At 43.7% G+C, this 72,089-nt stretch overlaps 1 protein-coding gene across 2 annotated transcripts; it reads left to right on the top strand.

Annotated features, from left to right (window-relative positions):
- The first annotated feature begins 37,481 nt into the window (after positions 1 to 37,481).
- On the top strand, positions 37,482 to 71,855 carry LOC137334846 (uncharacterized). 2 transcript variants are annotated; one of them, XM_067999911.1, is made up of 3 exons: positions 37,482 to 37,592; positions 65,943 to 66,009; positions 67,585 to 71,855. In XM_067999911.1, exons 2-3 carry the CDS (start codon positions 65,978 to 65,980, stop codon positions 68,438 to 68,440), a joined length of 888 nt encoding a protein of 295 aa, XP_067856012.1. In that variant the 5' UTR covers positions 37,482 to 37,592; positions 65,943 to 65,977; the 3' UTR covers positions 68,441 to 71,855. The 2 variants fall into 2 exon arrangements, with proteins under 2 accessions (XP_067856012.1, XP_067856100.1); XM_067999999.1 differs by lacking the exon at positions 37,482 to 37,592 and adding an exon at positions 37,736 to 37,914.
- The last annotated feature ends 234 nt before the right edge of the window (positions 71,856 to 72,089 follow it).

The raw sequence follows: 72,089 nt of genomic DNA, 5'->3' as shown, positions 1-72,089 counted from the left end.
GGCCATTCAGCCCCTCGAGCCTGCTCCACCATTCAATTAGATCCTGGCCGATCTGTACCTCAACTCCATTTATCCGTCCTTGCTCCATATCCCTTAATATCCTTACCTAACAAAAATCTGTCAATCTCAGTCTTGAAAGCTTCAATTAACCCAGTATCCACAGCCTTTTAGGGGGAGAGAATTCCAGATTTCTACTTCCTTCTGTGTGAAGAAGTGCTTCCTGATTTCACTGCTGAACGGCCTAGCTCTAATTTTAAGATTGTGCCCTTGTTCTAGATTCCCCCACCAGTGGAAATAGTTTCTCTTTATCTACCCTTTTATCATTTTAAACATCTCAATCTTCTATACTCAGGGAACACAAGCCAAGTTTATTTAACCTAGCCTCATAATTTAACCCTTTTAGCCCCGATATCATTCTGGTGAATCTGCGCTGCATTAAGTAGGGTTATTAATATTGCCCAACATGATTTCAAGGCAGAAAGAAACTATAGAATTTTATGTAAATATTTATGTAAATGAATTGAACCCATACTCGCATAGGGAGGGCAGTTTGAAGGGGGTATGGGTCAGAGATAATAGCACCGATTCTCTAACCCATGCTCCCTTCGAGCACAGCTCGCTGCAGAATTGCCAAATTTACCTTGAAATGACTTGTATGTTTCAAAGTAGGACCTGAAATAATCCAGCACTTTGTGCTCAGAATTTGCAAATAAAACAGGGTGCAAATAAGACAATATGAAAATGTGCCTTTAATTTCAAGCCTGATGTTTTTTAGTTCAGAATTTAACTTACAAAATACAAAAGGGTATAAATGCCTGTTGCTTGCAGTGTACATTTGCTTAAAAACTGGAAAAACCAGTGTCTGTAAATCATGAGTTAGAAAGCACTTGTCTTACCTGAATAAGTAACTGAATAAGCAGGCAGCCTCTTGGAACTAGTTTAATTTTTAACTGCTTGAAGACCGTCATTTGTGGTTACTGGCCATCACTCCATGCAGCAAGCAAACAGATTTTAACAGCAATTTGAATGGATGGCCTGTAAAATGATACAATATAAATATTGACTGCAGTTGAGGACTAAGCTATTCAGCCAATCACATGTTTTGCATCGGGACACAGTGAGGCTGAACATTCGAATGAGAAGAACAAAGAATGGATAAAATGTAAAACAACTCTACACCGTTAGCAATCACAGAAAAAACAAACTGTGGAAAGAGGCAAAGTAGTTTTATGAAGCTTAATGGTGCCACAAAGTTATGAAGTTATTAGTTGTATAATTTAAATTATATAGATTGAGTTAAGGTTCATTTAACAACAATAACAGCAACTTGCACTAATATAATCTCTATCTCCATTTCTGGGGATAGGCTGTCAACCAATATCTATTATAAGCCCACCGATTCCCACAGCTACCTTGTTTACACTTCCTCCCACCCTGCTTCCTGTAAGGACTCTATTCCATTCTCCCAGTTTCTCCCTCTCCGTTGCATCTGTTCTGACGATGTCACCCTCCACACCAGTGCTTCCGATATGTCTTCCTTTTTCCTCAACCGAGGATTCCCCTCCGCTGTAGTTGACAGGGTCCTCGACTGTGTCCATCCTATTCCCCGCACTTCAGCCCTCACCCCTTCCTCTCCCTCCTAGAACCATGATAGGGTCCCCCTTGTCCTCACCTTCCACCCCACCAGCCTCCACATTCAGCGTATCATCCTCCGCCATTTCAGCCACCTCCAGTGCGATCCCACCACCAAACACATCTTCCCCTCCCCTTTCAGCATTCCGGTGGGACTGCTCCCTCCGCCTCACCCTGGTCCATCCCCCCCAACACCCGCCCTCCTCCCCATGTCACTTTCTCATGCGAGCGCAGGAGATGCAACATCTGCCCTTTCACCTCCTCCCTTCTCACTGTCTGGGGCCCCAAACACTCCTTCCAGGTGAAACAGCGATTTATTTGTACTTCTTTCAATTTAGTACACTGTATCCTCTACTCTGAGGAGACCAAATGCAGATTGGGTGATCGCTTTGCTGAACACCTCCGCTCAGTCTGCAAGTGTGACCCTGCCCTGTGGTCACTTGCCATTTTAATTCCCTGTCCCACGCTCACCCTGACCTCTCGACCTCTTGTTCCAATGAAGCTCAACAGAAGCTCGAGGAACAGCACCTCATCTTTTGTTTAGGCTCTTTACAACCTTCCGGACTCAACATCGATTTCAATAACTTCAGATCATAACCACGGCTCCCATTTTTTCGGACAGCAGGTGCTGGTAATGATTCCGTTGTTGCCATTTTGCAGCTCCTCTAGTCCAATCTTTTTTTTATTTACTTGTCCCATTACCACCCTCCTTGCCTTGCACCATCATCCCTTTTGTCATTTAATCACTCTTGCCCTCTACCCTATCATGGAAATATAGAAAATAGGAGCAGGAGTAGGCCATTCGGTCCTTCGAGCCTGCTCCGCCATTCAATATGGTCATGGCTGATCCTATCAGAGACCTTCACTTTTGTTCTTTCCTCCCCTCCCCTCCCTCTCCCCCTTTCCCCGGCTCTGTACTTGCTTAAAAACTGTTAACTCTTTAACATATTCCAGTTCTGACAAAAGGCCTTTGACCTGAAACGTTAACTCTGTTTCTTTCTCCACAGATGCTGCCTGACTTGCTGAACTTTTCCAGTATTTTCTGTTTTTATTTCAGATTTCCAGCATCCGCAGTATTATACTTTTGACTTGCACTTATATATCACCTTTCACATAGATAAACATTGCAAGGTGCCTCACAGAGACGTAATCAAAAAAATGGATTAGCTTGAAGTGTGCATTTTTGTCCAAAGTCAAAACTCAAAGCTATCAAGTAAAATAGAATAGTACAAAATACCAAACTATGCTAGATATACAATGTTAACCATGTGAAGACCACAGCACTCCAGATATCTATTAACTCTATGCTGGATCACTCGAGTTATAAGTGTTTCTATGAACTTGCCCAGTGACACATGGCCCTATTTTTGAAATCAAAGAAATGTTCTTGCAATTAATCCCTTTTGAGGACTGAGGACAGCATTCCTGCAGCACATTCAGAAAAAGCTCAAGGTTACAACTTTTATACTTTACTCCAGAATTGCTGTGAACTAAAAAAATGCTCCATAACCCCTGCATTATAAAATTTAACATTAGTAATTTACTGCAATTTGTTTTAGATGTGGTATGAAAAGAAACATATGTATAGTTTGAAAGCTGAGAAGGTCGTTCTGTATTAGAAGGATTAAATATTAATATATCACAGGTCATTCACAATGCTGTGAAGTTTGCTAGTTCGGAAGCAGGAACAACACGAGTTATTCATATCACATGTTATTGGACTGGAATAGAATTGTGTTAACCAACACTTGATGAATTTTTGAAAAAGTGGACTCCAGACCACCATCATTTATATATTATTTTACATTCCCCCCTCCCTCCCTTACTCACCCACCCCAGCAGCTCTTCTGCTGGTATCTTTGAAATTTGCTGCACCCTATTAAGTTACCAGAAGCTACCAGAAGCAAATATGCTTCAGAAAGGTTTATAAACTGAGGCACTGTCCTACTAAAGTTAGAAGCAGCTAACTTTAGTAGGACAGTGCCTACTAAAGTTAGGAGGGGGGGATTCAATTTATTGGGCCACCTTATCCCACAATACCCATGCAGCTAGCATAAGGTTTTATCTCCACGACAACAAGGAGACAAACAATATCTTGATTTTCTTTTTGAAAAGAAGTTTGGCTGCTATTTAGCATTAAAGCTCGCCCTTACTGCTTGAATTCCTTGCGGCAGCAAAACCACAACTCGGTGATATACTGCTACTGCTACCCTGCGATCCATTGAGGTAATATGGTTCTCTGAATTTAATTCTCTACAAAATTACTATTTTCAAACCATTACCGGAAAAATCACCATTTTCAATGATGCTGTCAAATGAGAACCAGCACCACCCAAATAAGATTTTATATCCAGAACTGCGTTTTCTGCATGGAGGAAAGTCTGTGTCAGAAATACTGACAGACAGAAATTCACCCTCTCTCCCATGGCCTACGAGGACCACACAAGGGAGAAAGTAGAAGAGAATATCTGTTGGAAATATGTAATTATTAATGCCACAAAGGGTTGTTAATCCTTCTTAATAATAACTTCCACAATGATTCAGGCCCGAGTGTGACCGAACATACAAGCTTTATTATAGACACAAGAAAAACGTTCTAATACGGTTATACCAAATAACAAGTATTTATATAACAATGTTCTCATTTAGTTATATCAAATAAACAAGGATGGTACAACCTGTCCCGAGGAAGATTCAAGCTGATTAGGCCTGGTATCGTCAGGCCTCCGTCACCCCAGAAGCTGCTTCTAACTTTAGTAGGACAGTGTCTCAGTTTATAAACCTTTCTGAAGCATATTTGCTTCTGGTAGCTTCTGGTAACTTAACATCTTTAGTCCCATGATGTAGTCTGTTCCGGACACCCCCCCCCCCCTTCCAGGGTGCCCATTATTCCAGACATCTTTATCCATTCTATGTTGTCCATTCTATCTATCTTATGGGGGATTGTTCGGATGCAGACATTTAAGATGTCTCATCCTGTATGTGTCAATGACGAAAGTTACCCAATTAACTGAACAAAGCTCCTGTAATTAACATAACAACGTTAGTTTGTGTCCAGGTCCTGAGTCTTTGATTATGCCTTGGGACGTTTTGTTATCTGTTTCTGACAATTTGGTCTTCAATGTTCACAGTTTTATTGACTTTGCAATATTCCTGATGTCAGGCATATCATTTCCTGTGGGATGCTGGTTCCCTTTGTATTCTCACAGACACAAGGTATGTCCGCAGCCTCGCTTTGCAGGATGGGATACATGATTATGACTTGGTCTAGAAATCATATTTCTTACAATATCCTAAAATAAAATTTAACTGAAAAATCCAGAAATTAGACTCTTGATCCTTGCAAACAAGTCCAGTGCTGCTTTTACTGATAGGAAGCACAGCAAAAATAAGAAGCAGATCTGCTTGTGCAAGAAGCTTTGAAACAGAGTGGGGCCTAAATTCAATAGCGCTGCATTCATTTTACGGGTATAAGATGGGTGCAACTATGACCAATTTAGCAGTGAAATGGCCAGCGCCAAATCTGTGATTGGGCCACTGCTAAATTCATCCCTGGCAGTCGCCTATAACAGGCGCTAGTACCCTTACATATGTAAATGAGGAGCCTAACCCCATGATTTAGGTCCCCTTGCTGAAATTGGTTGTCGATGAGTGAAGCAGGAGCCGGGCCTGCTCCGCTCGGGATTCTTCAGCGGTCCTTTTGACTGCCAACGAAAACTATGTTTTTTTTTAAGAAAGGAACCATCATTGTGGAGCCAGGAGGAGCAGGAATGTTCCCCAACTCCGCAGTCCTCACGATCAACTCATCTGTAGACTGCAGGAAGATATCAATAGACTGGTCAGGTGGGCAGAAAAATGGCAAATGGAATTCAATCTGGAGAAGTGTGAGGTAATGCATTTGGGGAGGGCAAACAAGGCAAGGGAATACACAATAAATGGAAGGGTACTGAAAGGTGCAGAGGAAGTGAGGGACCTTGGAGTGCATGTCCACACATCCCTAAAGATAGCACGACAGGTAGATAAGGTGGTTAAAAGGCATACGGGAAACTTTCCTTTATTAGCCAAAGCATAGAATATAAGAGCAGGGAGGTTATGATAGAACTGTATAAAACATTGTTTAGGCCACAGCTTCAGTACTGCGTACAGTTCTGGTCACCATATTACAGGAAAGATGTGATTGCACTGGAGAGGTTACAGAAGAGATTTACAAAGATGTTGCCAGGGCTGGAGAATTTTAGCTATGAGAAAAGATTGAATAGACTGGGATTGTTTTCTTTAAAACAAAGGAGGCTGAGGGGAGATTTAATTGCGGTATATAACATCATGACGGGACTAGATAGAGTGGATATGGAGGACCTATTTCCCTTAGCAGTGTGGTCAGTGACCATAAGACCATAAGAGATAGGAGCAGGAGTAGGCCATTCGGCCCCTCGAGCCTGCTCCACAATTCAATGAGATCATGGCTGATCTGATTTTTACCTCAACTCCACTTTCCTGCCTTTGACTCCCTTGCTGATCAAAAATTTGTCTAACTCAGCCTTGAATGTATTCAATGACTCAGCCTCCACAGCTTTTTGAGGTAAAGAATTCCAAAGATTCACGACCCTCTGGGAGAAGAAATTCCTCCTCATTTCTGTCTTAAACAGGCGACCCCTTATTCTGAGACTATGCCCCCTAGTTTTAGATTCCCCCATGAGGGGTAACATCCTCTTAACATCTACCCTATCGAGTCCCCTCAGAATCTTGTATGTTTCAATAAGATCTCCTCTCATTCTTCTAAACTCCAATGAGTATAGACCCAACCTGTTCAATCTTTCCTCATAAGACAACCCTTCCATACCCAGAATCAACCTGGTGAACCTTCTCTGAACTGCCTCCAATGCAAGTATGTCCTTCCTTAAATAAGAGCACCAGAACTGTACGCAGTACTCCAGGTGTGGTCTCACCAGCACCCTGTACAGTTGTAGCATGACTTCCCTGCTTTTATACTCCATCTCCCTAGAAATAAAAGGCCAATATTCCGTTTGCCTTCCGGATTACCTGCTGCACCTGTATGTTGACTTTTTGTGTTTCATGTATGAGGACACCCAGATCCCCCTGTACCGCAGCTTTTTGTAGTATTTCTCCATTCAAATAATATTTTGCTTTTTTATTTTTCCTCCCAAAGTGGATGACTTCACATTTTCCCACATTATATTCCATCTGCTAAATTTTTGCCCATTCGCTTAACCTGTCAATATCCCTTTGCAGACACTCTGTGTCCTCATCGCAACTTGCTTTTCCATCTATCTTTGCATCATCAGCAAATTTGGCCACAAGACACTCTGTTCCTTCATTCAAGTCATTGATATATATTGTAAATAGTTGAGGCCCCAGCACTGAGCCCTGCGGCACCCCACTAGTTACATATTGCCATTTTGAAAATGACCCTTTTATCCCAACTCTTTGTTTTCTGTTAGATGGCCAATCCTCTATCCATGTCAGTATATTACCCCCAACACCTTGAGCTCTTATCTTGTGCAGTAATCTTTTATGTGGCACCTTATCGAATGCCTTTTGGAAATCCAAATATACTGCATCCATTGGTTCCCCTTTATCCACCCTGCCCGTTACTTCCTCAAAAAACTCTAATAAATTTGTAAGACATGATTTCCCCTTCATAAAACCATGTTGACTCTCCTTGATTGTATTAGGAGTCTCCAAATGTCCTGCTACTACTTCCTTAATAATGGATTCTAGCATTTTCCCAATGACAGAAGTTAGGCTAACTGGTCTACAGTTACTTGCTTTCTGTATCACTCCCTTCTTGAATAGGGTGTTACGTTTGCGGTTTTCCAATCCGCTGAGACCCTTCCAGAATCTAGTGAATTCTGGAAGATTACAACCAATGCATCCATTATCTCTGTAGCCACTTCCTTTAAGACCCTCGGATGCAAGCCATCAGGTCTAGGAGACTTGTCAGCCTTTAGACCCATTATTTTGTTATTCGTTCATGGGATGTAGGCATCGCTGGCAAGGCCGGCATTTATTGCCCATCCCTAATTGCCCTTGAGAAGGTGGTGGTGAGCTGCTATCTGAAACCGCTGCAGTCTGTGTGGTGAAGGTTCTCCCACAGTGCTGTTAGGTAGGGAGTTCCAGGATTTTGACCCAGCAACGATGATGGAACGGCAATATATTTCCAAGTCGGGATGGTGTGTTACTTGGAGGGGAATATGTAGGTGGTGTTGTTCCCATGAGCCTGCTGCTCTTGTCCTTCTAGGTGGTAGAGGTCACGGGTTTGGGATGTGCTGTCGAAGAAATCTTGTCGAGTTGCTGCAGTGCATCGTGTGAATGGTACACACTGCAGCCACAGTGCGCGCGGTGGTGAAGAGAGTGAATATTTAGGGTGGTGGATGGGGTGCCAATCAAGCGGGCTGCTTTATCTTGGATGGTGTCGAGCTTCTTGAGTGTTGTTGGAGCTGCACTCATCCAGGCAAGTGGAGAGTATTCCATCAGACTCCTGACTTGTGCCTTGTAGATGGTGAAAAGGCTTTGGGGAGTCAGGAGGTGAGTCACTTGCCGCAGAATACCCAGCCTCTGGCCTGCTCTTGTAGCCACAGTATTTATATGGTTGGTCCAGTTAAGTTTCTGGTCAATCATGACCCCCAGGATGTTGACGGTGGAGGATTCAGTGAAGGTAATGCCAAGGGGAGGTGGTTAGACTCTCTCTTTTGTTGGAGATGGTCATTGCCTGGCACTTGTCTGGCGTGAATATTACTTGCCACTTATCAGCCCAAGCCTGGACGTTGTCCAGGTCTTGCTGTATTCGGGCACGGACAGCTTCATTATTTGAGGGGTTGCGAATGGAACTGAACACTGTGCAATCATCAGCAAACATCCTCATTTCTGACCTTATGATGGAGGGAAGGTCATTGATGAAGCAGCTGAAGATGGTTGGGCCGAGGACACTGCTCTGAGGAACTCCTGCAGCAATGTCCTGGGGCTGAGATGATTGGCCTCCAACAACCACTACTATCTTCCTTTGTGCTAGGTATGACTCCAGCCACTGGAGAGTTTTCCCCCTGATTCCCATTGACTTCAATTTTACTAGGGCTCCTTGGTGCCACACTTGGTCAAATGCTTTTTCTCTAGTGATTCTCTAGTGATAGTGATTGTTTTTAGTTCTTCCCTCCCCTTTGCCCCTTGATTTTCTATTCTTATTGGTATATTATTAGTGTATTCTACTGTGAAGACAGATACAAAATATCTGTTCAATTCCTCTGCCATTTCCTTGTTTTCCACTATTATTTCCCCAGCCTCATCCTCTAAGGGACCAATGTTTACTTTAGCTACCCTCTTCCTTTTTATATACTTGAAGAAGCTTTTACTGTCAGTCTTTATATTTCTTGCTGGTTTACTCTCATAATTTATTTTCTCCCTCTTTATTATTCTTTTAGTCATCCTTTGCTGGTTTTTAAAGTTTTCCCAATCTTTGAGCTTACCAGTAATCTTTGCCATGATTTTTCTTTTAACCTGATACCATCCTTTACTTCCTCAGTTAGCCATGGTTGGTTCACCCTTTATATGGAGTCTTTCCTCCTCACAGGGATATATTTTTGTTGTGAGTCATAAAATATCTTTTTAAATGTTTGCCACTGCTTAACCACCATCATACCATCTAATCTGTTTACCCAGTCCACTTTAGCCAATTCCGCCCTCATTCCTTTATAATTGCCCTTATTTAAGTTTAATACAGTAGTTTCAGACCCAAGATCCTCACTCTCAAACTGGATGTGAAATTTTATCATGTTACGATCACTGCTTCCCAAGGGATCCTTTACTTTGAGATCATTAATTAATCCTGTTTCGTTACCCATTACCAGGTCCAAAATGGCCTGTTCCCTGGTTGGTTCCCTGACATATTGGTCTAAGAAACAGTCCCTAATACACTCTATGAACTCCTCCTCAGGGCTATTTTTGTCAATTGGATTTGTCCAATCTATGTGAAAGTTAAAATCGCCCATGATTATTGCATTTCCTTTTTTACAAACCCCCCTTATTTCCTGATTAATATTTTGCCCTACAGTGTAGCTACTGTTAGGGGGCCGATATACTGCTCCCACCGGTGATTTCTTTCCCTTGCTATTTCTTACCTCCACCCAAATTGATTCGACGTCTTGATCTTCTGAGCTAAGATCATTTCTCACTATTATACCAATTTCATCCTTTATTAACAGAGCTACCCCACCAACTTTACCTTTTTTCCTATCCTTCCGAAATGTTAAATAACCCTGAATATTTAGCTCCCAACCTTGGTCACCTTGCAATCATGTCTCTGTAATGGCCACGAGCTCATACCCATTTGTTTCTATTTGTGCCATCAATTCATCTATCTTATTACGAATTCTGCGCGCATTCAGAAAAAGAACCTTTAATTTTGTCTTTTTACCATTCTTTCCTACCCCGGTCCCATTTGCGAGTGCACTCTTATGTTTGTACGCTCTGTCCCTTCCTGACACACTCTGTTTATCATTACCCCCATCACTTTCCTGTACTACTTCCTTATCTTTTCTCTGTCAATCTAAACTTCGCCCCACCAGAGCCCTCCCCCCCTCTATTTAGTTTAAAGCCTCCTCTACCGCCCTAGTTATTCGGTTTCCCAGAACACTGGTCCCAGCATGGTTCAGGTGAAGCCTGTCCCAACAGAACAGCTCCCTCTTCCCCAGTACTGGTGCCAGTGCCCCATGAATCGAAACCCTCCCACTCCAATCTTTGAGCCACGCATTCATCTCTCTGATCTGATTTACCCTGTGCCAATTTGTTCGTGGCTCAGGTAATAATCCGGAGATTATCACCTTTGTGGTTCTGCTTTTTAATTTAGTCCCTAGCTGCTCAAACTCCCTCAACAGAACCTCTTTCTTAGTCCTACCTATGTCGTTGGTACCTACGTGGACCACTATAACTGGATCCTCTCCCCCCACTCCAAATTTCTCTCCAGCCCTGAGGAGATGTCCTTAACGCTGGCACCGGGTAGGCAACACAGCCTTCGGGACTCTCGCTCTTGGCTGCAGAGACAGTATCTATCCCTCTAACTATACTGTCACCTACTACAACCACATTCCTTTCTACTCCCCCCACTTGAATGGCCCCCTGAACCACGGTGCAGCGGCCAGTTTGCTCATCCTCCCTGCAGTCCCTGCACTTGTCCACAAGGGCTGCAAGAACCTTGTATCTATTGGACAAGTGCAGAGGCTGAGGCTCCTGCAATGCTACCTCCTAGATCCCCGTACCTGCCTCACTTGCAGTCACACCCTCCTGTCCCTGACCAGGTGCCAATTCTACAGTATTTAGTCTAAGGGGCGTGACTGCCTCCTGGATCAAAGTGTCCAGGTACCTTTCTCCCTCCCTGATGCCTCGCAATGTCTGCAGCTCGGACTCCAGCTCCTCAACTCAGAGCCGAAGTTCCTTGAACTTACCGCAGATGTAGTCGCCCTGGACAAAACTGTCCAGTAGCTCCCACATATTGCAGCTGCAACACATCTCCTGAACTGTCATAAATATTTTACTTATTTAATTGATTGCTACAATGCCAATGAAATTATTTTTAGGTTGAACCAAGTACTGGCCTTGTTTAATTTATTAAATTTAGTTTTTTTTTTAATTTAGTTTTATTCTATGGGTTAGTTAGCACACAGTCTTAAGAAAGAAGAAAACAGAAGAGATACTCACCACCAACCACCTACCTGCCTTACCTGTGACGTCACACAGCAGATTTGTTTTGTTGTTGCTGTGACCCGCTCTCGGTACACTCCTCTCCGCTGTCTAATCACATGCACCTCACCCCTTACTGCACCGAATCCCCTCACTCACCAAATTCCCAATTCATAGAATCATAGAATCATAGAAGTTACAACATGGAAACAGGCCCTTCGGCCCAACATGTCCATGTCGCCCAGTTTATACCACTAAGCTAGTCCCAATTGCCTGCACTTGGCCCATATCCCTCTATACCCATCTTACCCATGTAACTGTCCAAATGCTTTTTAAAAGACAAAAGTGTACCCGCCTCTACTACTGCCTCTGGCAGCTCGTTCCAGACACTCACCACCCTTTGAGTGAAAAAATTGCCCCTCTGGACCCTTTTGTATCTCTCCCCTCTCACCTTAAATCTATGTCCCCTCGTTATAGACTCCCCTACCTTTGGGAAAAGATTTTGACTATCTACCTTATCTATGCCCCTCATTATTTTATAGACTTCTATAAGATCACCCCTTAACCTCCTGCTCTCCAGGGAAAAAAGTCTCAGTCTATCTAACCTCTCCCTATAAGTCAAACCATCAAGTCCCGGTAGCATCCTAGTAAATCTTTTCTGCACTCTTTCTAGTTTAATAATATCCTTTCTATAATAGGGTGACCAGAACTGTACACAGTATTCCAAGTGTGGCCTTACTAATGTCTTATACAACTTCATCAAGACATCCCAACTCCTGTATTCAATGTTCTGACCAATGAAACCAAGCATGCCGAATGCCTTCTTCACCACCCTATCCACCTGTGACTCCACTTTCAAGGAGCTGTGAACCTGTACTCCTAGATCTCTTTGTTCTATAACTCTCCCCAACGCCCTACCATTAACGGAGTAGGCCCTGGGCCGATTCGATCTACCAAAATGCATCACCTCACATTTATCTAAATTAAACTCCATCTGCCATTCATCGGCCCACTGGCCCAATTTATCAAGATCCCGTTGCAATCCTAGATAACCTTCTTCACTGTCCACAATGCCACCAATCTTGGTGTCATCTGCAAACTTACTAACCATGCCTCCTAAATTCTCATCCAAATTATTAATATAAATAACAAATAACAGCGGACCCAGCACCGATCCCTGAGGCACACCGCTGGTCACAGGCCTCCAGTTTGAAAAACAACCCTCTACAACCACCCTCTGTCTTCTGTCGTCAAGCCAATTTTATATCCAATTGGCTATCTCACCTTGGATCCCGTGAGATTTAACCTTATGTAACAACCAATTATCGACTCTATCGAATCCAGACCCTGTCGATAGCTGCTACTCCGTGCTCCCTCACTCCACAGTGACCAGGGAGCATAGATTAAAGTAATTAGTAGAAGGATTAGAGGGGAGCTGAGAAGAATTTTTTTCACCCAAAGAGTGGTGGGCGTCTGCAACTCACTGCCCGAAAGGGTGATAGAGGCAGAAACCCTCAACTCATTTAAAAAGTACATGGATATGCACTTGAAGTGCCGTAACCTACAGGGCTACGGAACAAATGCTGGAAAGTGGGATTAAGCTGGATAGCTTTTTACGGCCAGCATGGACACGATGGGCTGAATGACTTCCTTCTGTGCCGTAACTTTCTATGTTACTATGACCCTATTCGCCACCCCCCACTCCCCCCCCCCCCGCCCCCTCATAGCCACTTCAACCCCCTTCCTGGGACTTACCTTCGGGCTGCTGTCTGCGAGGCAACCGGCCTGATATTATTCTTAGTAAAATGTCGAGCTGCCTGTGGAGGCATGATGAGCACCGGCAGCTCACACAAAAAATGTTAATGAGACCCGAGGAACAATTTCGGGCCAGCCTTCAGCCTCCTGTCGGGGCCCACGCTATCGTCGCACTGATGGACACGAAAACGGGCCATAACAAAATTCCACCCCAGTGAAGCCATAACAGGACCAGGAAACATGTCTCCATACCTTACTAGCATTCTTTTGTATGGGCAGAAATCACTAAATACACTAACGCAGGCTCAAATATCTGAACAAGAAAACATTTGAATGACGTCAAGGGGAGGCTAAACCCAGGTGGGTAACACAATACAAAGCAAGGAAAAAACTGTGCAACCCAACTTATTTGCTGTTAATATGTACAGGGTAGAATGAATAATGACTATTTAATCTTGAAATAGCCAGTAGCAAACAGATGTGATTGAATCTTTTCACTCAGTGTAGCGATAGTGTAATTAACTTACATTTTTCTTTCTTTAGTCATCCATTAAGTCTTCCCCATGCTATAGATTGTCAGGAATGATACAGAAACTTGTAAATTGATTCTTTTTTGGAATGTGCTCCTGCGATGGCATGTTTACAGGGCTCTGACCGAATTAAGTCCAACTTCAACTTGAATTAAATATTCCTGTTGTTTAATGGTGCAATTTATCATTGAAATTTGCAACTGGCTCTTTTTCCCGGGGTTCCAACTCTTAGTCATGAGCTTTAATGATTTCTTCCACGGCAAAACGGGCTGAATTTTAAATTGTAGTTTTAAGAAACTTTCATTTAAAAGCAGTGTCTGATCATTTTATGTTTGTTAAGAATGACTTGACGTACAGCATCTGTTTGCAGCTGGGGAAATACCAGACACTGAAGTAAAACTAGAAAATGCTGAAATGTACAGCAGGTCAGTAACAACAACTTGCATTTATATTAACGATTTGGAGGAGGGGACCGAGTGTAACATATCAAAGTTTGCAGATGATACAAAGATGGGAGGGAAAGTAGAGAGCGAGGAGGACATAAAAAACCTACAAGGGGATATAGACAGGCTGGGTGAGTGGGCGGAGATTTGGCAGATGCAATACAATATTGGAAAATGTGAGGTTATGCACTTTGGCAGGAAAAATCAGAGAGCAAGTTATTATCTTAATGGCGAGAAACTGGAAAGTACTGCAGTTCAAAGGGATCTGGGGGTCCTCGTGCAAGAAAATCAAAAAGTTAGTATTCAGGTGCAGCAGGTGATCAAGAAGGCCAACGGAATGTTGGCTTTTATTGCTAGGGGGATAGAATATAAAAACAGGGAGGTATTGCTGCAGTTATATAAGGTATTGATGAGACCGCACCTGGAATACTGCATACAGTTTTGGTGTCCACACTTAAGAAAAGACATACTTGCTCTCGAGGCAGTACAAAGAAGGTTCACTCGGTTAATCCCGGGGATGAGGGGGCGGACATATGAGGAGAGGTTGAGTAGATTGGGACTCTACTCATTGGAGTTCAGAAGAATGAGAGGCGATCTTATTGAAACATATAAGATTGTGAAGGGGCTTGATCGGGTGGATGCGGTAAGGATGTTCCCAAGGATGGTTGAAACTAGAACTAGGGGGCATAATCTTAGAATAAGGGGCTGCTCTTTCAAAACTGAGATGAGGAGAAACTTCTTCACTCAGAGGGTGGTGGGTCTGTGGAATTTGCTGCCCCAGGAAGCTGTGGAAGCTACATCATTAAATAAATTTAAAACAGAAATAGACAGTTTCCTAGAAGCAAGGGGAATTAGGGGTTACGGGGAGCGGGCAGGAAATTGGACATGAATTTAGATTTGAGGTTAGGATCAGATCAGCCATGATCTTATTGAATGGCGGAGCAGGCTCGAGGGGCCGACTGGCCTACTCCTGCTCCTATTTCTTATGTTCTTATGTTCTTATATCACGCTCTTCACACGCAGGACAGAGCACTTTACAATAAGGAGGAAAGGGATATGGTGGGCAACCGAGCAGCACGTAAGGGGAGGGCAATGGAGAAACTAGAATGGGAAACCAAAAGCAAAATCAAAGAAAAAGGTTCTGGGGAGAGGTGTGAAAGTCGAGAGGGAGGTAGCAAGGTAGAGGAAACTGGGTAGAAAATTCCAGAGAGCATGAGCATAGTGGCTGAATGAGTAGCCACCAATGCTGAAGCAGAAGGAGTGCCAGGTTAAGGGGAGGTCTTCTTTATAGAGCGGAAGGTGCATGCAGGAACATAAAGCAAGAAATTGGTAAGGGAGAGCAGAGAGAGGCCAGGGAGTGATTTGAAAATGAGGACAAGAATTTGGGGAATTTAAATCAGGGGGTTGTGGCAGGGTTGGGGGGGGGGGATGGTGGTGATGCGAGTGTGAGGCTTAGTTCAGAAGAGGACATGGGTCTATAATGTTTTTGGATGAGTTGAAGATTGTGAAGGGTTGAGGCTGAGAGGTCAGTTAGAAGAGTGTTGGAGAAGTCAAACCTTGTGGTGATGAAGACATGGACTAGGGTTTCAACAGCAGAAAGGGAGAGATAGGCACAGAGGTGGGCAATGTTGCAGGGGTTGAAGAAAGTGGTTTTGGATGGGGAAGAGGAAGCAAGCTCAGAGTCAAACAGGATGCCAAGGCTCCACACTTCCTGACTCAACTTTAAGATGGGAGCAGAACCGGACAAACTTCCAAACATTTCTCAGTCAGTAAAATGATTGACAGCTGCTTCATTTCTTTTTTTAGAATACACCACCAACATTTTTAAAACTATACATTGAATGGAATAGTTGAATTTTCATTTAATGATTCTGAAATGAGGGGGTTTTCCTATTATAATCAAAAAAGCAAAGTGGTTTTGGTGTAAGATCTTCTTTGAAAGTGTTCCATTAAAGTTCATTCAACAATCCAGCTCTCTGATAGTCACTGCTATATTTGAAAAAACTTTTTAAAGATATTTTCAGAGTATAGTTGCATTAAAATGAGCACAAACTGTGCTGAAATAAATTCAGAATGTTACAGCATTTGTTACATGTGGCCACACATTTCAAATCAAACATCATTTTAATATGTTAATAATGAACCTTCTACTATGCTTTATGGTGGGGCAGGAGCTCTGAGCTGTTTAAAGGTCCCTATCTGAGGGTCCCTATTCTGCCAGGAACTCATTATTATCATCAGGCAAAAGTAAAATGTCAACAGGATGAACAATGGAAAAAAATATAGAATTTTGTTGTGGCAGATTGTATCAGGAAAAAAACAACATTCAAATTCTGCCCGTCACAAGTGAGATGTGGTGGGGTCAAACTGAACATTCTGTTGGCTGTAAAGCAGAAAGTAGCTATGACCCTACGAACCTCAGAACACTTGAGGAACAGCTTCAAAAAAGCTGGCAACACACAAAGAAACATACAACTGAAAAATAGCCATAAATAAAGGCTTATGAGGGCTACTGCCTCAAGGTGACTGAATCATAGAATCATAGAATCATAGAAGTTACAACATGGAAACAGGCCCTTCGGCCCAACATGTCCATGTCGCCCAGTTTATACCACTAAGCTAGTCCCAATTGCCTGCACTTGGCCCATATCCCTCCATACCCATCTTACCCATGTAACTGTCCAAATGCTTTTTAAAAGACAAAATTGTACCCGCCTCTACTACTGCCTCTGGCAGCTCGTTCCAGACACTCACCACCCTTTGAGTGAAAAAATTGCCCCTCTGGACCCTTTTGTATCTCTCCCCTCTCACCTTAAATCTATGCCCCCTCGTTATAGACTCCCCTACCTTTGGGAAAAGATTTTGACTATCGACCTTATCTATGCCCCTCATTATTTTATAGACTTCGATAACATCACCCCTTAACCTCCTGCTCTCCAGGGAAAAAAGTCCCAGTCTGTCTAACCTCTCCCTGTAAGTCAAACCATCAAGTCCCGGTAGCATCCTAGTAAATCTTTTCTGCACTCTTTCTAGTTTAATAATATCCTTTCTGTAATAGGGTGACCAGAACTGTACACAGTACTCCAAGTGTGGCCTCACCAATGCCCTGTACAACTTCAACAAGACATCCCAACTCCTGCATTCAATGTTCTGACCAATGAAACCAAGCATGCTGAATGCCTTCTTCACTACCCTATCCACCTGTGACTCCACTTTCAAGGAGCTATGAATCTGTACTCCCAGATCTCTTTGTTCTATAACTCTCCCCAACGCCCTACCATTAACGGAGTATGTCCTGGCCCGATTCGATCTACCAAAATGCATCACCTCACATTTATCTAAATTAAACTCCATCTGCCATTCATCGGCCCACTGGCCCAATTTATCAAGATCCCGTTGCAATCCTAGATAACCTTCTTCACTGTCCACAATGCCACCAATCTTGGTGTCATCTGCAAACTTACTAACCATGCCTCCTAAATTCTCATCCAAATCATTAATATAAATAACAAATAACAGCGGACCCAGCACCGATCCCTGAGGCACACCGCTGGACACAGTCCTCCAGTTTGAAAAACAACCCTCCACAACCACCCTCTGTCTTCTGTCGTCAAGCCAATTTTGTATCCAATTGGCTACCTCACCTTGGATCCCATGAGATTTAACCTTATGTAACAACCTACCATGCGGTACCTTGTCAAATGCTTTGCTAAAGTCCATGTAGACCACGTCTACTGCACAGCCCTCATCTATCTTCTTGGTTACCCCTTCAAAAAACTCAATCAAATTCGTGAGACATGATTTTCCTCTCACAAAACCATGCTGACTGTTCCTAATTAGTCCCTGCCTCTCCAAATGCCTGTAGATCCTGTCCCTCAGAATACCCTCTAACAACTTACCCACTACAGATGTCAGGCTCACTGGTCTGTAATTCCCAGGCTTTTCCTTGCCGCCCTTCTTAAACAAAGGCACAACATTTGCTACCCTCCAATCTTCAGCCACCTCACCTGTAGCGGTGGATGATTCAAATATCTCTGCTAGGGGACCCGCAATTTCCTCCCTAACCTCCCATAACGTCCTGGGATACATTTCATCAGGTCCCGGAGATTTATCTACCTTGATGCGCGTTAAGACTTCCAGCACCTCCCTCTCTGTAATATGTACACTCCTCAAGACATCACTATTTATTTCCCCAAGTTCCCTAACATCCATGCCTTTCTCAACCGTAAATACCGATGTGAAATATTCATTCAGGATCTCACCCATCTCTTGTGGTTCCGCACATAGATGACCTTGTTGATCCTTAAGAGGCCCTACTCTCTCCCTAGTTACCCTTTTGCCCTTTATGTATTTGTAGAAGCTCTTTGGATTCACCTTTGCCTGATCTGCCAAAGCAATCTCATATCCCCTTTTTGCCCTCCTGATTTCTCTCTTAACTCTACTCCGGCAATCTCTATACTCTTCAAGGGATTCACTTGATCCCAGCTGCCTATGCATGTCATATGCCTCCTTCTTCTTTTTGACTAGTGCCTCAATCTCCCGAGTCATCCAAGGTTTCCTACTTCTACCAGCCTTGCCCTTCACTTTATAAGGAATGTGCTTACCCTGAACCCTGGTTAACACACTTTTGAAAGCCTCCCACTTACCAGACGTCCCTTTGCCTGCCAACAGACTCTCCCAATCAACTTCTGAAAGTTCCTGTCTAATACCATGAAAATTGGCCTTTCCCCAATTTAGAATTTTAACTTTTGGGCCAGACCTATCCTTCTCCATAGCTATCTTAAAACTAATGGAATTATGATCACTGGTCCCAAAGTGATCCCTCACTAACACTTCTGTCACCTGCCCTTCCTTATTTCCCAAGAGGAGGTCAAGTTTTGCCCCCTCTCTGGTCGGGCCATCCACATACTGAATGAGAAATTTCTCCTGAATACACTCAACAAATTTCTCTCCATCCAAGCCCCTAATGCTATGGCTGTCCCAGTCAATGTTGGGAAAGTTAAAGTCCCCTACTATTACCACCCTATTTTTCTTGCAGCTGTCTGTAATCTCCTTACATATTTGCTCCTCAATTTCCCGTTGACTATTTGGGGGTCTGTAGTACAATCCTATCAAAGTGATCTCTCCCTTCTTATTTTTCAGTTCTACCCATATAGACTCAGTGGGCGAACCCTCGGATATATCCCCTCTCACTACTGCCGTGATGTTCTCCCTAATCAAGAACGCAACTCCCCCTCTTCTCTTACCTCCTGCTCTATCTTTCCTATAGCATCTGTACCCTGGAACATTGAGCTGCCAGTCCTGCCCCTCCCTTAGCCATGTTTCAGTAATAGCTATAACATCCCAGTCCCATGTACCCATCCATGCCCTGAGTTCATCTGCCTTGCCCATCAGACTTCTTGCATTGAAATAAATGCAGTTTAATCTAGACTTCCCTTGGTCTTTGCCCTGCTTTCTCAGACCATCTGTCCGGTCATGTTCTGTACACTCTCCCTTACTGCCTTTTGTTTCTGTCACCACTTTATTTCCCACTGACTTCCTGCATCGGTTCCCATCCCCCTGCCACATTAGTTTAAACCCTCCCCAACAGCACTGGCAAACATTCCCCCTAGGACATTGGTTCCAGTCCTGCCCAGATGCAGACTGTCCAATTTGTACTGGTCCCACCTCCACCAGAACCGGTTCCAATGGCCCAGGAATTTGAATCCCTCCCTCTTGCACCATCTCTCAAGCCACGTATTCATCTTAGCTATCCTGTCATTCCTACTCTGACTAGCCCGTGGCACTGGTAGCAATCCTGAGATTACTACCTTTGAGGTCCTACTCTTTAGTTTAACTCCTAACTCCCTAAATTCAGCTTGTAGGACCTCATCCTGTTTTTTACCTATATCGTTGGTGCCTATATGCACCACGACAACTGGCTGTTCACCCTCCCCCTCCAGAATGTCCTGCAGCCGCTCCGAGACATCCTTGACCCTTGCACCAGGGAGGCAACATACCATCCTGGAGTCTCGGTTGCGTCCGCAGAAACGCCTGTCTATTCCCCTTACAATCGAGTCCCCTATCACTATAGCTCTGCCACTCTTTTTCCTGCCCTCCTGTGCAGCAGAGCCAGCCACGGTGCCATGAACCTGGCCACTGCTACCTTCCCCTGGTGAGCCATCTCCCCCAACAGTATCCAAAACGGTATACCTGTTTTGGAGGGAGATGACCGCAGGGGACCCCTGCACTGCCTTCCTACTCTTCCTCTGTCTGTTGGTCACCCATTCACTATCTCCCTCAGTAATTTTTATCTGCGGTGTGACCAACTCACTGAACGTGCTATCCACGACTTTCTCAGCATCGCGGATGCTCCAAAGTGAGTCCATCCGCAGCTCCAGAGCCGTCAAGCGGTCAAACAATAGCTGCAGCTGGACACACTTCCCGCAGGTGAAGGAATCAGGGATACAGGAAGGAGCCCTGAATTCCCACATCCCACAAGAGGAACATGACACGGCGCTGGGATCTCCTGCCATGACTTAACCCTTAAATTAGCTTAAGAACAACTACAATGTCAAGAGAAAAAAAAAGGAAAGAAAAACTACTTACCACTCCCTTTAAGGAGTTTACTCCTTTAAATTGTTCTCAATTTAGAGAATGTTAACTACACTAGGGACCTTGATTCACTAAAAAATAAACGCTACTTCCTATAAGACCTGCAGACCTTCCCTTTCCTTTTACTTCAGTTACTGTAGATAAGGAGAAATACTCACCTGAACCTACTCACCAATCAGGTGCCTCCCCTGTGTCGCGTCCCGATCTGATTCCTGACGTCACTTCGAACTCGGTCGCAGCTCCGCTCGGCTCCGCTCGGCTCGGCTGTTCTCAGCGCTCTGAAATCCCGCCTTTTATCGGACGCTCCCTCCGCTCCGCTCGGCTCCTCTCAGTTAAATTCCTTTACATTTCATTGGTTTTCAAGACGTTTAATAATGTTCTGGGATCACATTCTACAATTCAGTTTATTTTTCCGTGAACACTAAAACCCATATGTCGTCATGTAGCACATACAAAAAGCAATAGTTACAATGAAAGAAAAGAAAGAACTTGCATTTATATAGCACCTTTCATGGCCTCAGGGCATCCTAAAGTGCTTCACAGCCAATGAAGTACTTTTGAAGTGTAGACACTGTAGTAATGTAGGGAAACGTGGCAGCCAATTTGCACACAGCAAGGTCCCACAAACAGCAATAAGATAATGACTAGATAATCTGTTTTAGTAATGATAGTTGGCCAGAACACCTCTGGAGAACTCCCTTGCTCTTCTTCGAATACTGCCGTGGGATCTAGTTTGTCCACCCTGTAGGGTAAATGGGACCTAGTGTTCAACGTCTCATCTGAAAGATGGTACCTCCAACAGTGCAGTACTCCCTTAGTATTACGCTGAAGTGCCAGTCTAGATTATGTGCTCAAGTCTCCGCAGTGGGGCTTAAACCCACACCCTTCTGACTCAGTGGTGAGCATGCTACCCACTGAAGATTGAAGTAAGATACCTGCTATGTTGTCCATTTCTCTTTGTGGAGTTTTAAATTATTATTTGTCATAAACTATAGAGCTAATATAAAATGGAATATGGTATAAATAATTATTTTCTTATAAAATGGATTCCTTTACTTTTTTTTAATCTTAATCTCTAACAAAAACTTTGAAATTATTTAAATTTATAAATATCTCAGAGCTAGTTAAAGACTGCAATTAAAATATGGGTTTCTCCAAATGCTCACAAGCCTTTGGAATATGTAATTTACTCCTGGTTACTAGTCTATATTTAAAGCGGCCTTGTTGGCATAAAAAATAGGGGTTTGGCAAACTTTCGTGTTTGGGGAACAACCAAGTGTCATTTGATCAAGATGATCATGCACACAAGCAATGGAATGATGTGTCACTATACTATTTGTTTACAAGCAAATAGAAAAGGCTTACCAAACACGTTTTCCATGAAGTCAGTACCTCTAAGTCATGCCCTCTGTTTTTCAACCAAGAATTTAGCAGCTGAATGAAGTTATGCTTACTATTGTTAATGTCTGTGCTTTATTTATACATATTGTGTATAGTACTGTATTTTATACATGGAGTGGGGTGGGGTATCAGGAAGTGGCTCAGTTCAATGTATGCCTTCTCCAGCATACCTTGGTGAATTCACACATTTCAATGACTGAAGGTCACTTCCCACTTAATGAGACTTGGCACTAATTACTACACTGAAATTCCATTGTTTAACAAATAAAATGCTGCATTTGTTGTGACAGCATGTTGATTCTTCAAATATAGTGTGTTAAAACTGAGGAACATTTTCCAAATTCAGATACTAATGGTTCAAGATACAGCCATTTTCTAATACACCAATACTTAAATGAAAAAATGGAATTTCTGATGTTGTAGGGATTAGAGCAAAGTGGGTTGTCATAGAATCCAAAATAAGGGAGGTCAGGAAGGGAAGGCAGAGATGGCAAGAGAAATGGAGGGACAATTTTATATGTTCACGAAAATATGGGATTTAAGTAAATTAAATCGATAACTCAGGAGATGATGACATTATCTCCACATGGGGCTCCTACACTTGAAGCACTCTGGCTCTTCAGGGGTTTCAATGAGTGTTATAAGCTCCAATGGGAACCTCTAGGGGAAAGTCACATCTAGGCTTGGTCCTTACAAATAATGTCATCCAGGCAGTGTCCATAAGATAGAAATAGCACTGGGAATTTGTGGTGTGATTTAATTTAAGATTAACTGATGATCAGCACCAGTAAGGACCAAGTCAAAAAAAACATGATTTCAACGAATGAGGGATGAAGTTTAAGAAAATAACTGGCAATACACTGATGAATGATTATTCAGTTAAGAAAAGATGGAACTTTAAAACAATATAAGTATATACCCATGCAAAATAAGTGTAGGATAGCTAAACAGTCCCAAAATTGGAAGAGCAGTAGAGACAGAGGATACAGCTAGTGATTTGCTGAATGGTTTAGATCAGATATGCAACTGGTCAAACAAATGATAACTTAAATTTAATATTGACAAATGCGAGCAAAAATGTTTGTGCAAGAGTATCTAATGAATTAGCAAGGGTGAAAAGTAGTAGGAATGCCACTATTAATGTCTAAACAATGTTGTGAAGCAATTTTAAACGGTAATAGAATGTTGGGATATAAAGCTAGAAGAGTGTGGGTCAAATATAAAGTTAATGTTAAGGTTTTAGAATGTACTGGTCAGATCATATCTGAAGTATTGTGCTCAATTTTGGTCATTACATGCTTTGTAGAAGATGCAGAGAAGAAAAGCAAGAATGGTCCCAAATGTAAAGGCATAAAGGAGCCATAGGAAAGATTAGAGAACCTCAAAGTCTACAGTTTAAAGAGAAGAAAATCAAAAGGGATTTTATTGAACTGTATAAAATATTAAATACTGTAGGCAAAGTAAGCTCAGGACATTTCTTCAGAGTGAGTCAGAACAGTAAGATCAAAGGACATACATTTAAATTAGTAAAAAATGAATTTTGAACTGGAATTAGAAATAACTATACTGAAAGAGTGATAAATGTTTGGAATAATCTGGCAAGAAAGGTCATAAAGGCAAAAACATCGGGTTTGCAGTTGGATGCCAAGATGGGAAAGTTATTCTAATATTATACTTTTTAAGAATATAATAATTATTTGTGTTATTTTGATGTTTCACTAATATAAACTTCAGCAGCAGATTCAAACCCAAGCTTTGGCAATCATCCCATGATCATAATTGTTAACAGATATGCAATGATCCATCTTTTACAACAGCAACAACAACAACTTGCATTTATATAGTGCCTTTAACATAGTAAAACGTCCCAAGGCATTTCACAGGAGTGTTATCAAACAAAGTTTGACACCGAGCCACATAAGGAGATCTTTGGACAGGTAACCAAAGCTTGGTCAAAGAGGTAGGTTTTAAGGAACATCTTAAAGGAGGAGAGAGAGGTAGAGAGGAGGAGAGGTATAGGGAGGGAATTCCAGAGCTTAGGGCTTAGGCAGCTGAAGGCACGGCCACCAATGATAGAGCGATTAAAATCGGGGATGCGTGAGAGGCAAGAATTGGAGGAGCGCAGAGATCTCAGAAGGTTGTAGGGTTGGAAGAGGTTACGGAGATAAGGTGGGGCGAGGCCAGAGAGGGATTTGAAAACAAGGATGAGAATTTTTAAATCAAGGCGTTCCTTGACCTGGAGCCAATCTAGGTCAGTGAGCACAGGGGTGATGGGAGAACGGGACTTAGTGCAAGTTAGGATACAGGCAGCAGAGTTTTGGATGAGCTCAAGTTAATGGAGGTTGAAAGATGGAAGCTGGCCAGGAGAGCATTAGAATAATCAAGTTTAGAGGTAATAAAGGCATGGATGAGGGTTTCAGCAGCAGATGAGCTGAGGCAGGGGCAGAGACGGGTGATATTAAGGAGGTGGAAGTAGGCGGTCTTGGTGATGGAGCAGATATATGGTCGGAAGCTCATCTCAGGGTCAAATAGGACAACAAGTTTGCAAATGGCCTGGTTCAGCCTCAGACTATGGCTAGGGAGAGGATGGAGTGGGGGGCTAGGGAATGGAGTTTATGGCAAGGACCGAAGACAATGGCTTTGGTCTTCCCAATATTTAGTTGGAGGAAATTTTTGCTCATCCAGTGGTCGGTCAAGCAGTGTGACAAATCAGAGGCATTAGAGGAGTCGAGGGAGGCGGTGGTGAGGTAGAGCTCAGTGTTGTCAGTGAACATGTGGAACCTGATATGTTTTTGGATGATGTCACCGAGGGGCAGCATATAGATGAGAAATAGGAGAGAGCCAAGGTTAGATCCTTGGGGGACTCCAGAGGTAACGGTGCAGGAGAGGGAAGAGAAGCCATTGCAGGTGATTCTTTGACTACGACTGGATAGATAAGAATGGAACCAGGAAAGCGTAGTCCCACCCTACTGGATGACGGAGGAGAGGTGTTGGAGGAGAATGGTGTGGTCAACTGTGTTAAAAGCGCGGGAAAGATGGGCACGGATTTGGGAGGCAACAAGACGTTCAAAGACTTGAGAGGAAAGGGAGGTTGGTGATGGGACGGTAGTTGGTAAGGACAAAGGGGTCAAGGGTAGTTTTTTTGAGGAGGGAGTGGATGATGGTGGATTTGAAGGGGAGGGGGACGGTACCTGAGGAGAGGGAACAGTTAACAATATCAGCTAACATAGAGGCCGGGAAGGGAAGTTGGATGTTCAGCAGTTTGGTGGGAATAGGGTCAAGGGAGCAGAAGGTTGGTCTCATGGTCAAGATGAGCTCGCAGGAGGCATGAAGGGAGATAGGAGAGAAATTAGAGAAAGATGCGAGTTCAGGGCCAGGGCAGTGGAGAACCATAGGGGAAATTTGGCTTGGTGGGCTAGGGGAAGGGAGGGAAGCGGCAGAGGCAGCTGACGGATGGTCTCAATCTTAGTGACAAAGTAGTTCATGAGCTTCTCACACTTGTTGGAGGTGAGGGGTATAAGAAGACGGTTTGTAGATGATCTTGGAATAGTGAGCAGTTTTGGCAGAGGAGAGCAGAACCCGACAGTGCTTTATGTGGTCCAACCAGATGTGGCGATGAATGGCTAAACCAGTTGTCCACCATAAATGTTCAAGTCTGCGTCCCTTGGACTTAAGAGAGCAGAGATGAGGGCCCTACCAGTGCCACTAGACGTGTCATTCTAGTTAAGCTCACATTTTTGCAACATGAGCAGATGAATTAATATTAAAATGTCATAATTTTAAAACCCTCACCAAACTGTTGGATCACATTTTTAACAGGGGGGTTCTCTGTTGAAATTCAGAACACATAATTTACATCTGAGGTAAGTTCCAGGGACTATGAAATACCAAGTACTGAGTCCATGATATTACTTTGAATTGAACCAGGTTTCTGCAGAATCTAAATTCCAGTCCCCCTTTTTCAATCAATTTAAGAACATATTTTTAACAACATTTCTTTTACATATTTAACCTCATCTTTGTTGCTTTGCTGTTTAATGAGTCACAGTAAAGTTGTTTACATCTTATACCTGAGTAAAGGTGCAGCAGTGCACATTTATTTTAATAATGGTTTCCAAGTTTTCATTATAGTTCTTTTGAAGAATTTTTTGAAAATTTTACATTTACACGGACATGCCAAACTCTTGAAGAAAGGCTTTTCAACGCCAATGAGTTATAAAGCTGGTCATTTGCAGATTATTTCTGGTATTTAATAAGTAATTGGAGGACAGTTCCTGCAGACTTGATTGTGTAACATTTTCAAATGCTTAGAGCTATGCTTAGCGTTTTGAAGTATAGATGTATGGATAAGTTAATCATAAAGATTAACATACAGAGTGAGATCTGGATGAACAGATCCTTGTCCTTTCTTCTCTGGATGCCACTCCAACTCAGGCACTTCTTTCTGCCAGATCTACGGGTCCTGTCTGAAATGAGTTTGGGCCATCTCAAATGAATTCTGAATAAGTGCAGATCCATAGCAAACCTGCCTATGCTTTGTCAGTCTCACTCAAAGGATTTCCTGTTTCAGGAAGTAAACAAATTGGAAGTATTGCTGCCTGTATTCTGACTCACACTGTGCTGTTCACCCATCACCCCTGTGCTCACTGACCTACATTGGCTCCTGGCCCAGCAATTTAAAAATCTCATCCTTGTGTTTAAATCCCTCCACAGCCTCACCCCTCCCTATCCCTGTAACCGCCTCCAGCCCTACAACCCTGTGTTCCTTCAATTCTGGCCTCTTATGCATCCCCGATTTCCTTCATCCCTCGATTGGCAGCCATGCCTTCAGCTGCCTAGGCCCTAAGCTCTGGAATTCCCTCCCTAAACCTCTCAGTCTCTCTCTCTCTCTTCAAAACCTACCTCTTTGACCAAGCTTTTGGTCATCTGTCCTAATATCTCCTTATGTGGCTCGGTGTCAAATTTTGTCTGATAATGCTCCTGTGAAGCGCCTTGGGACGTTTTACTACGTTAAAAGCGCTATATAAATGCAAGCTGTTGTTGTTATTGTATTCCAGTAGGGGAAAGTTCTTAAAGTGGACACAGTTATGCATATTGTTGAGCAGGATAGAGGGGGCTTTAAGCTGCATCTGGGCTCCACGATACATGATCTAGGAGTGAGTGTTTAATACTGACATTGGGTGACCAAACTGGAAAATTGTTCCATTCCACAGAACTACCATTCCTTATCAAATAAAATGTACAGCCAACATACATTCATATTAGCTGGTATCTGCTTTCCTCTTCATGTCTAACTGCTCTGTAACCTTTCTATCTGTTTTGTAAATCTCGGTCTCTTATTGAGGGAGATTGTCTCCATTTCAATGCATGCCTGGAGGCTAGCAAAGATCTTCAACATCCCTCTTCATGTTTCAGATGGCACTCACTTTTGAGGCAACTTTAGCACAAAAGGTAGTCTCCTGTATAATTCGGGCATTGGTTCAGACAAATAGGTGGCCTTTCTACTTTTTAACATTTCACTGAAAAGCTGATCCACTGCTGGTTCCCTTAAATGTGGCCTGTGAATGCTTGACTGATATTTCCTCATCAATGCAAATAGTTCAGTGAAGTCAGAAACAATGGAATACTGTCCTTGAAAAAAGTTCAAATAATCATTTCCTATTCATCGGAATGATTTTATCTTGCAGTACTGGAACAGCCCTTATCAAAGTCACAAATTATATTCTATGTGACTGTGACCATGGTAAATTTCCCTCCTCATCCATCTCGACCTGTCTACAGCCTTTGACACAGTTGACCACACCATCCTCCTCCAACGTCTTTCTTCCGCCATCCAGCTGGGTGGGACTGCGCTCGCCTGGTTCCATTCTTTTCGTAGCCAGAGAATCACCTGCAATGGCCACTCCCACACCATTGTCTCTGGAGTCCCCCGAGAATCTATCCTTGGCCCCCCTCCTATTTCTCATCTACATGCTGCCCCTCGGTGACATCATCCGAAAACACAAAGTCAGATTCCAAATGTACCCTGACGACACCCAGCTCTACGTCGCCACCACCTCCCTCAACCCCTCCACTGTCTCTCGTTTGTCACATTGCTTGTCTGACATCCAGTACCAGATGAGCAAAAATTTCCTCCAACTAAATATTGGGAAGACCATTGCCTTTGGTCCCCGCCGCAAACTCCATTCCCTAACCACCGACTCCATCCCTCTCTCTGGTCCCTGTCTGAGGCTGAACCAGACTGTTCGCAACCTTGGCATCCTATTTGACCCTGAGATAAGCTGCTGACCACATATCCGCTCCATCACCAAGACCGCCTACTTTCACCCATCTCCGCCCGTGCTTCAGCTCATCTGCTGTTGAAACCCTCATCCATGCCTTTATTACCTCCAGACTGGACTATTCCAATGCTCTCCTGGCTGGTCTCCCATCTTCCACCCTCCATAAACTTGAGCTCATCCAAAACTCTGCTGCCCGTATCCTAACTCACACCAAGTCCCGTTCTCCCATCACCCCTGTGCTCACTGACCTACGTTGGCTCCTGGTCCAGGAATGCCTCAATTTTAAAATTCTCATCCTTGTTTTCAAATCCCTCCATGGCCTCGCCCCTCCCTATCTCTGTAACCTCCTCCAGCCCTACAAACGTCCGAGATCTCTGCGCTCCTCCAATTCTTGCCTCTTGCGCATCCCCAATTTTAATCGCTCCACTGTGCCTTCAGCTGCCTGGGCCCTACGCTCTGGAATTCCCTCCATAAACCTCTCTGCCTCTCTACCTCTCTCTCCTCCTTTAAGATGCTCCTTAAAACCTACCTCTTTGACCAAACTTTGGTCACCTGTCCTAATACCTCCTTATGTGGCTTGGTGTCAAATTTTGTTTGATAATGCTCCTGTGAAGCACCTTGGGATGTTTTACTACATTAAAGGTGCTATATAAATGCAAGTTGTTGTTGTTGAGTTGACTGAATGGCTTATATTTCTCCTGGCTCTATTATCACAATAACAAAATTATAAATACTCTCTTAGCACATTGGTATAAAACTTACTATCAAAAATCATTATCACCCACTTTGCACTTACAATAACTTTTTCACTAAAATTGTTGACAGGAGGAATGTCAAAAGGTATCAAGGGGCCCGAATTTAGCAGGCCTGCGGGTTCCCAGCGGGTGGTCCTCCGGGAGCGTGGTCAACACGCTCGGCGAAATTAGTTGGTTGCCCACGCGATCGTAGCAGGCAACACACTAATAGGAATCAATTACCTGCTCCTCCGGGGTCCATGGCGCTGGCCTGCGCGTCGGTCGGGCTGCGCATGCGCAGTACGATCTGTCAGCTGGAGGCTCTCTAGTTAAAGGGGCAGTCCTCCACTGACAGATGCTGCAACCAATGGGACAAATTGCAGCATGGAGCAGCCCAGGGGGAAGGCTGCTCCCAGTTTAATGATGCCTCACCCCAGGTATCATCAGATGGGGTGAGGAGGAGGGGGAGGACACAGATCTTCCCCCCGGCGGGCGGGAGGAAGCGGCCTGCCTCTGCCACCAAGAAGGCCTGGCTCGAGGTGGCAGAGGGGGTCACCTGCGCCACCAACATATGGCCCACCTGCATACATTGCAGGAGGCGCTGCAATGACCGCAGTAGGTCAGCCGCAGTGACAACACGAAGTCTTTCCCCTACACTCCGTCTGCCACAACACTGCCCCCACCCCACATCTCCTTCGGCACCGCCAACACTATTCTGTCACATCACCCTTCATACCCACTCACACCCCATCCTCATCCTACCTCCACTTACTCACCTTGCCAGTACTCACCCTGCCACTAACACGCAACCCACTCCTCATACAATCTCATTGCTCCATCCCATACTCACCCTCTCGTGCATCTCCCTCACGGCCAGCCTCACTCAACCTGCCACCACCTGTGCTGCAGCCACAGGGCATGCATCACATATGTGCATTAGGCAGCGTAAGGCAAACGTCTCGTCAGCATGAAGGGGGTGCACAAGGGTGTCTGAGGGTTTGTCATGGGTGTTACCTATATTGAATTTCAGAGCAACAAACAGCACACATTATATTGACACCACCACTGCCATGTCTCCGCGAATCCTGTCCGTTGTGTCCAATAATGCCCGCTCCTGGGTATCACTATGAGGACCCACCACTGATGCCACCCATCGTGTTACTGCAGAGTAGGTGCAGGTGTATTTGCAGGGCTCGTCCGCGCAGACGACTGAGAGACATCGGCGGTGTAGCCGGCTGCACCCTGGAAGGATGCGGAGGAGAAGGTGTGGAGGGCAGTGGTGACTTTGCCAGCGACAGGTAAGCAGTTGGTGCTGGGGCCAGCCAGGAGCAGCTCGGCATGAAAGAGGCTGCAGATCTCCACGACTACATGTCGAGCGAATCTGCGCCTCCCTGTGCACTGCTGCTCGGAGAGGTCCGGGGAGCTGCGCCTCGGTCTGTGGACCCTGTGGCGAGGGTAGTGCCCTCTGCGATGCGTCTCTCTCTGCGGTAGCCCTCCCTCCTGCTGTGCAGGTGGGCGTGCAACAACACCGTGTTGGGGGGATCCACGTCCCTGCGGCGGATGGCGTGGACTGCGAGGCTGCTGGTGCTGGTCATGCTCTTCATCCTCCGAGGGTCTCCACACACCACCCAACTGGCAGGTGTTGGTCTGAGGGGTTGTGCAGGGTGGGTGGGTGGTTCCTGGGACTGGGGCTGCGGTTTCGTGTCGGTCTTTCCTCTGGCTTGGCGGCGGGTGGTGGAGGGCAGGGGTTGCCCTATGTGACGCGGTGGCCTCCTGCATGGGTGAGGGCTCTCCCCCGTGGAGCACACCTTGGCACCTGCCACAGGCTGCTGGCTGCAACACGCCTGGTTGGAGGGAGACTGTTTCCCCCAGTGTGGGAAACTCACTGCCTTGAACCTAAAATCCCACACTTCCTCTTTTGACAGCTGCTTCAGCTCATTAACTGACCACAACGAGCAAGGTAAGTACTCTCAAGTGGAACCCCGCTGGCTTTAATTGCCTGCGGGATTCCCACCAGCGGGGCTTGCGCGCGCAGCCCCGCACGTCAGCGCGGTACCCGGAAGTGGCCGGGATTTCGTCGCAATCCGGTCACGTGACCGGAGATCGGGATTTTCGGGGCCACCCCGCTGGGAACCCGCCGGAAACACGCTCCTAAAATCGAGCCCCAAGAGTCTGAAGATACAAAAGCTTCTTACCAAGTTTGGCAAAATCCAATTTTTGAAGTAACAAGTTAATGTTTATGTAAAGAAAATTTACAAATAGATGGTCCAGCATGCACCATAATTATGTGCTATTAAGATGAAACCAACAGGATGATGAAAATAAATCACTTTAAAAGCTTGATGAGAACACTCAAATTATACTGTGGCTTCTTGAATAGATGCATCACCTGTTAAACATGTGAACGGTTCTTAGCTTGCCTATCGTTGAAAGGAATGCAACTTCTAATGAGAAAATTCCTTTTACACAGTTTGGCTAAAGTGTTGCCCTGTGTTTTTAAATTATTAATGTAACACATGACTTCTCACAGGCGGTCAAACAAGACTCAAGGACAGTTTCCAGCATACCAAGTTTAAAAAGGAAATTATTGTTCAATAAAGGAAGGCCACTCCAGAAGCTTAGGGAAAATCTGGTGATGCATTCTAAAGCTATTGAGCTAACAAGTTAATCTTCGACAGAAGAAAACTAAAGACAATGCAGAATATGCTATAAAATAACACACAAAATCATACTCACACCTTCCACCATACATATCGCAGTAGAGGAAATTAAAAATAATTACTTAGAATTACATAGAAATTACAACACAGAAACAAGCCATTCGGCCCAACTGGTCTATGTCGGCTTTATGCTCCACACAAGCCTCCTCTCACCCCTCTTTGTCTAACCCTTTCAGCATATCCTTCTATTCCTTTCTCCCTCAAGTGTTTATCCAGCTTCCCCTTAAATGCATCTATGCTATTCGCCTCAACTACTCCTTGTGTAAGCGAGTTCCAGTCTTTGGGTAAAGAAGTTTCCCTTGATTTCCCTATTGGATTTATTGGCGACTATCTTATATTTATGGCCCCTAACAATTTACAACATGTGGCAGACTCTTGGTGCGTATATAACAGTATATAGAACTGGGTGGCACAGTGGGTGAGGCACTAACCTTTATAGTCTAGTTCCAATCCAGCCCAGACTAATGGGATAAAAGTCTCTGCTGGGTGTAAGGATCCTTTATGAACTGAGTTTGGGAAGACTGAATCCAATTCCTTGTGGATATGGGCCCATAGCACAAAACTGCCCCTAATTAGGCATTCATTAATCGGGCCTAATGATGGCTGGTGTGGGAAAAGGAAAAATTGCTACATTGATGCAGAAAGGGGTGCTCTTTTAAGGTTGGAGTTAGAGCATGCTGTTGGAGCAGAGTAGTGGGTGCTTTACTCAACATCTGGCTGTGCTATACTTGATCTGGGAGAGTTTGGTGCTAACACTGGATGCCTGAAATGGAAAGTGTTCCATTCCCCAGTATTAACATCCTTCACCTTGGTGAGCACAACGTTGGCCTGTAAATTGCTCCGAGTGACAAACCAGCAGTGGTCACCACTCATTAGATTTAAATTCACCCACTAAGTTACCACATTCTTTTGGGCAGAAACTTCCTTGAACTGCGAGTTCAGATAATATCAGCGTTCGTTCCCAGGCTGTGTGAGTGGTGAAAGGATCTCTAAGGTTCCTCAACCAATCAGCATGAAGCAAGCCACGCTGTGAGAGTCAGGAAGTGAAGTTCATAGACAAACAGCACAGACTAAAAACCCGGATGTACCCGTTAATGTATTATAAAATGACATAGAGAAAGTAAAATAAAGAGAGGATAAGATTAAAAGACTGAGGTAAAAGAGACAGAAGGAAAAAGTTTTTAAAATAAATTTTAATTTAGTGTCAGAGAGGTTGTCATTAAGACTTACCGTGATGTTAAAACTTAGTTTAGACTTAAAAAAACTGAGCAGACCTGTTTTGTGGCGAGATTAGTTCGTTTCCAACTGGGCAGGAAAGCAAGTAGGCGCTGGTCTGTTGATTCCATTGATTGCAGCCGCCGACATCCCTTTAAGGTGAAGCTGTCACATCGCTGGCAAACCAGGAACAGCAAGTTCCGGATTTCCGCGTTTAACTGCGTATGTGCGGTCGCTGGATCTTGCTCTTCGATTTTGCCACTAATAATGGAGAGCACTGTTAGGCTCACCATTATTTTAAAAGCAATTTCTGGGCCATTGATTTTTAAAAAGTAGATTAAATTGAGTATTGATCTATACTAGCAAAGGTACCTTCACACAACAGTGAGGCGGAGTATATTAAAGTAATAATGCACAACAGCAGAGAAGCAGGATGCAGGTTTGATCATCCATGCCACTCAATTCTCAATTTCCTTTGCAGTGCAGGAAGTGCCAAGCAGGGGTCAGCTGTCTATCAGCAGAAAGAAGGGAAACTGAAGAGGGAGTCTTCACTGGGCTGCTCTCAAACACCTTGTAGTAGTACTGTCATCGGCATGGAAGTCGGCCAACCACTGTGTCTTCTAAGCCACTGGAAGTGCATCGCCCAAGAGGAACACGTAAAGGAACACACATCTGAATTGTACCTCCTGGTAACTACAGGAAGAGCTTTCAGCCAATCACCTGTTAGAAATTACCTGAACAAGATGGTCTTACACCAGGAAAGATGGCCATTGGCTAAAATACAAAAGCAACTGGTCCTGACCATTCAACAGTGCTCAGCTCCATTCACAACTCCTCTGATAACAAAGCAGCCCATGCCAACCTACAGCAAGACTTGGACAACATCCAGACTTGGGCTGACAAGGGTCAGGTAATATTCACGCCACATAGTGCCAAGGAACAACAATCTCAAACAAAACCACGTGCAGCCATTTCCCCTAATATTCAAAAGCCCCACCATTAACTACTCCCCCACCATCAACATCTTGGGGGTCACCATTGATTAGAAGTTGAACTGTAACAGCCACATCAATATTACAAAAGCAGGACAGAGGCTGCGTATTCTGTGACAAGTGGTTCACCTTCTGACCCCTCAATGCCTCTCCACCAACTAGAAGGCTCAAGTCAGGAGTGTGCTGAAATACTTAGCACTCACCTGGGTGGGTGAAGCCAAAACAATACTCAAGAAACTCAACATCATCCAGGACAAAGCAGTTTGCTTGTATGGTGCCCCTGCCACTGGACTCAGTATCCACCCCCTGAACCACTGCAAATGATCTACAGGATCCACAGCAGCAACTCACCAAGGTTAATTCAACAGCAGCTCCCTTCCCTGCGATCTGTACCACCAAGAAGAAAAGAAAGAACTTGCATTTATATAGCACCTTTCTTGATTTCAGGATGTCCCAAAGTGCTTTACAGCCAATTAAGTATTTTTGAAGTGTTATCACTGTTGTAATGTATGGAAACGAGGCAGCCAATTTGCAAGGTCCCACAAACAGCAATGGGATAAATGACCAGATAATTTGTCTTAGTCATGTTAGTTGTGGGTTAAATATTGGCCAGAACACCAGGACAACTCCCCTGCATTTGATCAAAAAGGATCTTTTACATCCACCTGCATGGGAGGACGGGGCCTTGGTTAAACGTCTCATCCAAAAGACGTCCACCTCCAATAGTACAATATTCCCTCAGTACTGTACTGAAGTGTTAGCCTAAATTATGTGCTCAAATCTCTGGAGTAGGGCTTGAAATCACAACCTTCTGACTAAGAGGTGAGAATGCTACCACTGAGCCAAAGCTGAACCACAAGAAAAACAAGAGCACCGATGTCATGGGAACACCATCGCCTCCAATTTCCCGTCCAAGTCACATACCATTCTGACCTGGATATATCTTGCCATTCCTTCACCATTGCTGGGGCAGGATCCTGGAATTCCCTGCCTAACACCATTGCAGCAGCCGTTCAAGGAGAAGGCTTCCATCACCTCCTCAGACTCAATTAGGAATGAACAATAAATACAGCCTTGCCAGCATCGCCCATATCCCAAGAACAAGTAAAAAGAAAGAAATAAGGTCCCAACAATCTGACAGGAGATGCCTCATATTATTGCAAGTGGAGCCCTCAGGTCTCCAATACACTTGGGACACCCAGAGGAACTTAATGTGGGTGTTGAGTGCAAAGAGTGCTGAGAGACTGTGCATGAATGATGGGAAAGGCTCAGTAAGCCCCTGAGTTTTCTTTAAGCTAGGTGGCTGCTCCATAATATGGGCAGAGGCCCTGAGCAGCACTCCAGCCACACAACTCCCATTTGGAATGGGTGCTAAAGGGGAAGCCGCATTATAAGAAAGAATTCTTAGCGCCCCCAACCTCACCCATGCCCTGTGCCTGATGCTTCTCACTCCATGCTGGAAAATCACCTGGAAAACATTGGGCAGCCAGCAGCCCTTCACTGGCTACAGGTGACAGTATGGTATATGCCACCATATTCTGGCCTTGATAATTAGGACACATCATGAGTGATTGCCAAAAACTTATGCAAATGAGCTAACCTCACATTATCCGATTAGATTGGCTCATTTCTGCATAGGCACACACAACGTGCACAGCTCCAGCATCAGTGGTGTTGCTTGGGGGTCACATTATCAGCTCCATAGAGTTCTTTCTTTTTTGGTATCAGGAACAAAAACAATATACAAAACTGTGTAGAGATAGCCACACTTCGGGGGAGTGAGGGGGTGCATCTAGCTAGCCAATTTCCCAGGTTGATGTAATTGCCTTTAGTCATAAGTTAATTGCATCAGAACTTATCATGTTTTTGAAATATTAATGTATAAAAGTACGTAGGCTGGAAGAGAAGACAAAACTCTTTGGCCCAAATTTCTTTATTGATATGGGTGAACCGGAGGGGCTATCGGAGTGGGCAGGGACTAACAGAGATCAAAATTGGGTGTAGAACTCAGTTACACCGAGTCTACATCCCTTTCCCTGTTGCGACAGGGTTTTCCATGGGGATGGGTGGTTTTTGCATCTATCTCCTTGGAGACTGATGTCAGAAACATAGGTGGGACTGATTGGATGATATCACCTGCTGAAATTCCTGCTCGTATCACCTCTGGTGCCTTCAACGTACTGTATACCTACAAGAGGCAAGCATACAGTGGCAGAAGTGGGTCCCACAGGATTGTTTACAGCTGGTGTCATTACAGCAGCTGACTGCAAAGAGGAACAGCTGCTGTAAAGGGCCACATTTTTCTACTTTCCTTCAATCTTCATCTGGACTGGCTGGCTCTGAACCCCTCGGTTTGCCACTTCTATATTCCTGACCCCCCACACCATGCCCTCCCCCACCCCCTCATCTAGTGGATTCCCCCAGTTGCGCCAATACTGATGTGGGCACCCGCCAATAATATGTTAATTGCCCGACGCCGGGAATTCCAATAAGGTCAGAGACGTAAGTCTCTGATGCATCTGAAGTTCTGCTTCACCATTGTTTTAGCAGCAGAATAGCACTGTGGACTTTCAGGCCAGTTATTACTAATGGCTGTTCCACCAAGGATGTTTTACTCGATTCAAACTTCCAGTAGGCATTATTTTGGACTCCAACAACGTGTACCAGATTGCTCATTAGTATGCACTTTATATTACGTCTCTTAGGTGCTGATACCTGTTTTTGGAAGTCTCAGAAAGTTATCTAAGAGCTTAGGTTTCCCTTGAAGACTTCAGTGCCCTATCTTTAGTACCTATTTCAATATTGAAGGAGTGAAGAGAGGGGGCTCTGGAGGGGGTTATCATTCATGAATCATTTCAACAGAGACTGTTATGAGATTCTAGAAAGAACTACAAGGATTTTGGTCTCTATTGTTTTTTGGAACAGTTTGAGTATTGTGTAAGTTAAACATTGTACTAATTATTTGCTATGTGCCGACTGCTTCTATGTGGTTATATCATTTGTAAATAAATTCCATTATTAGTTTTAGTCTGACAGTATGGTATATGCCACCATATGAAGTAAACAAGAGAACATAGTGGGCAGTCTATGATGTCTACAGAGGCATAATACCCTGCTAAAAGGGTACAAGTTAGCCCTGTGGCACACTATCACCATTCACATCACACATAAGGTTAAAAATTAATAGATAATGCAGGTCTGTTTATGGAAACTTTCTTTTTGCTGTCAACTCAAACTAACAGTGTTGGAAGGAAATCCAAATTATAACACTGACCCAAAACTAAACATAATAACGAATCATTTGCTGAACTAGTATTTTGTGCTTGTTAAAAAGTTCCCCAGAGAAAGAGACCAGTAAGGGGTTAATGGACTTGCTGGTTGGTGAGTGTGCAAATGCAGGCATTTATTTTGATTTCCAGTCACATGGTGCTTTAATAACCAATGACTTCAGCCAAATGTAGCACTACGAGAGGGCATGCAAATCCAGAACTAAACAGCCTCAAACATATATTTTAAATTCAAATGCAGATGGTGCGCAGGAAACTGAACCATGGGAGATTATAATCAGAACACAGTTTCCTTGACTCAACAAGACTAAGTCTCAGGTACAGAAACTTTTCTCTTCCTTTAACTTGGGTCATCAAGTGAGAAATTTCAGCTGGTTTAATCATTAATGCGTGATACAGCACATTTCCTGATGGTTGAAGTGTTCCTTTGTTTCATTACAATTAAAGAAATAGACTATTAGAGCAAGGTGACACACCTACTACTACAAGCCACTTGATGAATGGTGCTGTCGTCGTCTTCTGAAATACTGAGCAAATGCTCAGCTCCGTTTGACTTTTTTTTTGGAAAATTCTTCCCTTGTAATGGATCTGCTTCACTGACCTGTTCTGAGCGAGTACACACCTTATGCTTCCAGTACCTGTGAGTAGCACCTTTAGGCTGTTTAGTGGGCAAGGTTAGTTCAACAGATAGTCAGGATAACAACTGAGAATCAGGACATTTTTCAAAAACGAATTATGCTTTTTATGTTGCGTTGTGGACTTTAGATAAATATCCATTTTTGTGAGAAACAGTGCATGAATGTGCGGGAAACTTGTTTGAATGTAAATTATGTTGTATAGCTTTGTTTTGAATTTGTCTTATTTCACTGTTCAATATTTAATAAGTTCCTGCTGCAGGTGGAAAGCTTTAGGTCCTATGGATGTTGGAGGTACAAAGAGGAGCATTATAAGGAAACAGTGGATTCCAATGTCGTACATTCTGCTAATAGCATTCAATGCACTTTTACCCAGTGATTTTAACTGCACATCCTGGTACATGCAAGTAATAGGGTTTATCAAGAACAAACAAATGGTTTGTGCTGGGGCCACACCTTAATGAGAACAGTAAGTTAATCAGCAGGTTTGTTTCAGAAAACCCACTCTGGAAAGTATAAGGGTTACGCTGCGCAGTTACCACCTAGATTGTGGAAACTTTTGATGTAAACCTAACAACTACCCCCAGGAGTTAATGTAGGTTTCATTCAGTGCTAGTTAGAGAAGGTTTGCTCTTAGCAATGAGCTAATATGATTGCATACAGATCACTGGGAGTGTTTTCATCATAAGGGATTTGGATGACATAAAACATGAGATGAAGATTGACCACTTTTTAACCATTATAATCTCAACCCTGAAATGAGATTCCAGGCTTGAATTCACTCTAAGGTCTATTTTATCTTTTTATTAATCATATACTAATGGATCTTTAGTGACAATGCTCATGGTGAATCAGAGGTTGTGCTGTTTTGTAATGATAGAGGTGCAAAGAGCTTATCTCATCTGTTTTATTAATAAATCTAAAGATTTTGCGTGGTGCTGCTTAATGAGTCGGAGGATATGCGAGTTTATAATGACAGGAGCGTTATACCTTGCAGCACACCTTCACCTCCTGGGTGGAAATCTAGCTGAGCAGGTCGTCGCAGAATCCGCCCGATTCTCATCCTACTGAAACCAATGAGATGAAAAGTGGGTGGGTTCTTCAACAGGTGTGCGGGCTGTCCACTCGCACAGATCACTGCCCAGGCGGTGATGGTGAACATTACCTCCACAGTGTCTTATACAATTTAGTAGGATTTTCATATTATCATTGATGAAGGAAAAATATTGTAAAGTGCTGAATATTAAAATATTGCTATTATGAGCAGAAATATACTTTAAAGTATTGGCAGTTGTGATGTGAGGCTATATTAGTGTAATACTGTGCAAAATGTTCTGAACGGTTGGTATATGTTTGAGTGCAATGGAAAAGAATTATGTATGATTAAAGAATATTCATTTTTTATGGAAATGGTTATAATCAATAGCTGAGATTTTCTGATCAGCATTAAATTAATACCAATTGGAAAATCTAAGCTAGTATGTTTCAGGTGAGTGGAGTTTGTGTGAAACACCTGCTCTATTTTCTGTGGTGCCCAGTTGCCTCCCCCACTATATCTGGAATTGAAAGGGCTGATATGTACTGTAAATGTTTGCAATATTTCTAAGGAGTCAATAATGGATGTGAAACAGGAAGGTCATGCTAGCTGGAAATCAAAAGCAAATACCAGGCAGGGAGCGAAAGGCAAGTCCAAGGTGCTTGAGAGACGGGATATCAGTGCAGATGAAAGTTAGTCTATATTTTAGATCATTTGATGTGTGAGATTTGTGTTTTATTTTTTATTCAATTATTTTTTTAATTGTTTATTATGTCATAAATTTTATTTATAGGGGTATATGTCAGCATAGGTAAGGAACCAACATGGCTGCTGAGAGGATTTAGGATTTTTTTTTGTCAGAGATGCCCTCCGAGACAATGAAGTTTAAGGGCTAGAAAGTGGTCTAGCCCCATTTTCGGGCCTGAAATAGGCGGAATGTGGGAGCACACGCCAGAAGCCCAAGGAACACACAAAATTGGACCTTGTCAGCATATTGTTGTCGAACTGCAGAGGCCAATCGGACATTCTGAGGTAGCGAACCCGTTTGACGAGGATGAATTTGGGCTGTTGCCTTGCTGACAAAGGCTGGCAGTTAGGTTATGGGAGAGGGAAAGAGAATTGGAGGGGTTGATCGCGGGCCGGCAGTGATCCTCAGGTGTGCTATCGAACCAAGAGGAGCACTCCTGCTCCTCCTCAGCTCCATATAAAGGTAAGTTTAAAATACATTTACTTAACTTTTTGGTGGCGGCCTCCAGCGGTCCCTGTAAGGAGTTCTGGTTAGGCCGCATTACAATCCAAAAAACTGAGCAAAGCAGAGCAGGCCTGGCGCCAGCTCCGCTCAGTGCTGATGAATTTTATGGCCATGTGCCTAATATTAACATATTCAAGGGTCCTAACACTTGTAATAGCTGGCCAGCAATATGCAGTCAGATGTATATCAGGAGCCCTTGGGTCGCAGGACATTTAGCGCCAAAATTGGACTTTCTTTGCCCCATTTTCCACACAAAGAGGACCAATTTCTCCCCTTAAATGTTTTTAACAGTTTCCTGGGAAACTTAAACCAAGCAGAGTGCTTCATATCTATGGACACATGAAAAACCTTTCCAGACCTTAGATATATGGACAATGGAACAGCACGGCAGATGCAACGTTTCAATATGCAGAAACTTAAGAGGTGGTTTGTTTTTTGTCTGTAAGCTGTCCTTTATTTGGATACCAGCTGCTATTCCCATGCCATGTTGTTAATGCATACAACATCCACAACTGACGGATTAACGGCTGTGATGTCGTCAGTCAGGTTTGCCAAGTAATAGTTTACAGTTTATCACAAGGCAATAATAAAGCCAATATCTAGCCAGTTCTATTAGTTTCTTGATTATTGTAATCTGATGCTGAATCTTTTAGTGCAGAGAGGCGATGACAGTAAATTCAAGCTCCCATTTAATCCAATACTTAGTTAATGTGTTTCATAATATGTAATTGTTTGGCTTTTTTAATTTAAATATTTCCTCCCCTCCCCCTGAAATGTTAAACTATCGATGGAAGAATATCGTTTGCCACAGTGTTTGCTTTAAGGCACAGCACGGAATCAAAATACGAGGAGGGCAACTTTTCCTGCTCCGCCTTAGACAAAAGGTTTAAGTCACATTAATGTTGACATGAAACACAGTAGAGGTTTATAAATAAAGGAGCAGTACGTATTACATAGGATTTGCTAACACTATAATTCATCAACCAACAGTCTGCCAACATTTTTTTTTAGAGCCATGCTCCCTCTTCTCCATCAGGACCACCACTTGCGATGTGGGTGGACTGGGGGAACTTTGGCTGCCCAATCTAAGGCTCCTGCAGTCTGGCTTTTCCCTAGGCAACATATAGTGCAAAGACACACCCGATAGGATCACTGTGTCCCATGCTCACTATTATACTGTGCATGATTTGGGTACGGCACAGAGGCAAATTACAATAATTGGACCCAACCTAACCCTTTACAATCTGATTTTGTTTAACTTCATTTTTAATAAAACAGAGGTGATTTAGCTTTAAGTGTAAAAAGATGAATTGCTTTGTTGCACCAGCTGGCAGTTGCCTTCCTTGTGGACTCTTTGCTTATATGTAGAGATATAGCACTCGTCACTGTGGGAGATGGGGTGCAGTGCCTAGACTAGTAGAGGTTCCTGTAAAATGAAGTGGGGTAGAATTTGAACAGGAGTTCTTCGATCTCCTGCTATAACTTTGGTGGGAGATCAACAATAGCCCCAGTGAAAAGGCGTTAATAGCTCTTTCAGCTGTTTCTCCGGGGTTTCCGCCAATCTTCCACCATAGTCACAGCAGGAGATCAGGAGAGCCTCCCATGGACATTACTGGCACATATTTTTAGTTGCAAATAAAGTCTCTGGCACTGAAATTCCAATGGCGGTTCTACCGGTCTCCCGCCATAATTCTGGCAGGACTTTTGTAAAACCTTAGTGGAATTTCAGGGCCTGTGACTTCTTCTTAATGATATAATGAACCAGACAAACAAGATATGTCAGAAATGAAGTAATTCTACACAAAGTCTGAGAAAAGAGGAAGAAACTGAAAGAAGTAAAATACCAATCAGTGCAGCAAAACTGAAGTTAAAAAAAAAATTACTTGAAGCTTGAAAAATGTAAAACAAGATTAGAAATAATTTCTTGATCTACTAAGTGCCACAGAAGTTCTATAGAATATTTTTTTAAAGTTTGTGATAAGCATAATGGTAGTGCCAGAAGTCTGTTTGCAGCTACAGACCACATTTAAAAAAAACAATAAAACTGAGAAATTGTGGCAATGGGCTCCACAAAAGTCTGAAATGCTGGAAAGAACAACGGATATATATGGAACCTGCGATGATAGATGAAAACATGAAAGTTAAAATGTTTTATAGTTAATAAGCATCAGGACAGCAAACTATACAATGCAATACAGATTTTTTTAGATCTCCTGAAGAACCTACCTTTACAGAGGTAGTGCAAGTATTTAATGTGCACTGTGTCCCTAAACAAATTAAACCTTTGCGTGCTAATTATGACCAAGACCTAGAAGAGCAACTGGAGAAGTATGTCAGTCAACTGAAATTGGGAGAAGCTACCTGCAATTTTGGGGAATTGCATGAAGCTTTGATGAGAGATAGGGTCATATGTGAAACTCAAGAGTCACATTTAAGGGAGAGACTCCTTAGTGAAACAGACTCAGATTTAGTAAAATATCTGAAATACTGGAGAGCCACAGAGCTCTCTAAAGAACGCATTAGAGGTGTAGAGAACTGAGACGCAGTCCACGTTCTAAATAAGAAGGTGAGACTGCAGCCCAGCAGGAGGATAGTACAGCAGCAGCTACCTGTATCAATACACAAGTGTTATAGGTAGAAGGGTGAACAGTGAAGAGAAAGCTACACCACGCAGATTTTGCAGCGTAGGAATTGCAGAAAATTTAATTATTTTGTCTCTCAATGTTATGCCAAGAACCAGAGGAAGATCAAATTTCATACAATAGCAGACATGGAGAGTGAGTAAGAACAAGAAATCGTTAAATCATCAAGCCAGAAGCGGAGCAGGTGAGAGCTGTTACTAGTAGCCACTACCTCAACCGGCAGTGGTATTGCGTGTATTAACAGCAGGCCAGTTAAGTCTCAGTTAGCTTATGGTACAAACTGCAATATGATCACAGCCAAGCAACTGAGAACCAAGATCAGAGAAAGGATCATATTGAACAAATAAACCAGGTTCTCGCAATGTATAAGACGACACTAAAGCTTCTGCAGTGTTGCAAAGTGAACCCAAAGGCTGGTAAGAAATACCACAAAGCGTTTTAGGCTCCAGAAACAGCAACCAGGACAAATCCAATCCAGCCAATTACCGCCCATCAGTCTACTCTCAATCATCAGCAAAGTGATGGAAGGTGTCGTCAACAGTGCTGTCAAGCAGCACTTACTCACCAATAACCTGCTCACCGATGCTCAGTTTGGGTTCCGCCAGGACCACTTGGCTCCAGACCTCATTACAGCCTTGGTCCAAACATGGACAAAAGAGCTGAATTCCAGAGGTGAGGTGAGAGTGACTGCCCTTGATATCAAGGCAGCATTTGACCAAGTGTGGCACCAAGGAGCTCTAGTAAAATTGAAGTCAATGGGAATCAGGGGGAAAACTCTCCAGTGGCTGGAGTCATAACTAGCACAAAGGAAGATGGTAGTGGTTGTTGGAGGCCAATCATCTCAGCCCCAGGGCATTGCTGCAGGAGTTCCTCAAGGCAGTGTCCTAAGCCCAACCATCTTCAGCTACTTCATCATTGACCTTCCCTCTGTCATAAGGTCAGAAATGGGGATATTTGCTGATGATTGCACAGTGTTCAGTTCCATTCACAACCCCTCAAATAATGAAGCAGTCCAAGCCCGCATGCAGCAAGACCTGGACAACGTCCAGGCTTGGGCTCATAAGTGGCAAGTAACATTCGTGCCAGACAAGTGCCAGGCAATGACCATCTCCAACAAGAGAGAGTCTAACCACCTCCCCTTGACATTCAACGGCATTACCATCGCCGAATCCCCCACCATCAACATCCTGGGGGCCACCATTGACCAGAAACTTAACTGGACCAGCCATATAAATACTGTGGCTACAAGAGCAGGTCAGAGGCTGGGTATTCTGCGGCGAGTGACTCACCTCCTGACTCCCCAAAGCCTTTCCACCATCCACAAGGCACAAGTCGGGAGTGTGATGGAATACTCTCCACTTCCTGGATGAGTGCAGCTCCAGCAACACTCAAGAAGCTCGACACCATCCAGGACAAAGCAGCCACTTGATTGGCACCCTATCTACCACCCTAAACATTCACTCCCTTCACCACTGGCGCATAGTGGCTGCAGTGTGTACCATCCACAGGATGCACTGCAGCAACTCGCCAAGGCTTCTTCGACAGCACCTCCCAAACCCACGACCTCTACCATATAGAAGGACAAGAGCAGCAGGTACATGGGAGCAACACCACCTGCACATTCCCCTCCAAGTGACACACCATCCCGACTTGGAAATATATCGCCGTTCCTTCATCGTCGCTGGGTCAAAATCCTGGAACTACCTACCAAACAGCACTGTGGGAGAACCTTCACCACACGGACTGCAGCGGTTCAAGAAGGCGGCTCATCACCGCCTTCTCAAGGGCAATTAGGGATGGGCAATAAATGCCGGCCTCACCAGCGACGCCCACATCCCATGAATGAATAAATAAATAAATATTCAGAATAATTAATTACTAATTAATTTAAAATTAAGCTAAAATCTGTCACTAAATATAATCTGGACCTCAAGTGTTTCCATTAGTTCTACAATTAAATTAATACTAACAAATAAATAAATAAAAACTAGAAATGGCCGTGCAGGTTGTGTATCGGGATAATGGTATGTGGGAGGCCGTGGACAACGAGACTGTCCCAGATTGCCGCATCTGCAGGAAATGTCTCTGTCTTGAGTCATTCCAGCTCAGAGGCCTTGAGCTGGTGTGCGAGTTAGAGACAGTCCGACATATAGCTCAGCAGGGTAAGGGGAACCAAGGGGAGGTGGAGAAGGAGCTCCCACGGACTCCGGTCCCATCCAACAGGTACAGTATACTTTCTACCTGTGAGGATAAGGATGTAGGCTGCGGGGAGGACAGCCAGAATGTTAACCATGGCACCTTGGGGCAGGAGGCTTTCCAAGAGGGAGGAGGGATGGAGCAGAATAGAAAGGTTGTAGTCATAGGAGATTCGATAATTAGGAGGTTAGATAGCGTCGCGACTAATAGTCCAGGAGGGTGTGTTGCCTACCTGTTGCAAGGGTAAAGGACATCTTGGAGCAACTAGAGGGAAACTTGGAAAGGGAGGGGGAAGATCCAGTTGTCCTGGTCCATGTTGGGACCAATGATATAGGGAAGAAAAGGGAGAAGGTCCTGCTAAGAGAATATCAGAAGTTAGGAACTAAATTTAAGAAGTAGCACCTTACAGGTGATAATCCCAGGATTACTTCCTAAACCACGTGCTAATTTGCATAGGGATAGACAGATCAGGAAGTGAATGCGTGGCTGAAAGACTGGTGTGGGAAGGAGAGGCTCCATTTCATGGCACACTGACACCAGTACTGGGTCAGGAAGGAGCTGTACCGGTAGGACAGGTTCCACCTGAACCGGAATGGGACCAGTGTCCTAGCAGAAAGGATAAATAGGGCTGTCAATAGAACTTTAAACTAGTAAGACAGGGAGAGGGATCTGGTCAAGATAACATAAGTCTGAAGAAAAAAGAAAGAGGAAATGAGAGTAAAGGTTAGACGAAGTTAGGGAATAAGGGTAACATAAACGGCCAGGGAACAAATACAATTATTGAACATAAGTACAAAATGACTGTTAAAAACAAAGGGAGGAAAACAATTACTAAAAACAAATTCAATTGCCTATACAGCAATGTGCACAGCATCCGAAACAAAACGGGGGAACAAAATGGAGGCAATAATTCATAGCAAGGAGCCAGATGTGAAGGGATAACTGAAAGTTACATCAGGAACAGGACTGGCGGTTAAATGTTGCAGGATATATTGTATTTAGAAAGGATAGGGAAGGAATAAGAGGGGTTGGGGTAGCTGTACTAATTAGAAACACCATAATGGCAATAGAAAAAAGGGACATAAATAATATTAAGATAGAAACAGAATCCATATGGATTTAGACAAAGAAGAAGAAGGGATTGATCACATTAATAGGTATATTCTACAGACCACTTAATAGTGGAAGGGAAGTGGAGGAAGAAATATGTAGACAATTCTATGAAATGAGTAAAAAAAAATCAAATAATAATTATGGGGGATTTCAACTACCCCCAAATAAACTGGCAAGAAGAGGTGGGGAAAGGAGAAAAGAGAATGGAGTTTTTACCGTGTGTACAGGACTCCTTTCTTACCCAGTATATGAGAAGCCCAACAAGAGAGGAATCATTGCTGGATCTACTAATGGGAAATGATAAGAGAAGTAAGTCTAAGGCAACTGTTGGACAATAGCGATCACAACATAATAAGGTTTAAAATAATGATTGAGAAAGACATAAGTAAGACAAAGACCAAAGTAATATATAGGAAAAAAGCTAATTTTGAGGGGATGAGAATGGAACTAGGGAAGGTAAACTGGAAAAAAAAATTGACAAAGGGCTCGAATTTAGCAGGCCTGCGGGTTCCCAGCGGGTGGTCCTCCGGGAGCGTCGAAAACGCGGACGGCGAAATTAGTGGGTTGCCCACGCGATCGTAGCAGGCAACACCCTAATAGGAATCAATTACCTGCTCCTCCGGGGTCCACGGCGCTGGCCTGCGCGTCGGTCGGGCTGCGCATGCGCAGTACGATCTTTCAGCTGGAGGCTCTCTAGTTAAAGGGGCAGTCCTCCACTGACAGATGCTGCAACCAATGGGACAAATTGCAGCATGGAGCAGCCCAGGGGGAAGGCTGCTCCCAGTTTAATGATGCCTCACCCCAGGTATCATCAGATGGGGTGAGGAGGAGGGGGAGGACACAGATCTTCCCCCCGGCGGGCGGGAGGAAGCGGCCTGCCTCTGCCACCAAGAAGGCCTGGCTCGAGGTGGCAGAGGGGGTCACCTGCGCCACCAACATATGGCCCACCTGCATACAGTGCAGGAGGCGCTGCAATGACCGCAGTAGGTCCGCCACAGTGAGAACACAAAGTCTTTCCCCTACACTCCGTCTGCCACAACACTGCCCCCACCCCACATCTCCTTCGGCACCGCCAACACTATTCTGTCACATCACCCTTCATACCCACTCACACCCCATCCTCATCTTACCTCCACCTACTCACCTCGCCAGTACTCATCCTGCCACTAACACGCAACCCAATCCTCATACAATCTCATGGCTCCATCCCATACTCACCCTCTCGTGCATCTCCCTCACGGCCAGCCTCACTCAACCTGCCACCACCTGTGCTGCAGCCACAGGGCATGCATCACATATGTGCAGTAGGCAGCGTAAGGCAAACGTCTCGTCAGCATGAAGGGGGTGCACAAGGGTGTCTGAGGGTTTGTCATGGGTGTTACCCATATTGAATTTCAGAGCAACAAACAGCACACATTATATTGACACCACCACTGCCATGTCTCCGCGAATCCTGTCCGTTGTGTCCAATAATGCCCGCTCCTGGGTATCACTATGAGGACCCACCACTGATGCCACCCATCGTGTTACTGCAGAGTAGGTGCAGGTGTATTTGCAGGGCTCGTCCGCGCAGACGACTGAGAGACATCGGCGGTGTAGCCGGCTGCACCCTGGAAGGATGCGGAGGAGAAGGTGTGGTGGGCAGTGGTGACTTTGCCAGCGACAGGTAAGCAGTTGGTGCTGGGGCCAGCCAGGAGCAGCTCGGCATGAAAGAGGCTGCAGATCTCCACGACTACATGTCGAGCGAATCTGCGCCTCCCTGTGCACTGCTGCTCGGAGAGGTCCGGGGAGCTGCGCCTCGGTCTGTGGACCCTGTGGCGAGGGTAGTGTCCTCTGCGACGCGTCTCTCTCTGCGGTAGCCCTCCCTCCTGCTGTGCAGGTGGGCGTGCAACAACACCGTGTTGGGGGGATCCACGTCTCTGAGGCGGACGGCGTGGACTGCGAGGCTGCTGGTGCTGGTCATGCTCTTCGTCCTCCGAGGGTCTCCACACACCACCCAACTGGCAGGTGTTGGTCTGAGGGGTTGTGCAGGGTAGGTGTGTGGTTCCTCGGACTGGGGCTGCGGTTTCGTGTCGGTCTGTCCTCTGGCTTGGCGGGGGGTGGTGGAGGGCAGGGGTTGCCCTATGTGACGCGGTGGCCTCCTGCGTGGGTGAGGGCTCTCCCCCGTGGAGCGCACCTTGGCACCTGCCACAGGCTGCTGGCTGCAACACGCCTGGTTGGAGGGAGACTGTTTCCCCCAGTGTGGGAAACTCACTGCCTTGAACCTAAAATCCCACACTTCGTCTTTTGACAGCTGCTTCAGCTCATTAACTGACCACAACGAGCAAGTTAAGTACTCTCAAGTGGAACCCCGCTGGCTTTAATTGCCTGCGGGATTCCCACCAGCGGGGCTTGCGCGCGCAGCCCCGCACGTCAGCGCGGTACCCGGAAGTGGCCGGGATTTCGTCGCGATCCGGTCACGTGACCGGAGATCGGGATTTTCGGGGCCACCCCGCTGGGAACCCGCCGGAAACACGCTCCTAAAATGGAGCCCAAAGAGATAGAACTGCAGTGGGAAATATTTAAAACAGTGATCAATAGAGTTCAGGAGAAATATATTCATCTAAAAAACAAGAACAAACTAGCCAATGATGAAACACCATGGATGAATAAAGAGATAAGGGTAAAATTGAAACTAATGAAAGAGGCAAACACTAAGTAAATAGACAATAAAGGAGAGAATGACAAAAGGGAAATGAAGAGGTTAGGAAAGAAGTCAAAAAAACAATTAGGAAAGTAAAGAAGAACTACAAGATTAAATTATCAAGGAATATAAAAAGAAATAAAATATTCTGCAGACACATAAATAACAAAAGAAAAATCAGAATATGGATAGGGCCACTAAGGAATGCACAAGATAAACTCACAGGTAACGACAGCGAAATGGCAGAAATATTAAATAGTTACTTTGCCTCTGTGTTTACCAGGGAGACTAATAAGGTGGGTAGGACATTAGAAGAAGAGATTGAAAAAGATATTAAAATATTTAAGATAGAAAGGGGGAGATAATTGATAAACTTATCAAACTTACAACAACAATAGCTTGTGTTTATATTGCGGTTTTAACATAGTAAAACGTCCCAAGGTGGTTCACAGGAGCGTTATCAAACAAAATTTGACACCGAGCCACAAAAGGAGATATTAGAAAAGGTGACCAGAAGCTTGGTGAAAGAGATAGGTTTTAAGGAGCATCTTATAGGAGGAGAGAGTGGCAGAAAGGCGGAGATGTTTAGGGAGGGAATTCCAGAGCTTAGGGCCTACACAGCTGAAGGCACGGCCGCCAATGGTAGAACGATTAAAATCGAAGATGCGCAAGAGGCAAGAATCGAAGGAGAGCAGAGATCTCTGTGGGTTATAGGGCTGGAGGAGGTTATAGAGATAGGGAGGGGTGAGTTCATGGAGGGATTTGAAAACAAGGATGAGAATTTTAAAATCGAGGTATTTCCAGACCGAGAGCCAATGTAGGTCAACGAGTACAGGGGTGATGGGAGAACGGGACTTGGTGCGAATTAAGAAATGGGCAGCAGAGTTTTGGTTGAGAGGATAACACCCCTGGTACAGAAAGAGTAGACAAGGATAATGCAGTAGATGTAATATATTTGGATTTTTAAAAGGCCTTCGATAAGGTACCATATGTAGACTCATGGCTAAGGTCAGAGCATGTGAAGTCAGGGGACAGGTAGCAGAATAGATAGTAGGCTGGCTACAAAACAGAAAACAGAGAGTAGGGGTTAAGGGTAGCTACTCAGACTGGCAAAAGGTGAGAAGTGGTGTTCCACAGGGAATGGTGCTGGGACCACTGTTGCTCACAATTTATATTAATGATTTGGATTCGGGAATCAGAAATACAATTTCAAAATTTGCGGATGACACCAAATTGGGGGGTGTACTTAATACTAGGAAATGTATCGCCGTTCCTTCATCGTCACTGGGTCAAAATCCTGGAACTCCCTATCTAATAGCATTGTGGGAGAACCTTCACCACACGAACTGCAGCAGTTCAAGAAGGCGGCTCATCACCACCTTCTCAAGGGCAATTAGGGATGGGCAATAAATGCTGGCCTTGCCAGCAACACCCACATCCCATGAACGAATTTTAAAAAAGGAAGAATGCGCCAAAAAGCAAGAGGACCTTAATAAACTTGCAGAATGGGCGTGTAATTGGCAAATGAATTTCAATATTGATAAGTATGAGGTGGTGCATTTTGGTAGGAAGAATAAGGAGGCCACATACTGCTTGGATCATAAGAGTCTAAATGGGTTAGAGGAGGAAAGGGACCTAGATGTACAGATACACAAATCACTAAAAGTAACGATGCAGGTTAATAAGACCATAAAAAAGGCAAATCAAGCACTAGGGTTCATTTCTAGAGGGATAGAATTGAAAAGCAAAGAAGTTATGTTAAACTTGTATAGAACCTTGGTTAGACCACACTTGGAGCATGGTGTACAGTTCTGGTCTCCATGTTATAGAAAGGATATAGAAGCATTGGAGAGGCTGAAAAAAAGATTCACAGGGTTGATACCAGAACTGAGAGGATTTCCTTATCAGGAAGGCTGAAGAGGCTGGGATTCTTTTCTCTAGAAAAGAGAAGGCTGAGGGGTGACCTGATCGAGGTCTTTAAGATAATGATAGGGTTTGATAGGGTAGATGTAGAGAAAACGTTTCCACTTGTGGGGGAGTCCAAAACTAGAGGTCATAAATATAAAATAGTCGCTAATAAATCCAATAGGAAATTCAGCAGAAACTTCTTTACCCAAAGAGTGGTAAGAATGAGGAACGCGCTACCACAAGGAGTAGTTGAGGCAAATAACATGGATGCATTTAAGGGGAAGTTAGATAGGCAAATGAGGGACAAAGGAATAGAAGGGTATACTTGCCTTTAGAGGAGGTACAATGAAGATTCACTAGATTGATTCCTGGGATGAGAGGGTTGTCCTTTGAGGAGAGATTGAGTAGAATGAGCCTATATTCTTTGGAGTTTAGAAGAATGAGAGGTGATCTCATTGAAACATATAAAATTCTTAAAGGGCTTGACAGGGTAAATGCTGAGAGGCTGTTTCCCCTGGGTGGAGAGTCTAGAACTAGGGGTCATAGTCTCAAGATAAGGGGTCGGTCATTTAGGACAGAGATGAGGAGGAATTTCTTCACTCAGAGGGTTGTGAATCTTTGGAATTCTCTGCCCCAGAGGGCTGTGGATACTCAGTCATTGAGTATAATTCAAGACTGAGATCAACAGATTTTTGGACACTCAGGGATTCAAGGGATATGGGGCTAGGGCGGGAAAGTGGAGTTGAGGTCAAAGATCAGCATGATCTTATTAAAAGGTGAGGCAGGCTCGAGGGACCATATGGCCTACTCCTGCTCCTATTTCTTATGTTCTTATGGTATCCTGATAGAGTTAGATGAAGTAGGGAGGGAGGAGGCTCGTATGGAGCAGAAATGCCGGCATAGACCAGTTGGGCCAAATGGCCTGTTTCCATGATATAGTTTCAATGTAACTCGATGTAACAAGTACATGTACAGAAAGCATCCCTGACTGCTTGCACACAAGCTCAAACTTTCTCAGCTTGAGAAGTAACTGAGGACAGTTTGGGGTAGAATTTAACTTTCACTGCCGGTTGATAAACTCACATGGCAGATTGGCTGCCCGTTATATAGCCCGCCTCAATTTCCTTTCCATTGAAAACTGTGAGAGATGTATAACAGGCAGATGATCCAATATCGCCCGCTTTACACTATCAGCCAAAGTCAAAATGACCTCCCATTGAGTCCAGATGGCATTGAATTTAGAATGCTGAAGGATGTTAGAGAGAAAACAGAAAAGACTCTGACCACAATCTTTTCAACATCCTTGGATATGGAAGTTATGCCAGAGGACTGAAGAACTGCCAATGTAACACTTGTGTTCAAGAAGAGAGAAAGGAATAAAGGAATAAAGTAGGTAACTAAGTAGAAAATCACAAAGTTAGTATGCAGGTGCAGCAGGTGATCAAGAAGGCCAACAGAATGTTGGCTTTTATTGCTAGGGGGATAGAATATAAAAACAGGGAGGTATTGCTGCAGTTATATAAGGTATTGGTGAGACTGCACCTGGAATACTGCATACAGTTCTGGTGTCCATACTTAAGAAAAGACTTACTTGCTCTCGAGGCAGTACAAAGAAGGTTCACTCGGTTAATCCCGGGGATGAGGGGGTGGACATATGAGGAGAGGTTGAGTAGATTGGGACTCTACTCATTGGAGTTCAGAAGAATGAGAGGCGATCTTATTGAAACATATAAGATTGTGAAGGGGCTTGATCGGGTGGATGCGGTAAGGATGTTCCCAAGGATGGGTGAAACTAGAACTAGGGGGCATAATCTTAGAATAAGGGGCTGCTCTTTCAAAACTGAGATGAGGAGAAACTTCTTCAGTCAGAGGGTAGTAGGTCTGTGGAATTTGCTGCCCCAGGAAGCTGTGGAAGCTACATCATTAAATACATTTAAAATAGAAATAGACAGTTTCCTAGAAGTAAAGGGAATTAGGGGTTACGGGGAGTGGGCAGGAAATTGGACATGAATTTAGATTTGAGGTTAGGATCAGATCAGCCATGATCTTATTGAATGGCGGAGCAGGCTCGAGGGGCCGACTGGCCTACTCCTGCTCCTATTTCTTATGTTCTTATATCTTATAAACCAGTAAAACCAAACATCTGTAGTGGGTAAACTTCTAGAAGCAATAATACAGGATAAAATTAGTAGCCTTTTAGAAAGACATCAGTTAATTAAGGACAGCCAACAAAGATTTGTAAATGGTAAATCATGTCTGACAAACTTAATGGAGTTCTTTGAGGAAGCACGGTGTACACCGATGAAGGAAATACAGTGGATGTTGTGTGTAAGGATTTTCAAAAGGGGTTTGATAAGGATCTGCAGAAGTGGCTTGTTGTTAAAATGAAGGCACATAATATTAAAGGTAATGTGGCAGCATGGATACAAAGTTGACTAAAGGATAAAACACAGGCTAGTGGTTAATGGATGATTTTTGGTCTGGAGGGATGTAAACAGTGATGACCCCCAGGGATCAGTATTGGGACCATTGCTCTTCTCAATCTTCACAAATGATTCACACTAGGGTATGGGAGACACTATCAATATTTGCAGATGATACAAAACTAGGGTGTGTGATTAACTGTGAAGAGGACTGTAAATGACTTCAGGAAGACGTAGACAGATAAGTAGATTGGACAGAGATGTCAAAATGAAATTTAATGAGGAGACGTGTGAGGTAATACATTTTGAGAGGAAGAATAAGGAGGACAAATATTCATTAACTGGTAAAACTTCAAAAGCAATAAAGGAACAGAGACTTAAAGGTTCAGAAACACAAATTTTAAGAAGTGGGAGGGTAAGTTGATAAAGCTGTAAAAAAAAGTGTATATGTTGTGATCCTAGGTTTATAAATAGGGGCTATACTTATACAAATCATTGGTTAGGTTGCAGTTAGAGTATGAGGGCAGATTTTCTGAGTTCTTGCCCTTGCATGTTGCCTGTGATTTTCCGACATACATGTGAGGTACTTTACCACGGGCAAGGGTTCAGAAATTATACCCTGTTGTGTCCAGTTTTGGCTGCCCTATTTTAAGGAGGTGTTAAGGCCATGGAGTACAGAAGTGATTTAGTAAGACGAGACGAGGAATTAGAGGCTTTTGTTATGAGAAGAGACTAGAGAAAAGATTGGAAAAGGATAGGGGAATTTGACTAAGTTCTGGCTCTTTCAGAGAGCCAGAAGAGGCCCCCTGCAGTGCTGTAAACTTCTATGATTCTTAATGACAACTATTCCTTTATCAATGATGAATGTTGATATTCATCAATATATTAAAAAGGACTAGGATTGCATTAACCCCCATATGACATTTTTCATTACACCTTTGAGATGGAAACTATTCTACTGAAAATCACCGGAGAAATTGCCACAGTGTCATCTAATGCAGTTCAGGTTTGTTCCTGATCATTCCAGGAACCAGACCTAAATGCAATTTAATCTCCAAGTCAATGCAAGTTAACGTCAACTGAGAAGCAAAGAAAGGAAAATAATAGCGAACCAGTTTGATTTACTTTAAATTTAAATTCAATAGATTTTATTTTTATTCATTCATGGGATGTGGGCGTCGCTGGCGAGGCCAGCATTTATTGCCCATCCCTAATTGCCCTTCAGAAGGTGGTGGTGAGCCGCCTTCTTGAATGGCTGCAGTCCGTGTGGTGAAGGTTCTCCCACAGTACTGTTAGGAAGGGAGTTCCAGGATTTTGACCCAGCGACAATGAAGGAACGGCGATATATTTCCAAGTCGGGATGGTGTGTGACTTGGAGAGGAACGTACAGGTGGTGGTGTTCCCATGTGCCTGCTGCTCTTGTCCTTCTAGGTGGTAGAGGTCGCGGGTTTGGGAGGTGCTGTCGAAGAAGCCTTGGCGAGTTGCTGCAATGCATCCTGTGGATGGTACACACTGCAGCCACTGTGCGCTGGTGGTGAAGGGAGTGAATGTTTAGGGTGGTGGATGGGGTGCCAATCAAGCGGGCTGCTTTATCTTGGATGGTGTCGAGCTTCTTGAGTGTTGTTGGAGCTGCACTCATCCAAGCAAGTGGAGAGTATTCCATCACACTCCTGACTTGTGCCTTGTAGATGGTGGAAAGGCTTTGGGGAGTCAGGAGGTGAGTCACTCGCCGTAGAATACCCAGCCTCTGACCTGCTCTCGTAGCCACAGTATTTATACGGCTGGTCCAGTTAAGTTTCTGGTCAATGGTGACCCCCAGAATGTTGATGGTGGGGGATTTGGCGATGGTAATGCCGTTGAATGTCAAGGGGAGGTGGTTCGAATCTCTCTTTTGGAGATGGTCATTGCCTGGCACTTATCTGGCGCGAATGTTACTTGCCACTTATGAGCCCAAGCCTGGATGTTGTCCAGGTCTTGCTGCATGCGGGCTCGGACTGCTTCATTATTTGAGGGGTTGCGAATGGAACTGAACACTGTGCAATCATCAGCGAACATCTCCATTTCTGACCTTATGATGGAGGGAAGGTCATTGATGAAGCAGCTGAAGAAGCTTGGGCCTTGGACACTGCCCTGAGGAACTCCTGCAGCAATGCCCAGGGATTGAGATGATTGGCCTCCAACAACCACTACCATCTTCCTTTGTGCTCGGCATGACTCCAGCCACTGGAGAGTTTTCCCCCTGATTCCCATTGGCTTCAATTTTACTCGGGCTCTTTGGTGCCACACTCTGTCAAATGCTACCTTGATGTCAAGGGCAGTCACTCTCACCTCACCTCTGGAATTCAGCTCTTTTGTCCATGTTTGGACCAAGGCTGTAATGAGGTCTGGAGCTGAGTGGTCCTGGAGGAACCCAAACTGAGCATCGGTGAGCAGGTTATTGGTGAGTAAGTGCCGCTTGATAGCACTGTCGACGACACCTTCCATTACTTTGCTGATGATTGAGAGGAGACTGATAGGGCGGTAATTGGCCGGATTGGATTTGTCCTGCTTTTTGTGGACAGGACATACCTGGGCAATTTTCCACATTGTTGGGTAGATGCCAGTGTTGTAGCTGTACTGGAACAGCTTGGCTAGAGGGGCAGCTAGTTCTGGAGCACAAGTCTTCAGCACTACAGCTGGGATGTTGTCGGGGCCCATAGCCATTGCTGTATCCAGTGCACTCAGCCATTTCTTGATATCACGTGGAGTGAATCGAATTGGCTGAAGACTGGCTTCTGTGATGGTGGGGATTTCGGGAGAAGGCCGAGCTGGATCATCCAATCTGCACTTCTGGCTGAAGATGGTTGCAAACGCTTCAGCCTTGTCTTTTGCACTCGCGTGCTGGACTCCGCCATCATTGAGGATGGGGATGTTTGCAGAGCCTCCTCCTCCCGTTGGTTGTTTAATTGTCCACCACCATTCACGACTGGATGTGGCAGGACTGCAGAGCTTTGATCTGATCCGTTGGTTGTGGAATCGCTTAGCTCTGTCTATAGCATGTTGCTTCTGCTGTTTAGCATGCATGTAGTCCTGAGTTGTCGCTTCACCAGGTTGGCACCTCATTTTTAGGTACGCCTGGTGCTGCTCCTGGCATGCTCTTCTACATTCCTCATTGACGACACCTTCCATCATTTGCTGATGATTGAGAGTGGACTGATGGGATATGCTGATAACACAAAACTAGGTGGGAATATGAGTTGTGAGGAGGATGCAAAGAGGCTTCAAGCGGATACAGACATGCTAAGTGAGTGGGCAAGAACATGGCAGATGGAATATAATGTGGAAAAATGTGAAGTTATATCCACTTTGGTAGGAAAAACAGAAATGCAGAGTATTTTTTAAATGATGAGAGATTGGGAAATGTTGATGTTCAAAGAGATCTAGGTGTCCTTGTCCATGAGTCACTGAAAGCTAACATGCAGGTGCAGCAGGCAATTAGGAAGGCAAATGGTATGTTGGCCTTTATTACAAGAGGATTTGAGTGCAGGAGTAAAGATGTCTTACTGCAATTATATGGGGCCTTGGTGAGACCACACCTGGAGTATTGTGTACAATTTTGGTCTCCTTACCCTAGAAAAGATATACTTGGCATCGAGGGAGTGCAACAAAGGTTCACCAGACTGATTCCTGGGATGGCGGGATTGTCGTTTGAGGAGATATTGAGTGGACTAGGCGTGTATTCTCTAAATTTTAGAAGAATGAGAGATGATCTCATTGAAACATACAAAATTCTTACAGGCTTGACTGGGTAGATGCAAGGAGGATGTTTCCCCTGGCTGGGGAGTCCAGAACCAGGGGTCACAGTCTCAAAATAAGAGGTAGGCCATTTAGGACTGAGATGAGGAGAAATTTCTTCAATCAGAGGGTGGTGAATCTTTGGAATTCTCTACCCCAGAGGGCTGTGGAGGTTCAGTCATTCAGTACATTCAAAACAGAGATTGATGGATTTCTAGATATTAAAGGCATCAAGGGATATGGGGATGGTGCAGGAAAATGGCATTGAGGTCGAAGATCAGCCATGATCTTGTTGAATGGCGGAGCAGGCTCAAGGGGCCGGATTGCCTACTCTGCTCCTATTTCTTATGTTCTCATGTACATCTACATATAGTAACTACATCAATATACGTTCATAATAATAACACTCCACTGTGGCATTTCCAGCAGAGATTTTACAGTACCTGGTGAGTCTGGAATCTAGGTGATGCTGAGATGTAGTTTCTGAAAGCACTTTAATACATCATTGACATACAGGCCCTGAAATTTCTGGGGAGGCCTGGGAGAGTGGATCTAGAGTGGAGTGGAACTCGTGTATGCCCCCCACGACTCTCACCCTGTCTGAAATGCCAGGAGGGCAGACCAATTTGAATTCATTTGGCAGCCGCCTGGTGCAATCGGGGCATCTATTCTGAGTGGGAGAGGCACCACACTGCACCATTAGTGAATCTGCAGGACTCCGATATTCCAGCAAGATTTTAAAAATAAGGTGGTTCCTTCTGCCAGTTTAGGAACTGCACTCTGCAATCAACTGCATTGCCAAACTAGCCTTTAAATTGGTGAACTCCCCCCATGCCACCACAGCCCTAACAACAGTGGATGTCAGGGACCCACAGGCATTCCTGGCACCCAGCATTGCTAATGCCCTAACCTACAGAAATACATTATTTTCAGCTGAAAATTTACTGCGCCCGGTGAATCTGGAGTCCAGCAGATGCTGAGATGTAATGTGTGAAAGTGCTCTAATACATCGCTGACACATATCTTTAGATCATACTTGAACTTTCTCAGTGGTTTACTTCTGTCAGTTTACTTTATGGTCACATAAAGTAGGTCCGCACAAACGGTCTTTACTGCACAGTTAAAATCTATCAGTTTTAAAGCATAGTTAGTGAGCCATCAGTGTCTAACATGTTAATAGACCATGGGGGCGAAATTGGTCTTCGCCAATAACAAGTTGGCAGCCCGTTTTAGACCCCACATTATTTTCTTTTCCATTGACTTCAATTTGCTATCGCTCGTTCTGCACTACCATCGAAGACCAATTTCTCGCCCCATATGTTCTATTCTCCTACTGGAATGAAGGACCCTGTTGTTCTGTCATTGTACAATGTGTACCAGGAATCTGTTCTAATACACTGCAGCGTAAAATAGACTTGCTATCACACCCTAAGTCTCTTCCTAGTTCCTTGAAAGATTAAATGGCTTATGTTTAAAGTATTTATCATCTCGTAAATTTATCTTCTCTTACAAACTTGCACGTTCAGCACTGGGGAACAACATAGGACAGCTTATCGGAGAGGACTTGTGACCTCATCCTTCAATCAACTAGATTATCCTCAATTTCCTGCTACTGTTCCCACCCAAGGACATTATTAATATTTTCTCTCAACTTCAATAATAAAATACTCCTTCTGCAAATACACTAGCCATTGTTTTGTGTCTAAAAATGAAGTCCGTTTTAGTTCCAGCTGAGAATATCATATTGTGAGGCACGGTCTGTCTCAGAAGAATGACCTCAAGCATTTGAAAGAACAGGGGTCGAGTTGTGCAGTGGGTTAACACACTGTTCATTTATCCTGGCAGCTGGGTTTGAATCCAGCTCAGACTAGTGAAGCAAATCTCCTTTCTTTCTCTTCCTCTCTCTGCCAGTTGCTAAGAGACTGCAATATGAGATCTGAGTGTGCTGAAGTCTTTTAGAGCATCTATCTGTGCAGTACAACATATATATAACATGCTGCTGCCTCAGCCTCATGTCACTATGCAGTCTGCCTGCTGCAGCTGTTAGTGTTCCTTAGCAGAAACAGTGAGGATTGATTGGCTGTTTGGGCATGTAGGATAGTCACTGATATGTGACCGATAGATCAAATGTAGGGGCAAACAGCCTTTCCATTGTCCAAGATTAGTGATCCATTTAACAGTGAGAAGGGAAATGCAGCCATTTACTTCAGTATAACTGCAAAGGATTATATTTCCGTGGGTGAGCATATCTGGACAGGTGAGCCCACGTCACCTTAGCATAGATCAAAGAATCAGGCACAGCTCAGGGTAGTGCATGATTGATAGCTGCATCTGAAACCATTGAGAAAGAGGACACGGTCATTGGCTGAAACTGTTGTTAATGGACAATTCAGTGGCTAAGGGTCTTTCATTACAGGATTTTATTGCACCTCGGGCTGAAATTTCTGTGGGGATTCCCTGGTCTTCTGCCATAACTTTGGCGGGAAACCCTAGAGAAATAGTCTAAACAGCCATTTATGTGTTTCTCCGGGATTTCCAGCAATCTACCATTGAAGTTATGGTGGGGGCTCTGGAAACCCTTGCGGGAATTACTGGCGTATGTTTAGAGAGAGTGAGTGAGTATTGCCTTTATTATTTTTGTATTAAGGAGGGTAGTGGAATGTATGATTCACTGTTTAATGCTGCATACTGTTCATTCACTGTTTTATGTAAATAAAATTACTTGTTGGTCAAAGCCTGAGGTTTGGTCTGATAAGAGTTTGTATTCAGTCAACTTTTTGATGAGAAGACAATCACATGGCGAATCCTTGGGTCTTGCTGTCATTTACCTAGATACCAGACAGGTTAAGACACACTCCAGATCGTAGAAGACATGAGGTCCACTGGGGACAATGAAGCTGAGAAGATAGCTAGCATAAAATCCCCAAATCATGACAATGACTCTCGCAAGCTCAGCTTTGTTCCATATATACACATTGGAATTCCAAGTCCAAGTTATGTGTGACTTTTTCCTTCCTAAAACTTAACCCTCCCCTGGCTCTAGTCTAATGCATTGCAATTTTTCTTGAATTGTTTAAAAGATCTTGATTGGAAACAACTAATAAAAAAAGCTGTGTTAATAGACCAAATATATGCAAAATGCAGCACGCGATGCATATGCAAACCACTTCACCCACCTGCAGACCTGCTACGCACGTCTCTCTGCCTCCACTCCTGGCCAACTGGTTGGCAGATGTTGCTAGTATCAGTGTTCACTCCAAGGTAAGAGAATACCATCCATAGCAAAAGTGACAGGGTTCTATAAATCCATAGGATCTATGGTTTTAAATAGGTTGCCGTTTCTGGCAGCACAGTTCTGCTGCAAACAGAATTCTTTTGCTTTCTCTCACTGGAATGCAAGAAAAGGAAAAAGAATAGTGACGAACAGTGGCATAAGCAATGGCATTATCTAATAGTTGGGCAAGCTGTGGAAAGAGAGGAAGAAAATAGAGACAGCAGAAAGAGAAAGAAAAGAAAGAAGAAAAATCAGAGGCAGAGATGTCAACCAGGAACAGATTTTGTTCATCTCCACTATTTCACCTTGTATTTTCTTTACAAAATGATGGACTGACAACCTACTGCCAATGACTGGTGATGGTGTATGTTAGATACTGACCTTTCACCTGTGCCACTTGGGTTCAAGTCCAGCTTGAACTAATTGGACAAACATCTCCTCTGTCTGTTGGATGAAAGGGTCCAATGTGAAATGTTTTTGGGCAGCGTAACCAAACGCACTTCAGAAAGTTCATAGTGTGACTGGAGTGGTGCAGTATTGGTGTGTTATGAAATTGAGGCAAAGGCACAATGCTGTAATGCATCTATCTGTGCTACACATGATAGAATGGTTATGGCACAGAAGGAGGCAATTCGGGACATCGAGCCTGTGCCGGCTCTCTGCAAGAGCAATCCAGCTAGTCGCACTCCCCCGCTCTTTCGCTGTAGCCCTGCAAATTTTTCTCCTTCAGGTACCTATCTAATTCCTTTTTGAAAGCCACAATTGACCCTGCCTCCACCACCCTTTCAGGGGGTGCATTCCAGATCCTAACCACTCGCTGCGTTAAAAAGATTTTCCTCATGTCACCTTTGGTTCTTTTGCCAATCACCTTAAATCTGTGTTCTCTGGTTCACGACCCTTCTGCCAGTGGGAACAGTTTTTCTTTATTCACTTTGTCTAGACCATTCAGGATTTTGAACACCTCTATCAAATCTCCTCTCAACCTTCTCTGCTCTAAGGAGAACAATCCCAGCCTTTCCAGCCTATCCACATAACTGAGGTCCCTCATCCCTGGAACCATTCTAGTAAGTCATTTCTGCACCCTCTCTAAGGATGTCATATCCTTCCTAAAATGCGGTGCCCAGAATTGGACACAATACTCCAATTGTGGCCGAACCAGTGTTTTATAAATGTTCAAAATAACATACACCCTTTTGTACTTTGTTCATGGGATGTGGGCGTCGCTGGCAAGGCCAGCATTTATTGCCCATCCCTAATTGCCCTTGAGAAGGTAGTGGTGAGTCACCTTCTTGAACCGCTGCAGTCCGTGTGGTGAAGGTTCTCCCACAGTGCTGTTAGGTAGGGAGTTCCAGGATTTTGACCCAGCAACGATGAAGGAATGGCGATATGTTTCCAAGTCGGGATGGTATGTGATTTGGAGGGGAGCGTGCAGGTGGTGTTGTTCCCATGCGCCTGCTGCACTTGTCCTTCTAGGTGGTAGAGGTCACGGGTTTGGGAGGTGCTGTCGAAAAAGCCTTGGTGAGTTGCTGCAGTGCATCCTGTGGATGGTACACACTGCAGCCACAGTGCACCGGTGGTGAAGGGAGTGAATGTTTAGGGTGGTGGATGGGGTGCCAATCAAGTGGGCTGCTTTGTCCTGGATGGTGTTGAACTTCCATTCGCAACCCCTCAGATAATGAAGCAGTCCACGCCCACACGCAGCAATACCTGGACAACATCCAGGCTTGGTCTGATAAGTGGCAAGTGACATTCGCGCCATACAAGTACCAGACAATGACCATCTCCAACAAGAGAGAGTCTAACCACCTCCCCTTGACATTCAACTGTATCACCATCGCCGAATCCCCCATCATCAACATCCTGGGGGGTCACCATTGAATAGAAACTTAACTGGACCAGCCACATAAATACTGTGGCTACAAGAGCTGGTCAGAGGCTGGGTATTCTGTGGCGAGTGGCTCACCTCCTGACTCCGCAAAGCCTTTCCACCATCTACAAGGCACAAGTCAGGAGTGTGATGGAATACTCTCCACTTGCTTGGATGAGTGCAGCTCCAACAACACTCACGAAGTTCAACACCATCCAGGACAAAGCAGCCCACTTGATTGGCACCCCATCCACCACCCTAGACATTCACTCCCTTCACCACCGGCGCACTGTGGCTGCAGTGTGTACCAGCCACAGGATGCACTGCAGCAACTCACCAAGGCTTCTTTGACAGCACCTCCCAAATCTGTGACCTCTACCACCTAGAAGGACAAGGGCAGTAGGCGCATGGGAACAACACCACCTGCACGTTCCCCTCCAAGTCACACACCATCCTGACTTGGAAATATATTGCCGTTCCTTCATCGTTGCTGGGTCAAAATCCTGGAACTCCCTACATAACGGCACTATGGAAGTGCCTTCACCACATGGACTGCAGTGGTTCAAGAAGGCGGCTCACCACCACCTACTCTAGGGCAATTAGGGATGGGCAATAAAAGGTGGCCTTGCCAGCAACGCCCACATCCCATGAATGAATAAAAAAAATATGATTGACATTTGCATCACTGCCCATTCCATTTGGCAGCTGTGTGGGTTCTAATGTGACACTAATATATCATAATGAAAAGGCCTTTAATGGTTTATGGGTCACTATCACTAGTCTACAGGCCATACACATTATATAATAAAACTTAAAATCTAAGCTGCTACTTTCTTGTGTGCTGGCAATTCTTCAACTCCCTCCCCTATAATTCTCTGAAACAAATGGCATGGATCTCGAAATCCTGATGAAGGTATAATGAACATTGGTAGAGACCTGTATTTGCTTGCATTGATAAATACATTGTAATATCTTGCTATACGTTTATCAATTTTCTTCAATAATATGTCAATAGTAGAAATCTCGATAACTATTTAATGCATTCTTGTGCCCTGTGAAGTAATCAATCTGTAAATGATTGTATCTTTCACGTTAATTATTGTGCAGTAAAATTGTAACCTCTGGTTTACTTTTGACACTAACAGAAGGGAATGTCCTCCCAGTTTTTATACGATCTTAGAAACTGAATTACTTAGGCTAAGAATGTAAGAAAGCATGGGGCACAAATCAAACATTCAGCCCTTCCAGTAGACAGATCATGTACAAACATATACTATCATGGTCTCTTTCATTCCCCCAACACATTTAATCTTCCAGAGAAAAACTCTTAATAAATGCTCCTAGATCCCAAAAGGTAATTGAGCAAAACTCCAGAATATCTATCTCTCCCCACATCTCCACCATTCAAACCTGGTAGGAGGGTAAAAATATTAATTGTTTTTCATTCCTAAGTTCAGTTGTGGTGTCCTTACTGCTACCCTAGAGGACTCATCATAAAGCAGAGTGGAAGGTGGGAAGGTCCTCGTCTACATGGCTCAGTGGCCCACATGGAGGCATTGAAGTGTTCTGTTTTTTTGTTCTTTATAGTACATGGTTTTGAATATGGTTTTAGATGTGGGTGTGAATTGTATATAACAGACACAAAGAACAGACATTAACCCTCGACAGATATTCCTGCCTCTCCTCGGCCCCAGCGTAAATATCCTATCCCATCAATTATTTGAGCATCTCAGTCCATAACTTTCAATGTCATTTCCACTATTTATCCAGTTCATTCTGATCTAGATCATCAACACAGCATCAATTGAATCTGCTGATAGTCTGTTCCACGTATTCACTTTATGAAGAAAACATTTCTTCTAATCTGTAGACTCATTTGAAAGTTATTAATTTTTAACCTATGCCTAACTATTTATGTTCTTACAATCCAAGTTCAAATAACCTACTTACATCATAATCTATACAGCACTGCATTTTAAAGGCCTTATTCAGGATTAGGACATTGCATATTAGGCAATCCCCAATTCTAATAGTTCCAATATCCAACTCTGTCTCACTTCATTCTACCAGTGGTGCTAATATCAAATAAAACAATAAATAGGAAAACAGAAGAAACCTGGCTTGTTCTGAATAAGAACAACAGGCAGGGCATTAATAATCCATTTGTTAATGTCTATTCTTTGTGTCTGTTATGTACAGTTCACAGCCACATCTAAAACTATATTCAAAACCACGTACTATAAGAACAAAAAACAGAACACTTCAATGCCTCCCTGTGGGCCACTGAGCCATGTAGACTAGGACCTTCCCACCTTCCAACCCTGCTTTATGATGAGTCCTCTAAGGTGGCAGTAAGAGCACCACAACTGAACTTAGGAATGAAAAACAATTAATATTTTTACCCTCCTACTCCAGGGAACACTAAGACCAGTTGTAACAAGGACTACATTGGACTTAGTTATGATGCCCCCCCATGGTTCAGTGGACTGCCAAAATATGCTCTCTAAACTCACCAGAGATCTAGTGGCATCCATGGAACCACACCCAAGCAAAAGTAACCAGTTTCGGGAGAGGGCCGAGGCATGGCATATTTTTACTCAATAAAGCAACTCTAATAATTATCTAATGTATTCCAAGGAACATTTTCCTTTAATGAAATACAATTTATCCGGATTAACTAATATTTGGAATATTTAATTTTCTCAGATTATAGTTAATTTGTTTTACAGTCACAAAGTAGATTGCTCTCTTCAGTAAGTGTTGCAGGTTTCAGCTCACTTGATAGCCTAGTGGGTAAAGGCACTTCCTGGTATAGTAGTAAGTCCTACAAGCCAACAGGCCCTAGGGTCAGAGTCAGGGTTATTAGCTGATTTCAGTCAGGGCAGCAGTTTGGGATGCCACAGTTGGGAAAGAACAAATAGCAGCCAGGGTTCCTGCTCCTGATCATTATCCAGTAACCAATAAAAAGAGGAAATGCTGGAAATGGACAGCAGATGCAACAGCATCTGGAAAAGCAGGTTAATGTTTTCAGTAGAGGCCCTCCATCAGAACTGTTTAACAAAAGGGATAATAGACATTGAAATAGGATTTTAATTTCATTTTCTGATGATTTTTGATTATTTTAGTATTTCTCCAAGAGAGCTGAAGGCACAGCCTATCATGTGAACAGATGGATGTGTTTCTAACACCTTCCAAAGGTGGTGTTATATTTATCATGTTAACACTGAGTAGCTGTGAATTTACAGCAAACATTACAATAGAATAGAAGGCAGACTTGGAATTTTACAGAATCAAAGCAAAGAAGCAAAAACAACCCCCCCCCCCCCCAAGAACTCAATTATTTCCTTGTACTCTAAAGAAGCTACCTCTCACTGGTTATCCCTCTTAAATCTCTCTGCTCTTCTTCCAAAACCTTAATGTCCCCTTAGTCACAAACTCAAGACTTTGTTAGTTAAGAACTTCACCACTTGAGGTAGTAGGCCACAGCATCTGATTTGTTCATTTAGTTGTCTTTGTTAAATGATCTCTTCTATGCATGTGAGGCAACCCATTTCTTCCACTGCTTTGCGTTCAGCAGATCGTGCTCTGGGTCGTTTCATTCTCTTCATCTCTTCCATGCCTGGCGCTTGTTAAATGATACATTTCTCTAAATAGCATACAGCCCATTCCTAGCTGTAACACATTCCATTTTGGTTTAAGATCATTCATTTCTTCTTTTCTCTTCGAAGATGTCTAACAGAATTTAAGTGGTCCACATGTCCTGTTACATTTTGTACCAACGCCTGTATATGTGTCATAATTGTACTTACGCTTAATCATTTCAATTCCTTGTTGTCATATCCTGTTCCTGTTTATTTTTAAACAGCTTGTGCCTCCTAGGATTTGACGACAACTGCTCAGATGGGGTGCAGGTGCTGTAGAATGATAAAAAGGTGAGAAAAATACAAATTTCTGAACTCAACATATTCAGGATGGTGTTACGTACAGTTATTCTTGAATAACTAAACATGAAGACAACATAATTTTTCACTAGTAAGATTAAAAGCAGTATATTTTGGTGGATTAGTTAAGCAGTTTAATAAATATTTGAGTGGTTATTTGCCGCAAGATAAGTACGTGGGTAAAAGCTGCAGTGTACCCGTCCTCCCTGGTATTTTAGTCCAAAGTTTGCCCTTGTATACAGATAGAATGCATTCCAGATATTCACATGCACTGTACATCCATATTCATAAGCAATACACAGACCACATGAAAAACACAACCCAGAATTTCCTCGGAACTGCTCCCGCTCCACCACCATAAATTCGCCGGACGTGCAACGGAAACCTCATTTACGCAGATAAACAGGGTTTCCTCCACATTCCGGCGATGTCACAGCAGTGGAGCGGGAGCAGCTCCGAGGAAATTCCAGGCCAATGATGGTGACTTTACCTCTCCGCAGAATATTTCCTCAATTAAAGTGATTGTGTGTGCAATGAATCCAGGTTTAAACTGCATATCAATAAGGAAGAAGAAGCTAACAAGTATTAAAGCAAATTTCACAACTGCACTCTGTACAATGAGACAAAAACTTCTGGCTTCTATCAAAAACTCCACTCCTTTGCTACTGACTCCATACCCTTCCTGGCTGCTTTCTCAGACTCTATACAAACATTAGCATCTTTTTTGACCCAGCATTGAGCTCAAACCCCATATGTTATCCATCAAGATTGCATATTTCCACCTTCACAACATCACCCACCTCTTCAATGTCATCCTCACCCCCGATGAAACCCTTATCCATCATCACCCGAAATTCCAGGGTCTCAGCTCCACTGCCAGAAAGTGCAGCAGGGTAGGACTCGCAGGCTTGGAGGTCGCTTAAATAGCTTTCTCCAAAAAAAACTCTCTCCTCTCCTTTAAAAGTCTCCACAAAACTCACCTCTTCAACCAAAACTTCAGTCACCTCTCAACTCTCTCTCAAAGGCTCGCCATCCAGTCTTTTCTTCCTCTTTGAATTGCTTTAGGACATTTCCCTGAACATTAAAGCAATATATAAATGCAAGTTGTTGCTTATCTGCTGGGGAGGGAAGTACTCCACCTCACTTGTACATCTCATCAATACATTTCCACCTTATTCAACATTCCCCCTCCTTAAAGTTTATCTGCTGAGGAGCCAGGAACTCATGCTGGAATACATTTCCATAGGCTGCTGCAACACTCTAGTACAAATTGTAGCTCACCCATACCCCTGCCCAACAAATATTGGTTAACTCAGCACCAATCAGGGATTGAACCTGGGACCTGTCTCGTCTTTATGATTCCATATCACACCACATGGTGGATTTGTCCCGAGCGAGCAGCGGAGCCAAAGGGAGACTTTTATCTCATCTTTTTTTCCCAGAGGTGAAAGGGCAGTGTGATAACACACTCCATCACATGATCCACCCTTAACACTTGCTCAACAAATATTTCATCCTTTCAAAAATACAAACATAAGGCAACAGTTTTTTTGTTGTTTGTTTCAGGTACATCTTTGGACCAGCTAGTGTAAGAGAAGTGCCACCCAACAGCGTGAAAAATGAAAAAAATTATAGAAATAATGAAATTAAACATGAGACATCATTCCACAACACGAATGCCAAAACCAACAATATCGTTGCTTCAACTTTGGACAAAATAATAAACTTGGAAGAACAAAATGTAGAAATAATAGGAAAGGAAACTAATGTAAGAGAAAAGAATATAACACGTATACAAGGTAAAACAGTGGAAGATGTCAACGACAACACAGACAATGATGCAATGTACGCACTGAATAATAAATTAGTGCATCAAGGGTCACACACAGTTCTACAACAAGGTGAAATAGTTCAAGCCACCAATACAAATAACTGGTCCTCAAACAATAACTTGAAAGATGCATCTAAAGATGAACTAGTACATCACCATGACCTAGAAACAGAAGGTGATTGTCAAACACTCAATGGACCATCCACACAACATCCTGCTGAAGCGGAAACCATACAAGAAGTTTGTGCAGTCAGTCAAGCAGGAGAGAAAACAACAGACAATAATGAAATTGACGTTGTAAATAACGGTAAATTGTCACACATGCAAAATGATGAAGTAACTCAATGCAATCTGGAAACTGACATGGATGAAATCAAAAGTTTATCCAACCCATCTTCTGATAAAGAAATTAATACTATAAATGGGCACAAAGATCTAGAAAATACTCCTCCTGCTAATGACGGAGAATTCACCAAGAACTTGCTTGAAGAAGTGAAACTAAGGATAGAGGGGGAAGATCCAGAGGTGGCTGCTGCACTTGCAGCACTTGAGGCAGCAACAGCGGGAGAAGATGATGAACTGGAGGATTAGACTAGACTAAATGTATGTGTCTTATTGAAGCACAACTGACTTGAAATATGTAACATAATCTTGGGTTTCAAATGACTTCCCAAACCACCTGAACCTCAAGACTGCGCAGCATCTGATTAACATACTGCAAGCCAGCTATTGTTATATACTGAAAAGATTCTAAAAGATACAGCTACAGGAAAAACCTCGGGCCTGCTGTGGCGGCATAAATACAGCAGAGCAAGAATTTTGCACCATTGCTGACTCTGCTGAAGTATCTGTGGCCAGGGCAGAGTCACCTGACTTAGATATTTTTGGTGGGTGACCATGCCAATTTGGGCACAACTTGGGTCCCTATTAGAGGGGGCAGCGTGTGAAAGATGAAGTGACGATAGCCGCATGGGGGAACGCTGGCAGTACCCCCTAAAAAGTGCAGATAACGGTGAACCGCTCCCTTTACAAGAAGGCCAATCAAAATAAATGACAGAATCAGTTCCAGGGTCTTCCAAACCATGTCCCTGGTGGGCCCTAATCCCACTGCAACAATACCTGGACAATTATTTCTTCCCAGCGTCTAAATCACTGAATAGAAAAGGGGCAGGAGCTGCAGGAAATCTGATGGGGAAGCCGTCTGGCTGGTCCCGCTTTCTTGCCAGGTTACATAGTTTGAATGGGTCAGGTGGAGGTTCTGTTTGTCCCAGACCCCAATGGAAACTCTTGCTGGCTCCTCTTCTCAACGCACCCAATCTTTCACTTATACTGGGTCTTTGTCTGAGTAAATTCAGGCCCATAATCTTTTCAGTTTACCATGGAGTGGTTTGTATCATAGAATATTACAACACAGAAACAGACCATTTAGTGCATCAAGTCTGTGGCGGTATTTTTCTTCACGGGCCATCTAGTTTAATCCCATTCTCCTGCTCACTCCTCGTCCCCTTTGTCATTCCTCTTCTTGAGCAACTAGTCAATTTCCTTTTCATTACGTTTATGCAGTCGTCTTAAGCAACAGTTTGTGGCAGAGAATTCCACATTCTCACCATCCTTTGTGTAAAAAAAAATGCTTTCTAACCTTCCCTTTAATTCTTCCAGTTCATCATTTTGCTATTCAACCTCTGATCCTCCATTGCTTTAAGACGCCTTCATCGGGCAGGGAAAGATGGAACTAACATATTTATCTCTATCCTCTTTACACACCTCTAAGTTATAAAATTAGCTCTGGAACGAGCTGCCAGAGGCAGTAGTAGAGGCGGGTACAATTTTGTCTTTTAAAAAGCATTTGGACAGTTACATGGGTAAGATGGGTATAGAGGGATATGGGCCAAGTGCAGGCAATTGGGACTAGCTTAGTGGTATAAACTGGGCGACATGGACATGTTGGGCCGAAGGGCCTGTTTCCATGTTGTAAACTTCTATGATTCTAAGGTATTTTATTCAAATCTAGTTACCTGAAAGTTAACGTGCAGGTACAGCAAGAAATTAGGAAGGCAAATGGTATGTTAGCCTTTATTGCAAGGGGGTTGGAGTAAGGAAGTCTTGCTACAATTATATCGGACTCTGGTGAGATCACACCTGGAATACTGTGCACAGTTTTGGTTTCCTTACCTAAGGAAGGATATACTTGCAACAAAGGTTGATTGGATTGATTTCTGGGATGAGAAGATTGTCCTATGAGGAGAGATTGAGTAGAATGGGCCTATATTCTCTGGAGTTTAGAAGAATGAGAAGTGATCTCATTGAAACGTATAAAATTCTTAACAGACTTGACAGGGTCGATGCTGAGAGGGGAGAGATACAAAAGGGTCCAGAGTGGCAATTTTTTCACTCAAAGGGTGGTGAGTGTCTGGAACGAGCTGCCAGAGGCAGTAGTAGAGGCAGGTACAATTTTGTCTTTTAAAAAGCATTTGGACAGTTACATGGGTAAGATGGGTATAGAGGGATATGGGCCAAGTGCAGGCAATTGGGACTAGCTTAGTGGTATAAACTGGGCGACATGGACATGTTGGGCCGAAGGGCCTGTTTCCATGTTGTAAACTTCTATATAAAGAGGCTACATCCTGTGCTGATACAGTTAGCAGTTCAATTTATTGGAAGTGGATTTCCACGGGGTTCTCCCGCTTGCCCACTGTAACGTCAGAGGAAGAGCCGCAAAAACCCCAGAGAAGCGACCTAAACATTCTTCTGCGGCTCTCCCACCAAAATTTGAGTGGACGAGCGGGAGATCCGCTGCAGAAATTCACACCCTTAGAATCTCTCCTCCGCTTCGAATGGCTTTGCTATGCTATACTATTCTAGCTCGATTGTTTTTCCACAGGCTGTATGTATGCTGCGTGAAAGAATATTTTTGTTTTAATGCAGTAGAAATTAGAACACATGGTAGATTCAGTCCCCACCGCATATAGCGGGCGTGTTCATGTGGACGCAATTTGCCTGCTATATGCGTTGGCTGGCATAACGCAGTAGTGTTAATAAAATGAAAAATCATTTCAGTTGCAGTGCCATATATTTTTTGTAATCCCAGTGGCACAGTAGGTTTCGTATACTAATACGTTGAGCCATGGAGTGGATATCTTTGACAAAAATTTGTAACTCAGGGCACACATACTGGCTTGCTCCACATACAAGTGCACAGGAAATGAGATTGTGTACCGACAGAGAGAGGACAGTTGAAATTCTTGCTGCAACATGTGCTAAAGATACCTGTGGCTGAAACATTAATAAAAACAAGAGAGTAATGTAACAAAAAATAGCCCAGGAGGGGCAAACTAGTGAGTAAGCACAGCTATTTCTACCCGAAATAAAGGGAGCGCTTAAGACTCAATAACCGGCAACTTTGAAATTGAGGTTAATGCAAATGGCTAACGGTTATCGCTTTTTGGCTGATAGAAGCGACTGCCCCTTTTAAACGTGGACGTTTTAAGTGGTGGGGACTGTAATAGTAAAAAGCAAACACAAAAACTGCCACAGAAATTATTGTCCAGAGATCCTGAAACGATGAAACATATTGTATATGTTACAAAAGGCATATGTACTGACTGTGAATGAAAACACTTACCACATTACATTACTCTAAGAGGAAGTGAGAGTCAGTATTCTGGACTAACAAGTCTCAGTATGACTTGATTGGGAACTCTGTACATAATATATTACATATTCAATATTGTAAATAGCATTTTGAACTGTTACATAAATTGTAAAACTTTTCTATAACTGATAATGCTTTATGTGAATCTTAATATGCAGCACACACTGGTTAATTAATAAATATTGGAGAGCTGCAGAGAAAAAAATATAGCACTTTTCCATTTAGAACTGTGTTAATGTGAAAAATATTAATTTATATAAGGAAACATGAAATATATTATTTCTCAAAGGTTTTATTTCTCAACACTTTATCTGGTCTACAAAAAAATATTTGCTAGAAATTCAAATCCTCCATTACATTGTAAATTGTATTCAATAAAGGATCCTCTCTCTAAAATAAAAACAGAAAATGCTGGAAAACAGTCAGGTCAGGCAGTATCTGTGGAGAAAAAAACAGAGTTAACGTTTCAGGTCAATGACCTTTCATCATCCTCTCTCTAAATATTGTCTACAGACAACTGGAACTTCAGGAACAATTTTCTGGTTAAGATTTCTTTTCTCCAGAAACATTTATAGGATTGCAAGTGTG

Source organism: Heptranchias perlo, chromosome 1, assembly GCF_035084215.1.
Source record: "Heptranchias perlo isolate sHepPer1 chromosome 1, sHepPer1.hap1, whole genome shotgun sequence".
Classification (NCBI taxonomy): domain Eukaryota; kingdom Metazoa; phylum Chordata; class Chondrichthyes; order Hexanchiformes; family Hexanchidae; genus Heptranchias; species Heptranchias perlo.
This window is presented reverse-complemented; position numbering and strand designations above follow the sequence as displayed.

What these genes read in the sequence shown, in the direction of transcription:
- LOC137334846 (XM_067999911.1), top strand. Translation starts at nt 65,978, where the DNA reads ATGGGGTGCAGGTGCTGTAGAATGATAAAAAG. An exon ending in TGCTGTAGAATGATAAAAAG is followed by an intron (nt 66,010 to 67,584) that starts GTGAGAAAAATA and finishes TGTTTGTTTCAG; the next exon opens with GTACATCTTTGGACCAGCTA.